Genomic DNA, 72089 nt, shown 5'->3' with positions numbered 1-72089 from the left:
TTTCACTTTAAGTCACCCATTTCTCATTCAAAAGGATACATGTATCTCATACACACTGGTCCACAAAGTTTAATTTCACGTACAAGATGAATAACCAAATGAGGCATCACGTCAAAAAAAGATGGGGGAAAATACATTTCAAATCGACACATTGTCTCAAGTATATCTGCTTGCAAGTCATCTAAAATACTTGGATTTATGACCTTGCTACAGATAGTGTTAAAAAAGACACATAATCTTGTAATTGTATACCTCACTTGAGGTGGCAAAATTCCTCGAATGGCAACTGGTAATAATTGTTGCATCAAGACATGACAATCATGAGATTTCATGCCACCCAATTTCAAGTCAGACATTGACACAAGTCTACGAAAATTAGAAGAAAATCCAGCCGGGACCTTTAAACCATGCAATGACTCACAGAAGCTAGTTTTTTCCTTTTTAGACAAGGTAAAGCAAGCTGGGGGAAGATACCAGCGTTTTCCTCGAGATTCGGGTGCCAACTCTGAACGACCCATAGCAGCCATGTCTTTTCTTACTTTAACTCCATCCTTTGTCTTTCCTGGCATGTTTAATAAAGTTCCCACAATGGCATCACATATATTTTTCTCAATATGCATTACATCTAGACAATGTCTAACTTCCAAATGTCTCCAATATGGAAGAGACCATAGCTTAGACTTCTTCTTGTAACCCCCAGTTGATTTGCTTTTGTAAGGCTTACCAAACTCATTCTCAATGTCTTTGACCCGCTGATAAACCTCACTTGCACGTAAAGGGCCACGAGCTTCTCTCAACTCCACTTTTCCATTAAAAGACCCCTTATTGAATCGAAAAGGGTGGTCTTCTGGAAGATGTCTTCGATTATCCATGTATACATGCTTGCCACAATTGTCTAGGCGCAATGCCTCCAAATCATCTTCACAAATGGGGCAAGGAGTTCTTCCCTTCACAGTGTACCCCGACAAATTCCCATAAGCTGGGAAGTCATTTATCGTACAAAAAATCATGGCACGTAAAGTGAAATTGGTTTTACTATATGCATCAAACATTTGGACACCTTCATTCCACAACAATTTCAAATCTTCAATGAGAGGCGCTAGATACACATCAATGTCATTTCCAGGTTGTTTAGGCCCAGATATTAGAAGGGACAACATAATGTATCTAGACTTCATGCATAACCAAGGAGGCAAATTGTAGATAGTTAGAAGAACCGGCCAGGTGCTATATTGGGTACTTAGTGTCCCAAATGGGTTCATTCCATCTGTACTAAGACCAAGCCTAAGATTTCGATCTTCTTCACCAAAGTCCTTGAACTTTCGATCAATGTTCCTCCATTGCGGGGAATCAGCAGGATGCCTCATTAACCCATCTTTCTTCCTCCCATCAGCATGCCACCTCAATAATTTTGCAGTTTTTTCATCCGAGAAGAGTCTCCTAAATCTCGGTATAATTGGAAGATACCATAATACCTTAGCCGGAGACCCTTTCTTACACATCTCACCAGTATCATTCATCTTGTAACGAGAAACTCCACACCTTGGACACTCATGCAAATCAGTATACTCATTTCGATACAACACACAGTCATTGGGACAAGCATGTATCTTCTCATACTCCATACCCAAGGGGCACATAAGTTTCTTGGCCTCATAGGTGGAGTTTGGAAGTTCATTCCCGTCGGGAAACATTTCTACTAAGGCTTCTAACAACTGCGTAAAACCCTTGTCAGTCCAACAATTGCTCGCCTTTAAGTTGAATAACTTCATAATAGCACCAAGTTTAGTGAACTTTGTACAACCAGGATATAACGGGGTTTCAGCAGCTCTCAAAATACTATCATATGTCTGGGGACACTCTGTGAAATGGTCTTCAACATCTTGTATCATTTCATCTATCCTGTCCTTCTCCACTTCACTCTCACTTTCAACACCAATATCATCAGCTGTATCGATATCCTCACCTTGGGGGTCATTATCATCATCACAATGATTCTCATCTTCCCTTGGACAATAACTAGAACTTGCCTCAATATATATGCTCTCACCATGCCATGTCCACCTCGTGTAGTTTTCTTTAAACCCACGACGAATTAGATGATCTTTAATATCAACTATATCACGATATCCCCTCGAATTATTACAGTCACAACAAGGACAAAGAATATTCTTTGACTTATTCTCTGTTTGGTGTTTTAAGGCAACAGTGCTAAACTCTTCAATTCCTCGTAAAAAACTTGTACAATTTCGTTTACCATACATCCAACTTCGATCCATTTTCAACCACTGAATAACAAAATTAATTTTAAGATAATGTGTATATTTTGTAACATATATAGCTCCTTAACCATAAACAAGAATATAAGGCATCAAACATTTTCATTCAAAGTTTATATCATGTAAATGCAACTCCGGATGATCCAATAAGGTCCTTATCATTCCAACCTAACCCATTCTTGAATGTCCTATCTCACTAATAACTACTTGTAAAGTTTGGTTCTAAAGAAAATCCGGCAGCATTTCCCTATAGTTCTCCAAGCACACAATGTAGATAATCGGCTATCAACATATGTACCCAGAGAACAATCGGGAAATAGTGAGCCATGATCTTCTTAGATCCAAAACAATTCAAGTAGTTATCACCTAAATGAGATAGAACATTCAAGAACAGTCCCAAACCGGGGACTATTCAAGACTTACTCCTAATGAGTAAGCCCTGAACGGGTATCTAAGTCAATGATGCAAGTATTATTGCAATTCCAATCAATTATATCACAATTAAAAATCTCATACAATTCACAATCATTATACCAACCAGAACAAATAAGTTAATATTGCAAAGAATGGTTCAGATATATATACCACAAGTGAAGACAATCTCGGATGCGTACTACCGCCTTAATCGTTTGTCCACAACCAGAACCTCGAGCAACTTGTGGAATTCACTTCCGCATAATTAAGAATCTGCCATAAAAAATTACATATATTAAACCAACATAGTTGATTCAACTTAATCTGCCATGTGACATAAAAGTTGTTATTCGGCATTGATTCTATTCTTTAATCCTCTTTTTGTTTTCTTTTCTGATCAAATTTGACTTTATTACATATCTTTATAAGTAAAGGTGGGGGTGCATAACTGCATATGTAATAGTCAGGTGTGACGGGGTTCAAGCAAAGAGCAGGAATCTTAGTGGATCATAATTTTCACCAAAACCTTACCTAATTAATTAATCATACTAATAATTTTCTTCATAAAATCAGATCAAGCAACCCATTCCTAAGAGGTATTCACAATATTTGACTCACGTGACGCCATGTGAGTCCGTAGGAGCAATTTTTTAATTAATGGCAGATCTACTGGTACCGTACTCACCCCCTTTCCTTTATATCTTATTGTTTATAGTGAACAGGAATACATACAACATATACTATATATGATGATCACAGAAAGTGACCAAACCAAAAGGGACAGTCCAAATATTAAGTATCTTTGTCCCTGTGATTATGATAATCACTTTGTCTGACCACGTATTTGCGTGTGTGCTCGTGATCCTAAATCTCATAGAACAAGAGCGAGCACGAGAGAAATAGAGTTCAGGACATTACTGAAAGTGCCTAAGTAGAGGTACTTGTTCTCATAAACGCACCCAATTCGTGCTTCCCATCGCCCATTATGATGATGCCTACAAAAAAATTAAATGATAAAAAATAATTTTAATAAGACATTCAAAGAATCATAGATGTCAACCAGTAGTATATTGCAAAACAGCAACTGTAAAAATCTACAGACTAAATGCAAACAAATTTGCAGAACAAATGGAGCACTAACAATTATCCATAGTAAAAGAACACAATCTATTAAATTACTTTAGTTTGAAGTTTGAAACTTCAAAGAAACCATGGTATTTCAAAAAAAAAAAAAAGCCCCAAAAACAGTGCAATAGTATTTCACTGGGTGGAAGAACAGATCGCATAAAAGCAGGATTTGCAGGTGAACAACTATGTCAAGTTGACTGCACTCCTACGCCAATAACATGAAGTAATAATAAGCTCCTTACTTAACTAAACTACATAGAGAAAGTAAAAGACAATTTCCTACACGCCAGAGAAAAACTAAGGCTGAGTACATAACCTGTGAGGCTGTGATACCTTCACAAGTATCCGCCTACTTCTAAAGGTTAAAGACCCAAAGAGAAAAAGTTCAATATTTGCTCCATAATTATACCGTACATAATATTGAAAAGATCCCAGATGATTAAGCCTAGCATTCCAATTACAATATCACTTCTCTATTAGGACATAAGCTAGAGGCCTGGCTTATCATGCAACGCCTTCTCGGTTTTTTAGTTTATAAAAGTTACTTCTGGCTTAAATTGCAAAGTTAACAATTTATTCATGCGTTATTGACTATGCTATTTAGGCTTGGGTATGCCGGTATGGTACATATCCGTTTTCAGGGACTATGCAATATGCTCAAATGACTATGCTATTCTACAGACTGTTCAAAGATGCAAACAAGCAACCAGTAAAATATTGCAAAATAGCCATATAAAGTCAATGACTATGCAATATGCTCAGATGAAAATTGACTTCAAAAATTCAATGACTGAAATTCACAAGTATGCAATATGCTCAAATGAAAATTCAATGACTGAAAATTATAAAAATTAAATTAAATTTGCCATATAAATTCTAATTAGTGAACTAACACTAAACCTGAAATTAAACTAAGTCATTGTTCAAGTTAAATGCTACATTCTATCTACCATGTGAACATAAATAGAAGCAATCTTACCATAGGTGAAATTGATTTCTAAAATTCAACAATGTCGAGCCGAAATCGATTTTTGGGGGCGAAATGAAGCGATTTTTCCACTCGAAAATTCAAAAATTCAACATTGTTGTAATTTGCTTGAACTTCCTCGCGTTTTTGGGGGCGAAATTAAGCGATTTTTCCACTCGAAAAGCTCAGATATTGCTCGAATTTTTTCAGCAGGATTTTTAATTGAATTTTTTGGGGTTTCTAGGGTTCGAATTCGTATGGAATTGAGTACATTTTTTGCTCGAAATGGGGGATTTTTGGTCGAAAATAATCAATTTTTCTGGGGTTTAAGGGTTCGAATTAATTAGGGTTTTTGGTCTAAAATTTTGCTCGAAATTGCTCGGATTTACTGCCGATTATGGGTGTTGAACTTGATTGCGATTTTGGATGTTGAATTTGCTGGGGAATTGCAGTTTTTTGGGCGAATTTGTGGGTGTTTTTTGGGCGAATTTGTTGGATTGAAGGGTCGAAATTAAGCAACTATGTTTAGTGAATTAGTGAAAGTGAAAAGCTAAGGTCAAAAAAGCGCAGAAAACCTAAATCAGAGTTATTTGCGTTACTTTTTAATAAATAAGCGACGCAAATAACAAAATCTGAAATGCTGAAAATTTGTTATTTGCGTCGCTTATTTATTAAAAGAGTGACGCAAATTATTCACTGCCTTATTTGCGTCGCTTGTCAGTAAATGAGTGACGCAAATAATAAACTTATTTGCGTCGCTTTAATAAATAAGAGCGACGCAAATGATAGAAAGCTAACATTCATTTGTTTTTTGCGTCGCTTTTTTAATAACAAGCGACGCAAATAACTTTAAAGTATGGTAAAAATACACATTTGCTTCGTTCTTTAGAATGAGTGACGCAAATATGGCGACGCAAATGAGCCTTTTTCTACTAGTGATCTGATGAAGTCTATTTAATCAACGTGGTGTGACACTAGGTGAAAAGTTGGTACGCCAAGTGTCGCTGCCTCGTAACCTGGCTAAAAGTTTAGCTTTATATACTAGGTTAGATCCCGTGCCATGCACGGTGATCTATAGTTATAAACTAAATAAGCCCCGTGCGATGCACGACATAAAAAATTTCAAACCATTAATTGCAATGGTATTTAGATCTAAATAATTTTGAAGATAGTAAAAATTTAACCATATTATGCAATACAGAGTACTCTTAAATCGAGAGTAATTATATTTGGAAGCCAGATAGTTATATATATATCCAATAATGTAAAAAAATTATATAGAAAATAACACACTTCGTAATATAAAAATTGTCTTCAAAAAAATATACTCTGTATATATTTTAATAATTTAAGGTAAAAAAATAAGAAGGTTTCAAGTAAAAAAAAGTAAGAAGTAAAAATAAAAATTAGAATACGTTGTCAGCAATTGATTTAGGCAAGAAATTTTTTTACCGCAATTTGACATCTGTACAATTTAAATAGGGAATTATGTCAGCGGTTGTTACTTTAATTATATTTATAGATTAGTTATATGATTCGTTATCGACTGACAAAATATTAATTAAAATTACCTATAATGTTTTTTTCTAACGCGGACGGAATATCACCCAATACATTTTTTTTAACCGGGAATAAATTTGTTACTTTAAGATCATCAAAAACAAATAAGCCATTTTAAGATCATCCGAAATTTGTAATCAGCATAATTTCTCATTCTAATAATTAAAAAATAAAAACTAGATTAGACCCGTGCGATGCACGGATTACAAAAATTATTGAAATGAAATAGCTTATTTCTTTTACAACCTCCGGTTCAATTTAGTCGCAACAAAGGACAACTTTAAGCAAACCAAGGCAAAACTTTTAAGGGACTTTAATCATTTGTAGATTAAGTAATTAAGGGGGTAAAATAGGAGGGAAACCATGTGGTCCCATTTTTTTAATAAAGTATAAGTAGTGGGAAAATTTGGTTAGGTGGACATTTCCCACACAAAAAAATCTAACTTTTCACATGGGTCTCCCAATTTGACTTGGGTGGGATTCCCCTCCTTATTTTTCAGCCAAATTTAGGAGAGAGTTCCTTTTTTTTTTCCTTCCACAAGAATTTTCCTCCCAAAATTTCAAGCCAAATTGAAAAAAATATTGGCAAATACCCCCAAATTTGTACTTTTCATAACATTCAAACTAAATCCCCCTTATAAATAGAGGAGTTTCCAAAAGACTTTACTGTTTGTTTTTCAACCAAATTAGAGATTAGGGAGGGGTTGGGAGGGGCATAGGGTTGATAATTAAGGTTTTACATAACAAAATCCCTACAAATTACAAAAGCCTACAATTAGTTTTATATTAGCCTAAATTCACAGTGCTAAGTTAATCAAAAGCAGCATCCATGTTCAGTTCTTTTAGGCTCCGTTGAAGACCATCCAAAATATTCCAGCCACCACTTCATCACCTTCAGACAGCCTGAAAAAAAGAGGAAGGGACTTATGGTAGAGATCTTAGTCACACACAAGCACAAACAAGCCAGCACTAACTGACAACCATAAAAAAGCAAGACTAAATGGGTTCTTAGTCACATTACCCCAATTCCTGCTGAAGGGGACCCTTCATTTGTTGACATGCAACAAGTGATACACATTGATGAGAAGTGGTTTTTCATAAACCTAGAAACAAGGACTTTCTATCTTCTTCCAACAGAAGATGATCCATACAGAGCACAAAAGTCCAGAAGGTTTAAGGTAAAAGCCATGTTTATGGGCATGATAGACAAACCATTGTATGATGAAAACAAACAACTCTTACATGATGGGAAGTATGGTCTATTCTCTTTTGTGAAGTATGAGGCAACAAAGAAAAAGAGTAAAAATAGAGACAAGGGAACCATAAAGGCTAAGGCAGTCCAGAGTATAAACAAAGAAACAATTAGGGACATGCTATTGAACCATGTGTTGCCCACTATACATGAACAGTGCCCCCCCACAGCTGCCCAAGGATATAACTATTTAGTGGGATAATGCAAGGCCGTATCAAATACCACAAGATTCTGAATTTCAAGCAGCAACACAAGCATATGGATTCAACATACAGTTTGTTTTTCAACCAGCTCAATCACCAACCGTGAATGTTCTAGACTTAGGACTCTTCAATGTCATTCAATCACTTTAATATCAATCATTCCCTCAAAATTTAGATGAACTAATCAAAGAAGTGGAAATAGCATTCAAAGATTTTTATCCAGAGTTGAACCATTAGTACAGTTGAATTACACTTCAATCATGCATGGAAGAAGTATTAAGAAGAAGAGGGGGAAACAACTACACACCACCACACATGAAGAAAAGGATTCCAGACAGGCAAGGTATACTACCAGATTTGCTAGAGGTAGACAAGGAACTAATCGCAGAAGTTGTTACTTATCTTGACTCAATCACAATCCCAATTAATGGTGAAGATGAAGGTCATATGGAAGTTGATGCAGATTGAAGATTATAAACAAAGGAAGCAATTTTTTAACAGCAAAGGCATAGACTGCCACACTTAACCAGTACAATATAAACAGTTTTTTTTATCTTTGTTGGTATTGGTCAGGTGTATTTTGGTACATATTAAGTAGACAAATTCTTAGGCAGCCATGTATGCAGTTTAAGATTGGTTTTGTAAAAATTACAACCTTTTGATATTAATGAAAACAAAACATGTTTAGTACTTAGCATCCATTAGAAAGGGTTTAATTTATCTTTCAAGGCATCAATAAGTTATGGTACCTCAATAGAAACCTCAAACAGAGGTAACCAGAGCATCCATGAAACTCAAAATAGCTATCGGATGAGTCCCTTCATCATTTGGATATCATTCAAGTTGATGCAAGGTGGGAGGGGGGACTCAATGCATCACACAAAAGGGGCTCCTCAATTCATACTCAAATATAACACAACCAATCCGAAAATCAACCAACACAAGTAATCAACACAACCAAACAACCAATCCAAAAATCAATCAACACAACTAATCAACACAACCAAACAACCAATCCAAACACAAAAGGGGACTCCTCAATTCATACCCAAACAACCAACACAACAAAACAACCAATCCAAAAACCAACAAACCATAAACAGATTCCAAGGGACTCAAGCCAAACATTAATCAATAACATAATTAACCAAAAATTAAAGCAAACTAAGAAGATTAGGGTAATAGAGATTACACTGCCCATTTAGTATGGGGGAAGGGACTACTGGGGGTAGTAGATCTGAAGGTAGGCCTCTAGAATATCATCTGGATCCAAACCCTCAGGTAAGCCAGATCTAATGCGCTTAGTACCTGCGCTTGGCCAAGAAGTACTCACACCCATCATGGGATGGTGTTGGGGTTTGGTGAGTCCGACTCACCGCAGAAACAACCCTGACCCAAGTAACCGCTCGTAATTAATAAAACCATAAAGCATAAATAAATAAACAAAAGAAAAGGAAGAACGAATCATACCCTTGAAGCGAGCTTCGCCCTCTCAAAACGGGCTCTTACTTGAAAGCCTTGAGCACCGCAAACGTCGTGCCTCAAACGGTATCCACCCACAAAGGACGAACACGACTTTTTAGGTCTGCTACCTTAGAGTTAGCAAGGTCCGACCAAAACCCAAGTGTTAATGGAGTTTAAGAGTTTTTCCCAAAATATGGAATGCTCTTTCTAACTCCCACTCAAACACTTTACTCCAAATCCCAAGGTTGGTATTTATAGAGGAAAGTATGAGTGGGAATTTCTATCCCATCAATGTGGGATCATGAAATTCCACAAATTAATTTAAAGCTAAATTAAATTAAATTTGCAAACTAATAATAAATCTACAAGTGGCATTACCATGTGAAATGGGTTAGTGAGGACCACATGGAGAGTAGGGGACCATACTTATTCCCCACTCAATACTCTCCTTGTGACACATGTCCTTACCCACTTGCTCCCATATTCCTCAAGCTTCCCCATAGTGAACGGCCCTATGGCCCAGCCACGAGCCCAGCCCCGGACCAAGATGCGGGTTGCTGTTGTGCGTGCAAGCCATGCACTTGGTGCGAGCTTGCTGATGTGCGTGGCTGCTAGTGCGTGCGCTGCTAGCACGCCTAGCTTGCGGCAGCTAGCTGCTGCACACACCACGTGCACGCAGCTTTTAGCTGCTGCTGTGCGTGGCTGCTAGCACGGTGCGCTTGCTAGCCACCTATGCTTGGACATTTTTGCCCCTAGCATTCGGATGCTCGGAGCATTCCGATGCTAGGGGTATTTTGGGAATATGGTCGATTTATTATTATTTTGCGCGTCTTGTCTTTTTATTATTTTTTACTCGACTTCCAACGATCGGTTTCGACGCTCCAAGCTCGAATTGCCGACGTCTAAATATTTAACACTCGGGCGACGAATTAATTTCTTCGGAATTAATTCATCGAGTCGGTTCGTATATTTTGCTTGGGTGTGACCCGAAGGGTTCAGTCAAGATTAAGCTATAATATTAATTATATTAATATAACTGATCGGAAGCGGCCTCCACCCAGGCATTCCGATCACTTGACCTTACTGAATATATTAGCTTTCTAATAATTCTGAACCCGCTATCAGAATAATACACTTGTTCGAAGGACACCATTCCTTTCAATCTCCCACTTGTCATTCCGGACAAGTGTTCATTTAGTGTATAGCCCTTTTCCTTTGTCTCTTCATGAACTACAGAGTAAGATTACTCGTCATCTTTGTTACGTCCAGAAGTGTTTCTCGAAATCCGAGTTTGATTGTCAATAAGCAGATGATTTCTAAAATCCATCTGAGCACGGCCATGCATTTTCACAGTCTCACTCTTCGAGAGGCCTTGTAAACAACAAGACATGTTCCCTATTGTTTGTAGGGGGACATTTTCAGTCTTGTAATGTAGCTTCTCTTACTAAGAGGACCTAGCCGCCCGATATTTGTCGTTAAAATCCCTAGTTACGGCAGATGTTTGGCGGATACCAAAGCGGACTAGTACTCAAACAAGAGACCTCCCACTACTCATGGTCAAGGAAAAGAGTTCTGATAGTAATAATGAGAAAAATACTATGACGATTTTTAAATCTCTTAAAGTATTCTCATAGGTCGATCCAGTATGGTTCTAAACCAATACCTGTGCAAATGATTTATATCCTCATAGCACAAGAAACGGTGCTATAAATCATACTACACACTAATCTCTAATGGTCATTAATCGTCCACAAAAAAATATGACCTTGATTAGGGATAATTTTCAATTAAAATATTCAATGTTCACTTAATAGGTGTTTCTTTATCCAAGCCATTGACTTGATACCCTATTTTGAATATTTATTAAAATCGAATGGACTCATTATTTAATTCTAAACCACAATTAAATAGAGACGGAGTGAATTAAATTGCATGAAAAATTTTAATTACTCCAAAAACTGAATGGTTCATCATAGTGCTTTACATTAACATTGTCCAAAATTTAATTAAAACACTATAATATGGAAATCAAAGCCAGTTAGAGACATGCTTGGTTCCCATTTCCTCAATGTGTTTGTTGTGCTTCACTTGAGACAAGGGTTTAGTAAGTGGATCGGCTACATTGTCATCCGTTCCCACTTTGCAAATTCTGATTCACCCTCTGTCTTCCATTCTCGAATCATGTGAAATCGCCTCTTGACATGTTTGACCTTCTGATGTTCTCGTGGCTCTCTATCCTGAGCAAAAGCTCCATTGTTGTCATAATGGAGGTCTATTGGACCCTTGATGGAGGGTACAACACCAAGTTCATCAATGAACTGCGAATCCAAACTGCCTCCTTGGCTGCCTCAGACGCTGCCAAGTACTCGGCTTCAGTTGTAGAATCAGCGGTTGTGCTTTGCTTTGCACTCTTCCAACTAAAAGCTCCTCCATTGAGACAGAATATGTATCCGGATTATGACTTGGAGTCGTCTCTATCTGTCTAGAAGCTTGCATTGGTATATCCCTCAACAACCAATTCATCTTTACCCCCATAGACCAAGAATTTATCCTTGTTCCTTTTCAGGTACTTCAGAATATTCTTGGTCGCAATCCAATGCGCCTCTCCTGGGTCTGATTGGTATCGGCTCGTAGCACTCAAGGCATACGATACATCCGGCCTAGTACATATCATGACATACATGATCGATCCAATAAGCAAATCATATGGAATACGACTCATCCTTTCTCGCTCATCAAGTGTCTTTGGACACTGCTTCTTGCTTAAGGTTATGCCATATGACATGGGTAGGTGCCCTCTCTTGGCTCCTTCCATTTGGAATCGAGCTAGTACCTTATCGATGTAAGTACTTTGACTCATTCCTATCATCCTCTTTTGATCTATCCCTATAGATCTTGATGCCTAGTATGTACTAAGCCTATCCCAAGTCTTTCTTTGAAAAACATTTCCCGAGCCAAGCCTTTACAGACTCTATTAACGGAATGCTATTTCCAATAAGCAAAATGTCATCAACATATAAGACTAGGAAGGCGGTGTCACTCCCACTGACCTTCTTGTAAACACAAGACTCATTTGGATTCTTGATAAAACCAAACTTACTGATGGCTTCATCAAATCGCAGATTCCAACTTCTTCTTGCTTGCTTTAATCCATAAATGGAATTCTTAAGCTTGCATATCTTCTTAGGATTGTTCTGGTCGACAAAACCTTCAGGCTGTGTCATGTACACAGTTTCTTCCAAAATTCCATTGAGGAAGGCGGTTTTGACGTCCATCTTCCATATTTCATAATTATAATATGCAGCAATCGCTAGAAGAATTCGAACGGACTTAAGCATAGCTACTGGAGAAAAGGTTTCATCATAATCAACGCCGTGAATTTACCTGTAACCTTTTGCTACCAGCCTTGCTTTGTAAATGAATACATTTCCATCTTTGTCGGTTTTCATCTTGAAAATCCATTTACATCCGATAGGTGTGTAACCTACGGGTAAATCAACCAAGTCCCATACTTGATTTTCAAACATAGAGTCCATTTCGGATTTCATGGCCTCTTGCCATTTTGCAGAGTCGGGGCTCATCATAGCTTGCTTGTAGGTTGAAAACTCATCTTCATCCACTACTAAGATGTCCTGATCTTCGGTTAATACAACACCGAGATATCTGTCAGGTTGAGATCTTGGCCGAGTTGACCTACGTAGGGTGATGGACTAAGCATTTGCATTGTCGGTTTGACTTTTCATATTTTAACTTTGACCAATGTCAACAGATGCTTCGTGAGCACTTTGATTGTCAACTTGTCCTTGTTGCTCGTCCTCTCGAACTTCGTCGAGTTTGATTTTCCTCCCACTTGTCATTTTGGAGAGATGCTCCTTCTCCAAAAAGACACCATCACGAGCAACAAACACTTTGTTCTCGGATTTGTTGTAGAAGTAATACCCTTTGGTTTCTTTTGGATAACCCACAAAGTAAACCTTGTCAGATTTTGGATGAAGTTTGTCAGAAATGAGTTTCTTGACATATGTTTCGCATCCTCAAATCTTGAGAAAAGACAACCTTGGAGGTTTATTTGTCCATAATTCATATGGAGACTTTTCCACTGCCTTTGACGGAGCATGATTCAGTGTAAGTGCCGCAGTTAAAAGTGCATGACCCCAAAAAGAGATTGGAAGTTCACTAAGACCCATAGTCGATCGGACCATTTCTAACAGGGTTCGATTCCTCCTTTCAGATACTCCATTCCATTAAGGAGTTCCCGAAGGTGTCAACTCTGAAAGTATTCCATGTTCTTTCAGATGTTCATCGAATTCTTGGCTCAAATATTCGCCACCTCGATCCGATCGAAGCGCTTTGATTTTCTTGCCGAGTTGGTTTTCAACTTTGTTCTAAAATTCCTTGAATTTATCAAACGATTCAGATTTGTGCGACATTAGATAGACATAACCATATCTACTATAGTTTTCCGTGAAGGTTATGAAATACCGATAACCACTCCTTGCGGGTGTACTCATTGGCCCACATACATCGGTGTGTATTAGTCCCAACAAGTCACCGGCCCTTTCTCCCAACTTGGAGAATGGTTTCTTTATCATCTTGCCCAAAAAACATCCTTCGTAATTCTCAAAGAATTCTAAATCAAATGAGTCAAGAATACCTTCTTGAAGAAGCTTCTTGATGCGTTTGATGTTAATGTGGCCAAGAAGACAATGCCACAAGTAAGTTTGACTAGACGGTGTAGTCTTAAATTTCTTTGCAGGATTATTAACGTTATAAATTTCTTTGTCTAGAGATAACACATAAAGACCATTTTCTGAATGTGTCGTACCATATAAAACATTATCAAAATAAAATGAACATGATTGGTCCTTAACTCGAAATTCAAAACCTTTGGCGTCCAACGCCGAAATTGAAATGATGTTTTTGGTAATGTTGGGAACACAATAAACATTGTCAAGTTCCAAAACTAGCCCCGTGGGCAAAGACAAACTAAGAGATCCTACGGATATAGCAGCAATCCTTGCTCCATTTCCTACCCGGAGCTCGATCTCTCCCTTCGCTAGCCTCCTAGTGTTCCTTAGTGCCTGTGAATCGGAACAAAGGTGTGAGCCACATCCGGTATCTAATACCCATGAAGCCGAGCTAGTGAAGTTAAAGTCTATAATGTAAATACCTGATGTAGAAGCAACGGTTCCGTTCTTCTTATCTTCCTTGAATTTGAGGCAGTCTCTCTTCCAATGTCCCTTCTTCTTACAATAGAAGCATTCGGAATCAGACTTAGAAGATGCTACCTTTTTCTCCTTGTTGTCTTTGGTAGCTTTCGGCTTAGGCAGAAAGTTCTTCTTTCCTCTCCCCTTGAAGCCCTTCTTCTTTTTTCCCGCCCTTTTGAATGGCTATCCTTTCTAAATCATTATCATATCATGCCTTCCCTCATCCTTGAGCGTCTGCTCAGCTTGCTTCAACATCCCATGAAGCTCGGTGAGGGTTTTCTCCATGCTATGCATGTTGTAGTTCATCTTGAACTGGTCATAGCCTTTGTGAAGGGAATGGAGAATGATGTCAATAGCCATTTCAGTTGAATACCCCGCATCAAGCCTTCCCATGTTCTCAAATAATCCGATCATTTTGAGCACATGTGGGCTGACTGGCTCTCCTTTCTTGAGCTTAGTCTCAAGGATCTGCCTGTGGGTTTCAAATCTTTCAGTTCGAGCCTGTTCTTGAAACATATTCTGTAACTTAGAAATGATCTCATAGGACGATTCCTTCTCGAAGAAGGTTTTCTGAAGTTCAGGAGACATAGTGGCTAGCATTACGCACTTGACATCCCGATCGGCTACTTGCCATTGAGTTACCTCCTCATTGGGAGCCTCGGGCATTTCCTCATCAAGGACATACTCTTTCTGTTCTTGCATAAGAACGATGCGCAAATTCCTTTGTCAATCAAGGAAATTGGTACCACTCAACTTCTCCTTGTCGAGAATTGAGCGTAATGAAAACTGGTTGTTTGAGGTTGAAGACATGATTCTACAATTGAAAGAATTTTAATGAAAAACCATTCAAAATTACTTAAATAAGATTGAATTTTATTCATGCAAATTTTCAATACTTATTTAACGTCTTATTTACACGTAAAATTGTCCCTATTTTGTGAAAATAAGGCGATTCTAAGATCCGAAGAAACAAAGAGTGGTTAAGCATGCTTTGGCTTGTCTTAACTTCTAGGGTAAGCATTGCCTTGCTAATGGCTCTAAGCCACTCTTGGTTAGACAATCGTTGCATCTAATGCATCTTTGACGATGTATCTCTTTTGCCACGGTATGTGAGGACTCCTCACTCATACCGATGAGTTAAACCAAAACCAACGTGCACACCCGGTGTGCCTTATGAGCCTTGGAGAAGTGATGGCACCTCGCTTTGGCGTAGCCTACCATCACCCTCGTTCGGTTGGTAAGTGTTGTTTTGGAAAGGCAAGTTTGACTCAATATTATTAGGGACCTAGGATTTCTATGTTGGTTGATTTAAGTGAACTTAACTAATCATCGCAACATAAAGAAAACCTAAACATGCATCTAACGAATAATTCACATGTATATAAGCATAAAATATAAAGCGAAATTATAGATGCATATTGGCAACTAGCATGACCCCTTGAATTCTTCAAATCTTCAAAAGGTCTTCATTTGCAATTCAAGGCTTTGTCTTCCAAGATACGTCGTCTTCAAGACTTAACCAAACTATGCAAATACTAGTGTCTACGACTAGGAATAATCTAAATATTAAGGTACAAAAATACTTAACGGTGCGTAGACCGTATTTAGATTTACAAAAATAAACGGCACGTAGTCCGTATTTTCTATCCTAATCGGGTCCCACTAGTTGCCATTTCATAAAACCTGTGAGAGAGAATATATATTACATTCATCCATTCACTATTTGTGAATGACCCATGCAATTTACAATATCAAACAAGTAAAATGCATTTAAACAACGCGCACACTAGTAACTAATCTAGGTGGTTAATCCGATTAACACGCCTAATTAAAACTAGTCAAAGTTGTTTAACCGATTATGTAATTGACGTCATTAATAATTGAAGGTCCCACTAAATTCCGCATTTCCCTTAATTAATCCAATTAATTAAGTCGGTATCACCCAAACTTGTCAAAATAAAATGTTGCCAATGCCTCTCAAAACCGAGGCCTAGCCTCCCAAAATTTTAATTAAAATAAACAAAATTAATTAAAATAAATAAAATGGCAAAATAAGCAATATTAAGCCAACCGCATTTCAAGTGGCTTTCGCTTTAAGCGTTTTGGCAAAGAAACTCGAATAATCGCGGCTCATGCAAACCAAGCATACTACGGCTATTCACCTCACCGCACCAAGCATATGCACACACAAAAAACTCCGCACACACGGCTCGCGCCAAGCAGCCATGGGCTGCTGCCACTATCGCACGCACAGCCATGGCTGCCGGTGCGTGGCTGCTGCGGCCGTGTGCTGCTGTCGCGCATGTGGCCGCACGCAAGGCGGGGCAGCCACCTTGGCAGCCAAAGGTGGTTCTTTGCCTCGTTTTGCGTGCCATGGCCTCGGGATTTGATCCCATTTCGCGAGACATAATTAATTAATTCTAAATTAATTTTAGAACTAACTTAATGAGCAAAAAATAAAATTTTTAAACAAGTCTAACTTAATAAAATTTCAAAGTGCAAATAACCAAAATAATTCCAACAACCATTCTTAATTAAATTGGTTTAGCTTGGTGCAATAACAAAGCTGAGGCAATTTCTCACTTTTAATTTAATCAATTTAAATTAAACTTGAGAATTTGACAAAGTAAGGGGAAGTTGGAAAAATATGAACTTTAATGTTCAAATGAAAATTCCAACATCTAAATTTTGTGAATCCTTGAAAATTATATCTTCCAACATGAAGATAACCAAATTTCTATCACAAAAATTGAAACTTTATGTTTCTAATCAACTCAAAATGATTAAAACAACAAAGTTTAACACAAAATAACATGTAATATAGTGGTTTTTAAAGTTTCAATCACTTATCACAAATAAATATTGAATCTTTAACACTTAGGAAGCCTCAAAACAAAAAATTTCACACTAAAAAGCAATTAGTTTGCAATTATGTGAAAATAAATCAACCTTTAAGCATCAAATACTACTAAGTAAGTGTGATTTAAGGGAACTTAAAAATGCAGAAAATAATGCAAATAATCAACCACATAATCAACAAGTTATGTCATTAATTTCAAGGTTAGAAAAGACTTAAAATTTTTCGTCAAAAAACGAAAAATCCCTCGATAAAAGCATTTTTGGTCAGAATTTGGCTAAAATCACAGTCCCAATGGGACAAAAACCTTTCCAGAACACTTTATCCACCCAAAATTCACTATTTTTAGGCGAAAATCTGGGTTCTGGGCCAAATTCGACATTAAAAACGGGATTAAAATAAATAAAACCGAGCTACTAATCTAATTAGCAACTTAAACCAGAAAAATAAGCCAAAATAAACCTTGAAAAACATGATTATAAAAATAAACGAGCGGGGCTCTGATACTGCTGTTGGGGTTTGGTGAGTCTGACTCACCGCGGAAACAACCCCGACCCAAGGAACCACTCGTAATTAATAAAACCATAAAGCATAAATAAATAAACACAAGAAAAGGAAGAACGAATCATACCCTTGAAGCGAGCTTCGCCCTCTCAAAACGGACTCTTACTTGAAAGCCTTGAGCACCGCAAATGTCGTGCCTCCAACGGTATCCACCTACAAAGGACGAACACGACTTTTTAGGTCCGCTACCTTGGAGTTAGCAAGGTCCGACCAAAACCCAAGTGTTAATGGAGTTTAAGAGTTTTTCCCAAAATATGGAATGCTCTTTCTAACTCCCACTCAAACACTTTACTCCAAATCCCAAGGTTGGTATTTATAGAGGAAAGTATGAGTGGGAATTTATATCCCATCAATGTGGGATCATGAAATTCCACAAATTAATTTAAAGCTAAATTGAATTAAAATTGCAAACTAATAATAAATCTACAAGTGGCATTACCATGTGAAATGGGTTGGTGAGGACCACATGGAGAGTAGGGGACCATACTTGCTCCCCACTCAATACTCTCCTTGTGCCACTTGTCCTTACCCACTTGCTCCCATATTCCTCAAGCTTCCCCATAGTGACCGGCCCTATGGCCCAGCCACGAGCCCAGCCCCGCACCAAGATGTGGGCTGCTGCTGTGCACGCAAACCACGCACTTGGTACGGGCTTGCTGCTGTGCGTGGCTGGTAGTGCGTGCGCTGCTAGCACGCCTAGCTTGCGGCAGCTAGCTGCTACACGCATCACGTGCACGCGGCTGCTAGCTGCTGCTGTGCGTGGCTGCTAGCACGGTGCGCTAGCACGCACCTAGCCAGCCATGCTAGGCTCGGCTTGGTGCGCTTGCTAGCCACCTATGCTTGGACATTTTTGCCCCTAGCATTCGGATGCTCGGGGCATTCCGATGCTAGGGCTATTTTGGGAATATGGTCGATTTATTATTATTTTGCGCGTCTCGTCTTTTTATTATTTTTTACTCGACTTCCGACGATCGGTTTCGACGCTCCGAGTTTGAATTACCGACGTCTAAATATTTAACACTCGGGCGATGAATTAATTTCTTCCGAATTAATTCGTCGAGTCGGTTCGTATATTTTGCTTGGGTGTGACCCGAAGGGTTCAGTCAAGATTAAGTTGTAATATTAATTATATTAATATTACTGATCGGAAGCGGCCTCCACCCAGGCATTCCGATCACTTGACCTTACTGAATATATTAGCTTTCTAATAATTCTGAACCCGCTATCAGAATAATACACTTGTTCGAAGGACACCATTCCTTTCAGATGGAACATATGTGGCTGGAGGACTTCACCGGCAGTCAGCTCCAGCAACGTAGAAGACCTGGTCTCAGCGTCTAGGGGTGGTGAAGCAGCTGGAACATCCACCACAACAGCAGATCCACCTTCCTTAGCAGATACAACCTCCACATCTGCTGTGGGAGCTGGAGGAACAACCTTTTTAAACCCAGAACTCTTTGTGGGCTTTTCTTCGTCATCACTTGAGACGTACTCTATCAGCTTAGCCCCACGAATGTTTCTACGCGCTATCACAGAGGCACAACTAACTGGCTTCATAACACCATAACCATGATGAGGTATGTACGTCGTCACGCCTGGTTTTAGTGGAGATCATGTGGATCCAGAAGAGAGGGACTCCTTGCATGCCAGATCTGGGGTTTTTCGGTGAGAAGAAGACATTATCCAAGAGAATGAAGGTCAAACATAGTGGAAAAGCTAGAAAATCGAGAGAGAGAGAGAGAGAGAGAGAGGAAAAACCCAGAAATTGTAAAGAGAGAGAGGAGGCGAAGAGGAGAGAGAGTAAGAGAGTGAGAGATTTATAGAGGTAGGGTTTGGGGGTGGTGGGATTTCTGGAAAAAATTTCCAGAATTGAATGCTCTCAACCATCTTCAATCTGAATTGAATGCAGATTCAATGAAGGTGGTTGAGAGATGAATGAATTTAAAGGGGAAGGGGTAAATTGGTGGGAATAGTTAGGATAATTAATTAAAACAGAAAACTAAGCAAATGAAATTAGGAGTGTTAATAAGATAGATTAAAAAAAAAGTAAGGGCATAAATTTCATATTATAAAGCAAAAGTTACCAAATAAAGAAAATAAATTTGTTGTGAGTAATTTGAACCACCCTAAAATGGAAATTGTTGTGACTAAATTGAACCGGAAGTAGTATTTATTTTCTCGTATATACTAATAAGTTAAATCATAAAAGATATGCAGCTATATCATAAATTACATGAGTAACAAAGTATAAATATGAAAGCCAATTTCTAGATATCAATTTATTTATTCCAACCAAATATAAAATTTATTTATTTATTGACACAATCAAAAGATTGAAATGAAAATGATTAAAAAAAAAAAAAAATCAATTTAAAAAAAAAATTAAAAAATATTATATATTACATCATAAGTGCATTAGGCGGGAAATTTTTCATGAGAAAGTGACACATATACATTTGAGAGAAAGGATGATGTCAACATAATTCTATTTTTGTAATAATTATACCAAAAACTTTTGTATACATCCGGTTTACAATAATATTAGTGTACATCGAGCAGTATAAGGGTAACTTTTAGCCAATTTTAGGGTAACTTTTTGTCTTTTTTAGGGTAACTTTAAACATAATACAATTTTTATATAAATCAACAACAAGAAAAGTTTTATAAAGGTAATTTAATTACATTCAATCACTAATAATTGATTTTTAGTCATTCAAAATGTGATTCATTACTAATAAAGCGTAGATAATTTTTATTTGAATTGGGTTACTTTAACGCATATTGGGGTAACTTTTATTCATTTCAAGGGTAACTTTTAATCACTTTAGGTTATCTTTATAATAGATGTACAATAATTATTGTACACCCGATTTTTTTAAAAGTTTGTGTAATTATACTACGTAGAATAGATATAATGAAGTAAAAAAATTCATCAAATCTAATCCACATGATGTCATGGCCTAGTCCAAAAATTAAAAAATTTCCTTCCACTTCCACCAATGTTTCACTCAGCGCTCAATGTCCCAAATCACGGAATACTTAAAAACTTTAAAATAGCAAATAGCCCGCCTACTATCCTACTGATTAACAAATCACAAGTAGAAGAATCCTAAGTAAAAGCAGCTCCAAAATAGCCTTGCTGTTTAAAAACATTTCGCAGAGAAAATTAGAATTAGACCGCGCAATTTTCATTCCAAAACCCAAACCTCAAAACTGTCCAAACTAACCCAAATTTCCCAATTTTCAAAATTCGAAACCATTTCAATTTTTCACCGAACCGAACCGAAATTAGAAATACAAATTATATTCATTCTTAGAACCGCGAAACTTTAACATTTTTTGAAACAATCTCAAATGGCGCCTTCATTCTTCTACAAAGACTCTCACTTCTCTCACTTCTCTCACCTCCACTTCCACCACCACTCTTCTTCTGCTTTCTTGTCTATCTCTCTCTAATTTTCTCTTTCGGTTTTCGGGGTATCGGAGACAATGGCGAATCAGGAGAATTGTATGAGGGTTACCAGGCAGTCGGCAAAGCGACGAGCTGCCGAAGCGATGTCAGAGAACACACAGCATCAGCCACCGACCAATAAAAGAAGGGTTGTTTTGGGTGAAATATCTTCAAACATTTTGGGTAATTCAAGCTTAAGATCTTGTTCTGAGCCTCGTGCAAGAGGTCGTTCGAGGAAGTCTGCTAAACCAATTAGTAGTTCGTCGATTCCGGCGTCGGAGAAAACTCCGGAAGAAGATGTTGTTGGTGTTGGAAAGGTGGCTACTGAAGATATTGATGCTGGTTCAGATGACCCTCAAATGTGTGGGCCTTATGTTACTGGAATTTATGAATATCTTCGGAATATGGAGGTATGATTGTTAAATTTTTATCAAATTTTCTGTCATTTTGGTAATAATTATTGAGGGTTTGGAAATAGTAATTTATTTTTTCTTAGAAATGTATCAATTTTTTCCTAATTCGGGTTGATTTGGGGAGGAATTGATTGTTAGGTAGGGGTTTTCCGAAATTAGGGTTTATGTTTGAAATTGAATTGGGGTTAATTGAATTGTGTAGCAAGAAGAGAAGAGAAGGCCGCTGGGAGAGTACATGCAGAGAATCCAGAAAGATGTGAGTGCAAATATGAGAGGAATTTTGGTGGATTGGTTAGTAGAGCTTGCTGAAGAATTCAAGGTTGTTTCAGACACACTTTATTTGACAATTTCACACATCGATCGATACTTGTCCCTCAAACCGATTAATCGACAAAAACTTCAGCTTCTGGGTGTTTCTGCTATGCTAATTGCATCGTATGTTTTCGATCTTAGATTTCGGCTTTATTTATTTGTTTTTATCTTGTTAGAATATTTTTTTTAATTGAAGTTCTCTGTTCTAAACTGTAGGAAGTATGAAGAAATAGATCCCAAACCTGTTGAGAAATTCTGTGATATGACAGAAATTACATACACTAAACAAGAGGTTAGTTCTCAATTTATATTTTCTCCATATTATTGAATCTGAATCAGGGTTTTTGGTTTGTATTGATATTGTTGCTCATTTAATGTGAAGGTTGTAGATATGGAGGCTGATGTACTCAAAACTCTTAACTACGAAATGGGTAATCCTACTGTAAAATCGTTTCTCAGGTGAGGATCTGAAGTGAATTACATTGTTTATTAGATGTACGATCTCATTGTTTCTGGTGTGTTTTTGGCGGATATTTTATTAATTAGTTTGCCTTTCCCCTTTTGTTAATTTCTGCAGGAGGTTCACCAGGGTTGCTCAAGGAAATTCCAAGGTATGTTAGCTGGCTACGGCGCTGTTTTTTCTGTCTATGCTTGATCTGCTAAGAGGGGTTAACTAATTATTAACTTGTTTTGTGATTGTACAGACTCCAAATCTGCAGTTGGAATTTTTGGGTTACTACTTAGCTGAACTCAGTTTGCTAGATTATGGATGTGTGAAGTTCTTACCTTCTGTGGTAGCGGCATCAGCTATTTTTCTTGCGAAGTTTACAACACAACCCAAAAAGCACCCTTGGGTCAGTATTAAACCTTGATTTGTTGTTTAGTATGTTAGATCCTGAAATGGAAGTCTAAAGTAACTAATTATGCATTTTACAGAATTCAAGCTTGCAATCTTATACTGGTTATAAACCATCGGATCTAAAAGAGTGTGTTATTCGGATCCAAGACTTGCAACTAGATCGAAGAGGAGGGTCCTTGGTAGCAGTAAGAAACAAATACAAGCAGCATAAGGTAATGCATTTTGCCTGCCTGACTGCTTCTTATGGTTTAATTATGATGGGGCTTTTTTAAGTAGTTTGTCTGATATTATTCTTTATTTTCTGTCACAGTACAAATGCGTTTCAACGTTAGCATCTCCAGCAGAGATAACCGCTTCTTACTTTGATGAAGTTAAGGAGAGATAGATCACTCGGACAGCAGATCTTGCTTATTTTGCCATAGATAAAGCTCTCATTGCTAAATGATGCTACCGAGGATCAGCGTTACACATTTTTTTGTAGATTTAGTAGTTGAATTGCTGGTTGAGTGTAGCAAGCACTTTTGATATGAATTGAAAGCCATGACAACATCATATGCTTGTATGACTTGACAATTGATGAAGTTGCCGGAGCAAATCTGTGCAGTATATAGGCATGTAATTTAGGGGAAAGTCATAATCTGGTTGTAGATGATTAGTCTAGTGGTTAATTGAGGATGAATGAAGTTAGCACTTGTTGGAAACTTCAAATTAATAAGATTGCATTATTTGCCTCATCTTGTTATATATGCATTATTTAATCTTTTAGATAATATCTATGTTCCTTATTTCCTATGGACTTTTTTCACAATAATGGATAAACCAAATAAAATCATAAATTTTATATTTTTATGTAAGCTGTTCACGACTTTGTGTGGGTGTTGCAGTATTTCTGCAATGGAAGAGAAGAAAAACAGAAGATTCTTCATTTACAATCCAATTAGTGCTATTTTGATCACTTGGAAGATGGATATCATAGCACCAGACTTTCTTATGTATGTAGAACTAGGCAATAAGCCCTGCAATTGAACAAATTCATCTCCACACTACTTTAAGTTGTGAATGCCTGAATGTTTGCAGCCAGGTGCTGCAAGTACCCGAAGTTGAGAAGTTTTAAGCTTTTTTCTTGACTATGTGTAGTTAATTGCTTTAATAGGTAGCAGAAATTCTTGGCCTCAAGTAAGTAGAGTCCAAGTTGGGCTCTAGTAAGGACATTTTTGTAATTTCAAAAAAAAAAAAATTACCTTATCTGTAAGTACTAACGAGATATATAGCCAATACCATCCCTAGTAGCATCTAAATACCATCCCACTACACATTGGTATTATCATAGTATTGTGGTTGGTATCATAAATTAACAAATAATATTGTTGGTATCAAATCACGTTTAGTTGGTATCCTAACTATAGCTTTGTTGGTATCTATCTGCGTTCGATTGGTATCAGAGCCATACGATTAAGAGTTAAACTGAGTTATTAATAATTAAGTAAAACTGGAGAATACTCTTTACTGAGTGTAAGAAACATGATTTTAAACATTATTATCATATTCCTGAAAATACTAGTAAATTTGGCCCAGTCCTTAATTATATAATAGATCAAATTGGCGAATTTAGATCGGAAGTTGGTAACATACATGCTCGTTGTATTAATATCGAAAATAAGATATCAATAACCACAAACGATATTAATAAAAAAGTAAGCAACCTAAACGAACAAGTTAAACAAGTTCAACTTGCTTTAACAAACGTAGTTAGGCATCAATTTGGAAAAGAAGTATCACCTAATAAAGAGAAAATCGTCCCATATAAATATAAATATCCTTTTCAAAATCTAGATAAAAATAAATAGTTTACTGTATCACTCCCTAAAAGACATACTAGTAACCAAGAAAAAAAAATAAAGAAACTAAAAATGAGCCCTCCTCTTCAGGAGAAAACGCTAAATAAATTACAAGTCTTATTCGATAAAGAAGAAGACCCTAATAAACTTAACGAAATTATGAACTTAATTTCTAAAAAGGGATTGCTTTTGATAATGAAATAGAGGAAAATAATTATGTTACTTTAGATGAAGATTTATATCAACAAATGGGATTAATGAAGTTAAATGATCTAGACTTTCTACCCATAGAAGTTGTTCAACAAAAGATTGAAAACAAAATAGGTAAAAGAGTAATGGATAATAATGATATTGGAGAAGAAATTATTAATGAAAATATTAATGTAAACAATGTTATCCAATGATCTAGGTACCAAGGAGAAGGAAGTTGCACACGACCAAGATACATACCAGGGAAGACTACCCAGTTTAGTGTCAAGGTTATGCCTACTCATATACCTAAACAAGAAGAAGATACTCTTGAACCTATAAGTCAAACTGGTTATAAACTTAAGTTAGAAGGTGTAAGAGATAGACAAGATGTTTTAGATCAGTGGAAGAAGAGTATGAGTATCGTACTTAATTTCAATACTGAATGGACTTCAGAAAATTTCTTAAACTATATCGAACATAGTCTTTATGGCTGTGTAGAAGACTGGTATGATGGAATAGATGAAGAAGTTAAAACAACACTAAGAGCTAGCGAATCACCTACTAGAATGTTCAGACAGTTATGTTAATACATTGAGTTAGAATTCATTAGTCCTAGAGTCGATCCTAATGAAAAACGAATGGAATATCAAAGAAAGATAAGTAATTTGTCCATCTGTAATATGAAATATATTGATAATTACATTATGGAATTTAAAACATATTATTATAAAATTGTTGAAAATGAAACAAATCTTGGAATGTTCTATGACAAATTACCCAGTCCTCTTAATGAAGAAATTAGTGAAAAATATCAAGAATGGAGAGAGAGATTCTTAGCTAGGGATGCCCTAGGTAATAGAATTGCTTTCCTTAGAAAGTGGATTGAAAATAAATGTAGAGAGGTTGCAGGAAATCAACAAATGAAGAGACAATTTCTCACTAGTTGGGATTTCCCAAATAACTATGGATGTGAAAGAAAAAACTATAATAAAAGAAGGAACTATAAGAAAAATAAATTTGACCGATCAAGAGGAGAAACTTATAAGAAGTAGTATTATAAATATAAATATAGAAAACCAAGTAGGTTTTTCCAGAAAGACAACATATTATCCTGAGAAAAAGAAAACATGCAAGTGTTGGTTTTGTGGAGAACTATGACATTATGCTAATAAAGGTAAGAAAGCTAATCATAAACTAATGGAAGCCTTAGGAAGTTGGGATTACATAGAAATACCAGAAGACAAGGCTTTAGAATTGGCTTTAAGTAATAATAAATGAATAATAGAAATCATAGAAGAGGAAAATGATTATAATGAAGAACCTGAAGTTAGTGATGAGTTTGAAGATGAAAATTATAAAGAAATAAATAATATGATGGAAGGAGAAGAGTTGGAAAATTCAGAGTCAGATGACACTGAGGAAGATAAAAGCAAAATGACAATAGGTCAACTAAAAAGAGCTTAGTATTCATTTGAAGATAATGACCTAAATCAAGTAAACAAAGAAAGCTGGAATTCTCCCAAGATACAAAAGATAAAATATTTAAAACTTCTTTCTTTAAAACTAGAAGTATATATGTATGTGAAGAAATGGAAGGAAGCATAGTAATCGAAGATTGTGAAGAAAAGGCAGCCGAAATTAATATCATAAACTGGAAAAGTATTAAAAAACATAAAGAAAAAAGAAATTATAGCTATATTTGTATTGGTGCAGTACAAGTATGCATAACTCCTTTGCAAGATTTTGGCAAGGATTTTAAATGCTTAAGTTTTATTTGTGATATTAGACATAAAGAGTTTTATGATCAAATAATTAGTGGTATCACATGTAACTTAAGTCAAGGAACGGTAAGCTATATGTGTGAACCTAGATATTATGTGAGCTTAGAGGATTCCTTTGCGTCAAAGTTTTTAGTTATCAAGTTATTAACAGAAGGAGTGAAAATGCATGATCCATACAATTAAGATGGAAGGTGGTTTATAAGGAGTGAAAATGCATGACCCTACCAAGATATTCAGGAGTTTGATGAACAAATAAAAGAATTGCTTAATAAAAAGCTAATTAGGAATAACAAAAGTCCTCATAATAGTCCAACATTCATGGTAAGAAATCATGCAGAAGAAAAAAGAGGTAAAGCTAGAATGGTCATTAATTATAAATAGCTAAATGATAATACTGTTTTTGATGGCTATTACATTCCTAATAAAACTGTGTTATTTAATAGAATACAAGAAGCCACATGGTTTTCTAAAATGGATTGTAAGAGTAGCTACTGGAAAATTAAAATGGAAGAAGATAGCATTCCATTAACTGCATTTAATATGAATGGCTAGTAATGCCTTTTGGATTAAAAAATGCTCCACAAATATTTTAGAGAAGAATGGATAACATTTTAGAGAACTTAATCATTGTTGTTTGGTCTATATAGATGATATTCTAATATTCTCAAAAGATTTAAAACAACATAAGAATGATATTAAAGCAGTAACTAAAAAATGTGCAGATCATGGTATAATCCTTGGAAAAGATAAATGTGTTTATGCTAAGAAATAGAGTTTCTAGGATTAGAAATTAAAGCAGGGCAAATAATGTTGCTGTAGACACCTAAAAATGTCTCCCCAAAACCAAACCCGATGATGAACAACCTTTCATCGTCATTATTGGTTGGGTTGAGTATTTAATTTTTGGAGTGCTTAAATCCATATTTCCATTTCATAAAACAACCCAATTCCTATCCCATTTCCCCAAACCATAACTTATTTTCCTCTTTTCGTGCCTTTAAACCCAAAATAATTCATTTTGTGTCCTTTAAAATCATTCATTTCGTGTCTTTTTTATAAAAATATTTGATCCAGTTTATTTTGATCCATAATCTGAGTCCAATGATTGAATAGTTGGATGGGGCTTGAAAAGAGCTTTCCAACAAAAATTAGAAAAAATAATCCCAACTTTCATCAATTTTGGTAGAATAATCCCAACTTTGGATTATTCTGGAATAATCCGAACTTTAGGGGGTCTTCATTTTCTTCAGTCCCAAACCGGTCAACGAGAATCCACAACCTTTAATAAGAGGTCACATGACACGTGTCAGCTTGTCATTGGTCCAAAAAATTAAATTAAAAAAAATAAATAAAATAAAAATAAAAAAATCTAAAATCAGAAATCAGAAATAAAAAAAATCCCCCCCAACCACCAGGTTCCCCCACCTAAACCACCCCCTCCACCAGCCCTTCCCCCAGCCCCCACCCCGAAATTACCCCCCACTCAGCCGGAAAACTCCCCCCACCCCCCAACCACTATTCCCTACCCACCGAAACACCTCCCCCTCCCTTCCCCCACCCACGAAACCCTCCCCCCTCCATTCCCCCACCCCCGTAAAACCCTCCCCTCCTTCCCCCACCCCGTAAAAACTACCCCCTCCCCTTCCCCCACCCTCGATAACGGCCGTAAACGGCAAGAGGGCTTAATTTCCGGCCGTTTTCGAGGGTGGGGGAAGGGGAGGGGAGTTTTTACGGGGTCGGGGAAGGGAGGGGGGAGGGGTTTACGGGGTGGGGGAAGGGGAGGGGGGAGGGTTTCGTGGGTGGGGAAGGGAGGGGGAGGTGTTTCGGCGGTGGGGAGTGGTGGTCGGGGGGTAAGGGGAGTTTTTCCGGCAGGGTGGGGGTAGTTTCGGGGTGGGGGCTGGGAAGGGGCTGGTGGGAGGGGGTGGTTTCGGTGGGGGAACGGGTGGTTTGGGGGGGGATTTTTTTTTTTTTTTTTTTTTGATTTTTGATTTTTAATTTTTAATTTATTTTATTTTTTAAATTTATTTTTTTTGGACCAATGACAAGCTGACACGTGGATTTTAAAAACAGAAAAAAAAAATTAATCTTCTCAACAGGTAACCGGTCATTAGGACTGAAAAAAATGAAGACCCCCCAAAGTTCGGATTATTCTAGAATAATCCAAAGTTGGGATTATTCTACCAAAATTGATGAAAGTTGGGATTAGTTTTTCTAATTTTTCCTATATTATAAGCCCAAATCCGAGTTATAACGAATAAGTTATGGCCAAAATATTAAACCGAGCCCAAACCGAACCTAAGCCCACCTTACCTACGACCCAATGATCACGTGGAGGGTCCAAAATATTTAATCCCATTCCTAAACCAATTATGATTAATTAGAAGCTTCTAAAAGATCTTAATTATCCTTTTTGAAAAGATAAGATTAAATAAATTGAAATTGAATAAAACTCCTTTTTTTGAAAATCCTATTTATATCCGAATTGAAAAACGTTCAAAGATAGACAGATATTATTTTCGTGCATCATATTTTTTATCCAAATTTTATATGGTTGGATAGCCCTTGAAGTTATCTTTCCAATGATATATTATAATATCAATTTCGATCTATAACGAAAAAGATATGAATTAAATAAAAAAACTCTATCCAAAACTGACACCGTCCCACTATTTCGGCAATATATTTACTTCTAAAATATATTTTAATCTGATTCTAATTGGGTTAGAAAATAGACTTCAATAACTTTTCAACGATATCTTATTTATTTTATTCCAATTTCTAGATAAAAAGATATGATAAAAACAAAAACCGCAAAAACTGTTGTCTATCGCAAGAGTTTTAATCCGATTCGAACTCGGTCTTTTCTTGATTCTTCGACCCTCTTTTTCCCCTATAAATAGAGGTCACATCACCCATTTTTCAATCATCAACAAGCTTGATGATCAAATCCTTCTCTCTTTCTCTCTTTCTCTCTTTGACACCAAAAATCATTCTACTCTCTCTCTCTCTCTCTCTCATATTCTAAGCCTTAAACCTATAATCCTAATTACACCATTCTTCCCCTTAGTACTCCAAGGAGTCCATACAACACCCAAAGTTCTATACTTAAACTAAGGTGTGAAAGGTACAAATAACTGAGGGTTTGGACCAAATCAACTCTACTTTTCATTTATTAATTTAATTTTCATTTGCTTTATATTTTTATTGAAGTTACTAACAGTTTATTCATGATGTAGCAATTTAAAGGAACAAGCGGAATGTGAGCAATTAATTAATTTAATTACTTATTTTTTTTATATTGCTAGTATCATGATTAGGTTATTTTATATTTGATTTGACTAACAATTTATTGTTAAATTGCTTCCAATATTAATGTTTATTCTATTATATTTATTGATCACTATATTGCATGTTTAAAGGGAATATGTAATTGAAAATCCCGCCTAATAAGATAATTTGGACAACCAGTTTAGGTTCTTTTTAATCTTGTTTTTAAATCAAGTGATCACAGATATATATTAGAATTATATGTTGCATTAATATTCAACAGATTTAGCCTAATAATAGTTTGGAGCAAATTGAATCTTTGTTTGCATGCCTTTGAGATCACATGAATCACTTTTCACTATAAGAATCGAGTAGAGGCCAATACGGGAGAATGTGACTCCATGACTCACTTCGTACCATCATCCCCGATCCTCCTTTTGTGGTTCCGAACCATATGGAGTTAGTAATCTCATGGATTATGAATGGGGTGTAACCTTCACAGGTCAATCGTTGTCCCTTAATCGTGGTTGCCTTTTATGATCCATGAACGGTTTACAAGTTTCTAAAAAACTTGTTGGCGGCTCCCTACTTTCCTTGTCCCTAATCGTATACGTCAATTCCCACTTCCTAAGAGTGCCAAGCATATTCACACATGTTTTTAACGTAGGCGCACTTCGAGCGACGCCTACAATTTGGCGACTCCACTGGGGAGGATTCTTGGTTAATTATCGATTTGAGTGATCGATATTTAATTAAGATGAGTGGATGAGATTTAAAATATTCTTGAAAAATATTCCTGTGATTAATTTGACATTTTTGCATATGCATTTTAGATTACCTATTTTTCCACAATAGTACGTGTTCTATGTATGTGGCTATCCCGGGGGATTTAAGCTCTATCAACCCAAAAACGCTCATGGCAATAAGGGTTCATCCGAGTTTTTAAATCCACCCAAACCATGGAGTCGAGTTCGATTTCATCACAAACTCGCGGAGCCGCCCGTTGGCATACACCCTCAAGGGAGGCTGCCTTGCTAACGCGTCCAAACTCTTAAGCATGGTACCCTTTGACACCCTTTTAAGCTTGACCATAGTCGAACATAGAACTTGACTTTAGGTTGCAAACTTCATTGCATCATTCGTGACAATGTGCTTATATGTGCCTTTTTTGACTTTTTATTTATTTATTTTTTTTCTCTTATCAAATCCTTTTTTTTTTTATTATTAGAGTCGAGCCATAAATTTTTTTTTTTTTAATTTTTGAGTCACTCGGATTTTTATTCCCGTATACTGCACAAGAGTCATTTTGTTTTGGTCATAGCCAGATTTCTATAAAGAGTTACGTGTCGTGCAAACTATGGATCTGTAGCCCTAAGTTTTATCTCTCATTTGGAGCTGGTTTCGCCCTAATCAAAGTCACAAATCAAAAGTAATAACCGATATACTACAGCCTGTCCAGTTTAGGTGTTTTTTCAGTATTACCTTTTTTATTTTTATTTTATTTTATTTAAAAAAAAAAAAATTCGTGTCAAGCTAGTCTTAGCCAAGTCCTCTAATCTGTGTCAACTCATATAACATATGATTATAGATTTAGATTTTTATTTTTATTTTTATTTTTTTATAACCATGAGTCATAACTCTTCTAGAATTCTAGTCCTCTTCCTAGTTTCTATCGATTTTTGTGCTAACATTAACATGTGTTCTTTGTCTTTGATTGAGGTTGATCATATTTATGACTAACGATTTCCAATGGACCGTTTTCACCTAGTAAATAGCATAAACATTAAAATTGGACAAAATTAATCAAGTTAGTTTGTCTTTTAGTCTTCCGTGCTATTTGGTCATTAGGTCCTTTGTTTTTCACAACGTCCTCATGTCTAGCCATGTGATCATACCACGAGTCTTAATAAACTCACCTAATCACACATGTTGAGTCATTGGACACACTTTGTCTTCGAGTAATGCACTATATTTTTTATGATCGTATATTAGGACCATGCATACGTCATTTTCCGTCGTAATAGGAATGAGTGGAGTATTTCCCATCAGATTTCAAAATTGTTTCATACACTCTTCCTTTCCAATCCAAGTATTGAGTGAATGCATTAAGTCAAATCATACTTATACAGTACTTGAGTCTAAAATCACTAAGCAATAGTTGGAAGAATAAGGGGAACGTCATTCCTTCCTTCTTTTCTTCTAATCAAAGCATCAACAACAACAAATTTCTTGTCCCCCCTAGCGGTAACAAGTAATTCATAAGCAACCATGAAGACGAAGTACAAGACAAGTTTCCATACAAGATTTCATGCTTTTTTTCTTCTTTTGTTTCAACCCTCTCCCCTAATAAGTCTAGCATAGGTTCTCGTTATCCATGTGTACTGTCTATGTGTCATATTTCTTACCTTTTCCATCAATGAGCATTCCTTTCCTTTGCAATCGATCATCGAATTCATTTGCAAAAAAAAAAAACAAAAAAAAAAAAAAATCAATTATCGAACTAAACACAAGGTACACCAATGACTTGAGGCACCTTTGCAACCCTGTCATTCCCTATTAACAGCTCAATAACATATTCATTTCTTCGTCAACCATTTTGAGCCTCGTCTAACGATTGAATTTATTTATTCAACCCACATTCACTTAACCCTGGGATGGGAAGGTGAGCAATTTGTGTAACAGTCAGAAAGCAAGTTCAAATTAAAAAAGGGAAAAGAATAAGTAAATAAATAAAAAAAATGTCTAAAGGCAAGTGTTCCAATGTCTTTGATATGAACATGTCTCAAATTGTGTCTCTAATCGAGTGCTTGGAACCGTGCTTGAGAAACATGAATTCTAAGTGAGTGATGGACCGCATGATCTGAGATTGCCTACATTGATTCAAAAGAATAAAAAAAAAGAAAAAAGAAATTCAAAACAAAAAAAATGTTGAAAATAAAACTTGCAAAGTCCAATTCACAATTACACGCCTTAGGGATTCTCTCGAGTCTTGATCCTTTTACCCCTTTCTTCCTTAAACCATCAGCTTAACCACATTACAACCCTTGAAAGACCTCTTTGAGGTGTACATACACTTGTGCAAAGTTCGGTTAGAGCTACGTTCTGCCAGATTCCTAACGGATACGTAGGCATCCTCACATTGAGGTATGGCCACATTCATATGCATGATCGCATCGAAGAATATCCAATGCTTAATCCTATACCCCTACCCATTTAGAGCTAGACTTGGGGGCTAGAACCCACATCACATTAGCCTACCCAACCTAAAGAGTCATCATCTTTGACTCTTTTCACAAATATTTCCATCACCATAACTCTTGCAGCCAGCCTTAGTATCACATTCACACATTTCACTCACACATCCATATCCATATCATCCTTCTCTTTAGGAACCCTTTATCATGAAGCCTTATTTCAACACTGTGCATGTTTCATCATATTTAAAGACAACATTCATTAGAAGAAACTTTGTATACTTGCTTAGCTTCCTGACCTGAGCAATATTCATTGTTTCATGCATCGCATAATGTGCTGAGAAACATTTATATATCAATAATTTTTAATCATACAAAGCATATCATGCTTAGCTCCTTGACCTAAGCAACGTTCATTATGCAATAATCACTTCATCTGTATACGTGCTTAGCTTCCAGACCTAAGTGACGTTCAAGATCAATTCTTTACACCATAAATGATGCTTAGCTCCATGATCTAAGTTCATTCATTGTATCACATGATGTAATTATCCTTAGCCTCCTGGCCTAAGGACATGCATCATTGTAGGGAATAATTTCAAGCCTTTAAATCCCACTAGCTTGAACCCCACTGTGATCATACACTAAAGTACGGTGGCGTCCAAAAGGGAAGAAGATAGAGCAAAAGAGTCGCCAACAATTTTTTAAGGAACTTGTAAACCGTTCACGAGTTGAAGGTTACACCCCTTAACGATCCAAGAGATCGTAAACTCCATAAGGTCTAGAACAAAAAAAGGGTTCGGGGATGAAGGTACAAATCTAACCTAAAAGAGATTGAACCTGCCCTAATAATAGGCCTCTACTTTATTCTGCTCGTATTCATGTGCGCTTTCTGACTAACATGCAATCAATAGGTTAACCCTAAACCTGTTTATCTATGTTGGTTGAATTATTGCACAAATAAACTATCATTGGTGATCACTTGAATTATAATCACATTAACCCTAAACAAGATTATTAATTATCTTATTAAGCGTGATTACAAGTACCAAATTCCCTTTAAGCATGCATAAAAGGTGTGATCAAGCAATAATAATAAAATAATGTACCAATGCAAGCAACATAATAATAATGAATATCATGAATAATAATTATAATAAATAATAATAATGATAATAATAAAATAATCATCATCAAAATAATAATAATAATAATATTCATAATCATCATAAATTATAACAATTATAATCATAATCATGTTCATGTTAATATTAAAGCATAATAGTAGCAAGATCCTAGGCATGATACTAACAAGATTAATAACAAACCCTAGCATGTCATTAAGCAATAAAAGTCAAATCTTTAACCCTAACATGATACTAACAATCATAAATATTAGGAAGAACATAGGAAGCATCGTAACAATCATATTTAATATATTTGATATTATAACCTTTTCCCTAAACATGATACTAGGAATATCATAATAACAATATAAACATGATTTCTACATCATAATATCAATTAATCAATTAAAGTACTTACTTTGATGCTTCGTACCTCTTTCTAATAACAAAATACACACGTTAGTAACTTCAAGGAAAATAATAATCAAACAATTAAATTAAATAATTGAAAGAGAGATTTGTATTTGAGAAAAGGCTAGTTTAGAAAAAGAGAGAAAGAGAGAGAGAATAATCAAGAAAATCTTGATGAGAGTTGGTGAATTGAAATAAGAATTGATGAAATCTGGTTATCGAAAACGGAGTTTTAATACGTTATTTATAGTGAAAATCAGCCAAAAAGATAAAATTAATAAAACAGAGTCTGACGCTCAGAAAACAGAGCTGGGGCCAACCCTGGCTAGCTGGCGCCAGGCACCAGCACTAGCGCCAGGTGCCAATGGCTAGCGCCAGGCCTGGTTCCAGGCGCCAAGGCCTGGGGTCAGACACCAAGCTTGATTTTAACGCGTTTTCGAAAATTCGATAAGTTTACCGTACTGGAGGATAAAATAATATAATTTCTTCGAAAATGCTATTTGATTTTGATTAAAACTCTGAAAAGTCAACAAAAGTCAATTTATCAATGCTAATTGAATTAGGAATGAAAAGAACTTTCTAGAAGAATCTAGAAGACTAAAACCATTCCTAATTGCATTAGGAATGATAAATCATATTAGGCCCTTCCCTAGATCATTGGGCCGTATATAAAGCTTAAACCGGGCCCAGTTTAGTAAATTGGCCATAACTTCCTCAATATTCATCGGAATTGGGCTTATAATATATCGTTGGAAAGGTCTTTGCAAGCCCCATCCAACTACACTACTATTAGACCCATATCATGGACCAACCAAACTGGATTGGCTGTTTTCTTAAAATAAGTTTTCAAAAACAGGGAGAAGAGAAAAGAAATAAAAACTTTCCGCAACACTAGACTTTCCACACTTTCACTTTATTCGATTATGGTTCGACGTGAAAGGTACTCATCACTAGGTTTGGTTTTGGGGAGACACAAATGGGTGTCTAAAATCATGCATACATTACTTTCAAGAAAACAATCCAATCCATGTGATTCATTTTGTCTTGCTCAACGAGGAAGTTCAAAACTTCTTTCCTTTTTTTTGGCGTCTTTTCTTTTGGGGAAGTTTTAAAAAAAACTTTTTCAAAATTTTCTAATCGAGGGAAGTTCAAAAATAAAAGTTCAGTTTTCACATCTTTCTTTTTCGGGAGAGAGTCGGTACCCTCCACTTATGACAAAAATTGACAAAAAATTTTTGCTTTTGCATCTTCGTTTGCTTGTGTCTGCACACACACTCACAAGTCATACACATGTCATGTCACATAAAGTCAAATTTGGTCAAGTCAGTGGTCAAGTCAATCACAATATATACGAGTCCATTGTCAAATTTATTTTTGCAGGTCTCATCTACAGCCCACGTCCAGGGACAAGCGGACCATCTACAACCCACGTCCGGGGACAAGCGGACCATCTATAGCCCACGTCCGGGGACAAGCGGACCATTTACAGCCCACGTTCGGGGACAAGCGGACCATTTACAACCAGCCCACGTCCAGGGACAAGCGGACCATCTACAGCCCACGTCCGGGGAAAGAGGACCATCTACAGCCCACGTCCGGGGACAAGCGGACCATTTACAACCAACCCACGTCCGGGGACAAGCAGACCATTTACAGCCCACGTCCGGGGACAAGCGGACCATCTATAGCCCACGTCCAGGGACAAGAGGACCATCTACAACCCATGTTCGGGGACAAGCGAACCAACTACAGCCCACGTTCGGGGACAATCGAACCACCTTCATTTCACGGCGCAAGGTTCTCGATACACAGACTTGCAATCTCATCATCTGTCGACTTTCCTCAAGCATGGAAAGTATTATCCGGTGGATTTCTTCAAGCATAGAAAACCGCCAAATTTATATGTCGGCTTTCCTCAAGCATGGAAAGTATGATCAGGTAGATTTCTTTAGGCTTAGAAAGTTACCAAATTCATCAGTCGGCTTTCCTCAAGCATGGAAAGTGTTTCAACAAAAGTCATCCGGTGGATTCCTTCAAGCATAGAAAGCTGCCAAACTCATTTGTCACCGATACACTGGTGTCAGATAAGCATTCTATTCCTTTACTCTTTTATCTGTGGAACTAACATTTTTCTGCAGGTATCGGCGTATACATAGTGATTTAGGATCGCAGAACGTCTTAAATCATTCTCCGTCCCTATCGACTACTCTGACTATCGTTTTCAAAACTGACGTTTCTACAAACTCAGTCAAAGTGGGGGCTTCTGTAGACACCTAAAAATGTCTCCCCAAAACCAAACCCGATGATGAACAACCTTTCACCGCCATTATTGGTCGGGTTGAGTATTTATTTTTTGGAGTGCTTTAATCCATATTTCCATTTCATAAACCAACACAATTCCTAGCCCATTTCCCCAAACCATAACTTATTTTCCTCATTTCGTGCCTTTAAACCCAAAATAATTCATTTCGTGTCCTTTTTAGAAAAAAGGTTTGATCCAGTTTATTTTTGTTCCATAATCTGGGTTCAATAATTAAATAGTTGGATGGGGCTTGAAAAGAGATTTCCAACGATATATTATAAGCCCAAATCCGAGTTATAACGAATAAGTTATGGCCAAAATATTAAACCGAGCCCAAACCGAACCTAAGCCCACCTTACCTACGACCCAATGATCATGTGGAGGGTCCAAATTATTTAATCCCATTCCTAAACCAATTATGATTAATTAAAAGCTTCTATAAGTTTCTAAAAGATCTTAATTATCCTTTTTGAAAAGATAAAATTAAATTGTTTGAAATTGAATAAAACTTCTTTTTTTGAAAATCCTATTTATATCCGAATTGAAAGACATTCAAAGATAGACAGATATTATTTTCGTGAATCATATTGTTTATCCAAATTTTATATGGTTGGATAGCCCTTGAAATTATCTTTCCAGTGATATATTATAATATCAATTTCGATCTATAACGAAAAAGATATGAATTAAATAAAAAACTCTATTCAAAACTGACACCGTCCCACTATTTCGGCCATATATTTACTTCTACAAAATATTTTAATCTGATTCTAATTTGGTTAGAAATTAGACTTCAAGAGCTTTCCAACGATATCTTATTTTTCTTATTCCGATTTTTGGATCAAAAGATATGATAAAAACAAAAACCGCAAAAACTGCTGTCTATCGCAAGAGTTTTAATCCGATTCGAACTCGATCTTTTCTTGATTCTTCGACCCTCTTTTTTCCCTATAAATAGAGGTCACATCACCCCTTTTTTAATCATCAACAAGCTTGATGATCAAATCCTTCTCTCTTTCTCTCTTTTGACACTAAAAATCATTCTTTTCTCTCTCTCTCTCTCTCTCTCTCTCTCTCTCTCTCTCTCTCTCTCTCTCTCTCTCTCTCTCTCTCTCACTCATATTCTAAGCCTTAAACCTATATTCCTAATTACACTATTCTTCCCCTTAGTACTCCAAGGAGTCCATACAACACCCAAAGTTCTATACTTAAACCAAGGTGTGAAAGGTACAAATAACTGAGGGTTTGGACCAAATCAACTCTACTTTTCATTTATTTAATTTAATTTTCATTTGCTTTATATTTTTATTGAAGTTACTAACAGTTTATTCATGATATAGCAATTTAAAGGAATGCACGGAATGTGAGTAATTAATTAATTTAATTACTTATTTTATTTTTATATTGCTAGTATCATGATTAGGTTATTTTATATTTGATTTGACTAACAATTTATTGTTAAATTGCTTACAATATTAATGTTTATTCTATTATATTTATTGATCATTATATTGCATGTTTAAAGGGAATATGTAATTGAAAATCAAGCCTAATAAGATAATTAGGACAACCAGTTTAGGTTCCTTTTAATCTTGTTTTTTAATCAAGTGATCACAAATATATATATTAGAATTATATGTTGCATTAATATTCAACCAATTTAGCCTAATAATAGTTTGGAGCAAATTGAATCTTTGTTTGCATGCCTTTGAGATCGCAGGAGTCACTTTTCACTATAAGAATTGAGTAGAGGCCAATACGGGCGAATGTGACTCCATGACTCACTTCGTACCATCATCCCCGATCCTCTTTTCGTGGTTCCGAACCATATGGAGTTAGTAATCTCATGGATTATGAATGGGGTGTAACCTTCAGGGGTCAATCGTTGTCCCTTAATCGTGGTTGCCTTTTATGATCCGTGAACGGTTTACAAGTTCCTTAAAAACTTGTTGGCGGCTCCCTACTTTCCTTGTCCCTAATCGTATACGTCAATTCCCACTTCCTAAGAGTGCCAAGCATATTCACACATGCTTTTAACGTAGGCGCACTTCGAGCGATGCCTACAACTGCAAAAACATATTCTAGAAAAGATTGAAAAATTTCTCGGTAAAATTGAAAATAGAAAACAGCTAGAAAGGTTTCTAGGATGTTTAACCTATGCTTCTGATTTTATAGAAAATATTGCTTTATTAAGAAATCCATTACAACAAAAACTCAAGAAAGAAATAACTTGGAACTATAAGGAAAGTGATTCCAAAATTGTTCAAGATTTAAAAGCTATGTGTAAAGATATTCCTATACTAACACTACCTTACTAGTGAAGATGATTTAATCCTTGAAACAGATGCTAGTAATGAGCACTGGAGTGATGTGTTAAAAATAAAAGAAGGAGAAAGACTTTGTAGATATGGCAGTGGAAGTTTTAATAAAGCTCAGTTAAACTATCCTATAATGCAAAAGGAAATCCTTGCAATAATTAGAGGGATCGAGAATTTCTTAATCTTCTTAGCCCCTAAACAATTCTTAAGAAGAACAGATTGCAAAGGCATACTCGGTTTTGTTAAAAAGAATTTATCTAATATGCAAGCGCAAGGGAGACTCCTGCTTGGCAATTATGGCTTAACCAATTCTCTTTTACTGTTGAACATATACAAGGAACAAAGAATTCTTTGGCATATAGCTTGACCAGAAAATTAGCTAATGTCGTTCAAGAAGCTCAAGACTACACAAAAACCTCCTGCATACAAACTTCAAAAGATGGATGTAGAGAGGAAAACTCTCATTGTTGAGACCGAAAAGGCAATGGAGCGAGTTTCACCCTCCAGTTGGGCCTTAATGTAAGGCTTGATCATATCAGCGAAACAACGTTCACGATATGGTTTAATTAAGGGTTGCCATCGGGCAGTCCAAAGGTTATTGATGTTCGAAGTAACAATTATGTTATTTCAGCTTATTCCTAATTTACGAAATATAATATTAAACAAAATAAGAGATAATGATTTTAGAACATGGTACGAGTTGGTGGCAACAAGGTCCAGTAAATTCATTGATCTTCGAGATCTATGGGGAGAAAGAATAGAGTTTCCTAAAAACTCTAAAGTTGCATTATTGCGAATCTACCCATATCCTCTTAATTAGAATGCTCCATTCATTAGTATACATTACAAGGCTTGGGATTATGGAATGGTACATGATTTCTATGAATTCCCTACTCCTAATGACTCTTTCTATCCAAGACTTACAAAGTTCCAACAGTATGCATTCAACAAGGTTCGAAAATATTGTTTTGGGTAAAATTACCCTGCCACGTGGCGGCCTAAGAATAAGACACGTGTCCGCCTAGTATTAGGACACTTGTCCGCCCAGCATTGGTCTAAACAAAACCAACCAAATACTGACACGTGGACATCACTGTCATGTCATGGAATGACGGCTTTCAGGCCCGATTCCCCATAACTTGTCATAGCCCACCAAATCTAGGTCACATGACCTAGAATAAAGGCACACTTTCCCATGACCCTATAAATAGGGAGAGATTCCCCATTATGAGGGAGGATTGAATCATTTATTACATCACCTGCATTTCTCTCACATCAGAGAAAGCACCTGATCTCAGGATCTGTAAAGATCTCATCTTTATCTTTTTCCGCACTTTTTACTCACTCCTACACGTTCTAACTTGATCTTCGGAGGCAAAACTCCAACCAATAGGAGTCTCCGTTGTTTCACAGGTACAGGCCGCACCAGACCAATCTTCGAGCTGTAACTCTCCCGAGGGACTAAAATCACCCAAAACATTTGGTGCCGTCTATGGGGAGAGTACCTCAAGATGGCTCAAGAGTCTGTATCACAACCTGATCCTACGAATTTACCACCGATTATCCAGCTGGTAACTCAGGAAAACCCTTAACCGGTTACTCAACTGGGAGGCTCTGGTATTCCTCAGCCAAGCCGGCCTCAGCCAGAGGTCGTCACTGAGGATGAAACTGATGATGATGATAATGATGATGATGATGATGATGATGATGTGGAGACTTATGTAGCCAAGGACGACTCCTTCATCTCTAAAATACAGACGTTCTAGAGACCAGCTGGAACGGAACACCGACCAGGCGGGTCAAAGCAAAAGGCCCCTTGGAAGGACAGGAGGGAAAGCCCCTAAAAGCAGGGGAGACACCCCAGTCACTCGGGAGGAGCTCATAAAGTTCATGAACTCCTTCAAGGGTGAAATCAAAGAAATGATCAGCAAGAACAAGGTTGGTATTGGCAAGGGCCAACCTGCTAGAAAGGCTTCTCCCCCTGCGAAGAAGAAGTCAGTCAAGGATAGGCAACCAACTCCCCATCCAAGGGAGAAGGCAGTCGCACGACTTGACTGGACTAAGATCCTCCTGCCCACTAGGCCTCAGAGGAACGTCCGGCATGATTAGCCGGAAACCAGTAAAAAAATCAACACACGACGCTCAGCACATCATCGAGCGAAGAAGAAATTAGCAGCTTTCTGAGTCAGCCTCAATCTCGAGCTTTCTAGACAACTTCAAAGAAACCTATGTAAGGATTTCTCTGTCCTTACATGAGAGTGGAACCGGTGGCAAGTCCGCTCAGCTTGGTCCCAACTGATCGGACGCGCCCCGCATGCGTCTCAGGCGCAGTATGGTCTGTATGACCTTCAGTTCATGCAGCCGACCCCCTTTGGAGGTCAGGCGGCATACGTCCAGCCTCTGGACTGGCAGCTCCGTCTGCTTAGACTTCGTGAACAACCTTCTGCGTTCACTAGGGAGATAACCGAGGCAGTTCAACCTGCTAAGGTTAAGAATGTGTTGGTGGAAACTTATGATGGTACTGCCAACCCAGAAGACCACCTCATGGCGTACACCAACCTCATGTATTTTCAGGGGTTGGATGATGCCACTTGGTGCCGTTGTTTCCCAGCCACATTGAAGGGCATTTCCCAGCAATGGTTTGGCAATCTGCCAGTCGGATCCATTGATAGCTTCAGGAAGCTAGCCTTCTTGTTCGCTTCCAACTTCTCAATGAACATCCCTGCAAAGAAAACAAGTCTTGACTTGAGCACCATTAAGCAGGGTGAGAAGGAAGGCCTTCGCTCGTACGTCAGGCGGTTCAACCTGACCCGGATTTAAATCCAGGGGTTGTCTGACAACGTAGCTTTCACAAACTTTTTTAAAGGTCTGAAAGACGGGTCAACGTATAAGTTCGACCTGGTCAGAAAAGGGGTATTCGCCCTACAGGCGTCGTTGAGGGAGGCCGAAAGCTTTATACAGGCGACCGACCTCTGCTCGTCTGGCAATCACTTGGACTCTTAGAAGTCCGAAAAACCAAAAGACAGCCGGCCTAACTAGCCGGGAAAAAAGAAGGAAGAGAATAAGAAGAGAAAGGAAGTCTGGGCAGTGGATGACTCTGATCAACCGTCCCGGAAGAAAAATAAGGAGTTTAAGCCGTACGTCCCCAAGTACGAGTTTAACAAAGATTGCAACTCCATTTTCATGGAGATTAAGGATCGGCTAACCCTTGAGAAGCCGAATCCTATGAAAAGTTCCCTCCAGAAGCGGAACAAGAACAAATTTTGCCAATTTCACGAAGAAGTTGGCCACGATACCAACGACTGCTTTTGTCTTCAAAGGGCGTTGGATCGTTTAGCGGACAAGGGGATGTTGAAGTCTTACATCTCCAAGTCCAAGGGGAAGAATCCAGGATAGTCGTCAAAGACCGTCCAGCCTACTAGTAGCACGAACACTAATAAAGATCCAGTCTACACCATACCAGGTGGATTCTCCTGTGGAGGCCATACTATTCGGAGCACCAAGAGCCATCTGAGGCAGATGGAATCGGTTGTTGATGAGGAGCAGGCGTTTGCTAGCAGCACCTTCCCTGATGTCCTGAACAGTGAGAAGGATAGGGGCAGGGTCCGCCGCCCGCACGACGATCCGGTCGTCATTGAGTGTAAAGTCGCCCACCAGCTGGTTGGACGAATACTTATAGACACCGGCAGCTCCTCAGATATCATCAGTTACAAGTGCTTGCAAAAGCTGAAGTACAAGCCCAATAGCATGCACCCGGTATCCCACCCCCTGGTTGGTTTTGGGGGTGGAATGGTGTATCCAGCCGGCCGAATTGACTTACCCATCCAGCTGGGAGAAAAAGGAGAAGGACGACATTTGGTCGTCAAGTTCTTGGTCGTTGAAGAGTTGACCGCTTATAACATTATTTTAGGTCGGCCCACCCTCAACGAAGCCAAGGCGGTAATCATCCCTTCACTCATGCTGATCAAGTATGAAAAGGATGATGGCTCTGTTGGTTTTTTGAACGGAGATCAGAAGACGGCTCGGGAGTGCTATCTCTCGGCTGTCAAGGATATAGTGGCCCCATATGGTCAGGGGAAAGAACCAATAGACCTTGATGATGTCAAGGATACCAGCCAAGCCCCACCAGCAGCCGGAAAGAAAAGAAAAGTTGCTCAGCTGGTGGAGGTGAAGAAAGAAAAGAAATAGCAGTCACTGACCGGAGAGCGGTCAGATGAGCTTCGTCCCCAGCCGGCTAGTGAGCATATTGATCTCGCTCTGGTTGACAATCGTCCGGATCGAACTGTAAAGGTTGGGACGGTTGCTTATACTAAGTTGGGTGTAGACTTACACCTTCTGTTGAAAGAATTCAAAGACATCTTTGCCTTTGAAGTGGAAGAGATGCTAGGCATCAGCCCGGATCTCGCTCTCCACAAGCTCCCCGTGGACCCAAAGAGAAAGCCCATCCGGCAGAAGAAAAGAAACCACGGCGAAGAAAGAAGTCAGGCGGCAGGCGCCGAAGTCAAAAAATTGTTAGACGCTGGGTTCATTCAGCCATGTAACTTCCCTGATTGGGTTGCGAATGTTGTGCTTGTGAAGAAGCCGAATGGAACCTGGCGCATGTGTGTTGACTATACGGATCTCAACAAGGCATGTCCAAAGGACAACTACTCTCTTCCAAAGATCGACAGCCTTGTTGACTCTACAGCCGGCCATGCCTTGATGAGTTTCATGGATGCCTACTCAGGTTTCCACCAGATCCCCCTGTGGAAGAAAGATCAAGAAAACACGGCCTTCGTCACTGATCAGGGGTTGTTCTGTTATACGGTGATGCCGTTTGGTTTGAAAAATGCGCCTGCTACTTTCCAATGAATGATTAACACGGTTTTCATAAATCAAATTGGAAGGAATGTGGAGGCGTACATTGATGATATGATAGTCAAATCAAAACTCCAGGCGGATCACCTTGCTGATCTCCGAGAAACCTTAACCACACTCAGGCGGCATAGGGTTATGTTAAATCCCAAGAAATGTGTTTTTGGTGTTGAGTCTGGGAAGTTTCTTGGATTTTTAATTGATCAAAGGGGAATAGAGGCAGACCCAGAGAAGATACAGGCGGTAATCGACATGAAGTCACCCCGCACTGTTAAAGAGGTTCAGAAGTTAACTGGTTGCCTGGCGTCCTTGGGAAGATTTCTCAGCCGGTCAGGTGACAAATGCCTTTACTTCTTCCAAGCAATCAGGAAGAAGACCAGGTTTGAACGGGGGGATGATGTTGAGGCGGCCTTCCAGCAATTGAAAGAACACTTGCACTCTTTGCCAAGGCTAGTCAGCCCTCTGCCCAAAGAGATGTTATTTATGTATCTAACTGTCTCGGATCATGCCCTGAGCGCCGTTCTCCTTGCTGAAAGAGACGACATCTAGCTCCCTGTCTATTTCATTAGCCATGTTCTTAGGAATGCTGAGCTCCGGTACCCCATGGTTGAAAAATTTGGCCTTGCTCTTTATATGACATCCAAGAAGTTGAAACCCTACTTCTTGGCACATCCGATTGTTATATATACAGACCAACCCCTCAAGTGGCCAATGTCTACCTTGGAGTCATCCGGTAGAATGTTAAAGTGGGCTATTGAAATGCAAAGTCTTGAAATCACTTACGAACCAAGGAAGGCAGTGAAGGGTCAGGCGTTCGCCGACTTCATTGTTGAAATGACACGTCCGGTTCCCCCGGATAATTCCAATCAGGTTTGGAAAGTGTATGTAGACGGGAGCTCTACAAAAAATGGTTGTGGTGCAGGCGTCATCTATGAGTCTCCTGAAGGAGATAAATTTGAGTATGCACTACGATTTAAGTTTCAGGCCTCAAACAATGAGGCGGAGTATGAGGCCCTACTAGCCGGCATCCGTATGTGCAAGGCGGCTGGGGCAACGAAAATTGACGCCTACTCTGATTCGCAATTAGTTGTTAGCCAATATGAGGGCATCTTTGAAGCAACTCATCCGGCTATGATCAAATATCTTTAGGTCATCAAAGAAGAGGCCGGGACACTTGAAGAATTCCACTTGAGTCAAGTCCCTAGGTCAGACAACAATCAGGCGGATGCATTGTCCAAGTTAGCCTCCTCCGCCTGCTGAGACATACCTCGGTTTGTTTTTTGGGAAGTTCTAGAAAAAATAAGTATACATGAAGAGCCCATTGGAATTCTTGACCAAAGTTCCACCTGGATGGATGGCATCCGGTCTTACCTTACTGATGGAACGCTTCCGGATTCACCCTAGGAGGCGGCCATCCTGAAAAAGCGAGCTGTAACCTTCGAGATGAGAAACGGAGAACTTTTCAAGGCTGGTTTCCTTAAGCCTCTGTTGAAGTGTGTTACCCCAGAGAAGGGGAAGGAGATTCTTGAAGACCTACATGCGGGGTTTTGTGCCTCCCATGTAGGCGGCAGGTCTTTGGCTGTCAGAGCCAGACGACATTACTTCTGGCCAACTCTTGAATCAGATGCCATGGAAATGGTTAGAAAATGTGACAAGTGTCAAAGGTTTGGCAAAATGATCCACTGTTCGACTACTGATCTGACGGCAATCCACAGCCCGGTCGCGTTTGCTAAATGGGGCATGGACATCCTTGGTCCTTATACGCCTGCTCCAGGCGGAAAACGCTACATTCTGGTAGTTGTGGATTACTTCACCAAGTGGGTGGAGGCAGAGGCGGTTAAGAACATCAAGACAAAGGATGTCATCTCTTTCATTTGGAAGAACATCATCACCCGGTTTGGGGTACCTATGTCTATGGTGTTTGATAATGACCCTTAGTTTGAAACACCTCAACTCACAACTTGGTTGGGAGATCAGGGAATCTCCAGCTACTTTGCTTCAGTCGGCCGACCCCAAGCAAACGGCAAAGTTTAAGCCTTTAACAAGCTCATCTCAGACGGCATAAAGAAGAAAATTGAAAAAGCCGGTGGTCTATGGGCAGAAGAATAAATATATGTCCTATGGGCCATCCGGACTACTACAAAGGGGGCAACCGGCGAAACCCCATTTCTCATGGTTTATGGTGCTAAGGCCGTCTTGCCCATTGAGCGCTATGAGCCTACTCTAAGAGTCATGCTATATGATGAAAAGGTAAATTGGGAGGCCATGCGGCTTGCATTGGACTCCCTCCCAGAACGCAGGGGAAATGCTGCCCTGTGCCATGAGATATACCGTCTGAGAATGACCAGGGCTTACAACAAGAAAGTGCACAAGCGTCCCTTGAAAGTGGACGATCTTGTGTTGCGATAAATGGAGGCAACCGGTAGGGCGAATGAACTTGGAAAGTTAACTCCCTACTGGGAAGGTCCCTACCGGATCTATGAAGAAGTAAGAGACGACACTTACCGCCTGGAGACACCATACAGTAGGCGGCTGCCCAGAACTTGGAATGTAGACAATCTAAAAAAGTACTACTTCTAAGCATTGTAAATTTTTTGTAAATAGTAAGCCTATGAATGAAAAAGTTGCTTCCTGTTTTCAAATTATGTTTTTAAGTGATTTATCATGTTGTTTATTTAACATACATGCGTTCTACTATGCTAGCTACCCGCTTGAGAAGCAGATAGAACCATTTGATCAGTACAGATCTGAATAAGAAGCCAATGGCTAGAGATCAAACTAAGCATAAAAAGGCTTAGTGGCTATACAACCGCCCTTCAAACAGGGCATGAGGCTCTAAGCCGGATGGTTGGACATTTTATAAATTCGCCTGCTCCAATGCAAAACATGGCGTCCGGCGACGCCCCTCCGGGTGTTATCATCGCAGAGAGCATTCTATTGTTTGCTCTACCAACATATACAGACGGCAAAGATTGAACGGTCTGATCGACCAACTTATAGCTGCCTGTCCCTAGTAACTTGAAGAACGAATCGGTCTTATGAAACCGGATGGTCATTATATCACCCGGCTATTTACCCAAGTTTTAACTCAGGTTACTCCTAGAAAAAATTGTGATTATCAACCTACACAGACGAACTGATTCTAAAATTGGCCCTAGCTAGTAGGATAGATTAAACCTGTTGAAGGCACCTGAGGCTGCCTGGAAAATACAAGTCCGTCTGCTATCGTGATAAAAGAATATCAGGCGGAGCAAGCAAATTTTACATTCTAATTCATGCATCTGTAATATTTGTAGCATGACTAGTCATCCAACCATGACAACAAGGTCGAAAGACCGCCTACATTCAGCACCGTCTGATCATATGACCGAATGTGTTCTTGGCTTGGGGCAATCACCTTAGTGATTGATTGACCTAGAAATCAGTCATACCCTTCTTTGGTATCACCAATTTTCAGTCAATCAACCAACTTGTAAACCCAAGCGCACAGCCGTCCAGGGGCAAAGCATCCGGTACGCCATAAGCATCCGGTATGCCATACCTATCAAGCCCACATTCAAATGCAAAATTTAAACGCAATGCAAAATTTAAATGCAAAGTATAAAAAGCAACCGACCTAACGGCCGGATGATTTATCATTACTTAAAAATCTGACCCCATGGTCAGCCAAAATATTGTTAAACGGCTAAACAGCCGGAGACATAAAAAAAATTGTTAAGTGACCCGACCCCACGGTCGGTAAAGAAACAAGGAGATACTCGCCACGTAGGCCGGAAATGCATTCATTATGGCCATACGGCCGCAGAAAAAACTCAGAAACAACTTAATTAGCCCCGGGACCTGACTGCTCTTCGTTATCATCCACCCTTTCCTGCTCATTGGCGGGATGATCGAAAATTTGATCCTCAACTTGATCCCGGTGCTCCCCATCCAAGGCTCCATCCTCCGCCTGCTCCTCCGCCATAGCCTCCGCCTGCTCCTGCTGCTCTTGATCCAAGGCGTCAGTCGCCTGCTCATAACGATACTCCCAGATGGAGTAATCGTCATTAGGAAAAAGAGCCTTCCATGCCATCTGCATTCGAGTGACACAGTCAGCCTCATTCTCCTCTATGAGCTTGCACTTCTCCTCTTCAGCGCGCTTCTCATACTTGGATCTGAGCTGCTCCTCCTGGTTGGCAAGTTTTTTCTTTAAGTTCTCGACCTGACGATGAAGATTGGTTGTGCCGCCTGAGAATACAGGATATCCTGAGTTAGCAACTCATTCTTGTTTACATCATATTGTGCTCTGTTAAGAATGGAGGCGGCCCTAAGGTTGGCAGCTCTTACCTCCTTGGTCTTCTCGTTGAATGGCATTTTGAGCCCATTCACTCGCAGCATAGCCTGCATCCGGAAAAGAGAAATGGGCCGTTATCAAAACAACCGGTCCGAATGAGATTTTAAGTTGAAATATATTAAGCTCTCACCTCAGCGAGAAGAGCAAGGATAGCATCCAGGTTCATGCTGCCAACTCCCCGGATGGAGTCTCGCTGCTCAGTAGTGACTCCTTTTCGGAGCATTTCCTTAGCAATTTCTCTAAGGTCTGGAGCTTGGGAGGGGGCTTCTGCATAACAAGAATTAAGTTAGGTGTTAAGAGCATATACATCTGGCATGAAAAGAAAAAACAAGACTAGGTGATTGTATGCATACATCCGGCATAAGCAAAAGGCCGCATGATAAGCTATACTTAGCAAAAAAAAAATGAAATGAAGAAAAGTGAACTCAAGTACCTGAAATGACAACCAGGTCCTGGACCTGCTTGCTGCGGCATTTGTCAGGGGAGCCTGCTCCAGCAGACGACGAAGCCTAGGAAGCTTTGGATTCGGATGCCTGCTTTAGAGCAGAGAGAGCAGCCGGCGATTTACCGCCGGTAGAGGGGTGAGACTCGGAGTTGCTGGCGGATGGCTTGTGAGCCACAGTCTTCCGGGAGCGCTTGGGGGGAGTCGGAGCCGCCTCTTCCGCAGTCCGCTTGGGGGGCTTGAGGTTCACCCCAGGGACGAATGGAGGTTTCACTGAGCCCTCCTATACCGCGGTAGGCGGAGGCGGTGCCGCTTGGTTTCTTGTTTGGGGTAAGCTAAGACATTGCTTCTTCTGAAAAAAGGCCGGATGGGTGGTTAGAAAACAACAATAAAATTCTTTTGCTATAAGTAAAAGCATGCATGATATAACCCTCATCCGTCTACCCACCTCTTCCTTTTTCTAAGCTCAGCCCACAGGCGGCCAAATAGGTCGGGTCCTTGAGCCATTCATATTGGGGGATGTAGTTGTTGAACTTGATTTCCTTCTTAGAACCCCCCTTTAGCGCCTGCACTTCCACCTTAAACAACCCAGGGTCAAGGATTTGATCCCAACCTTCTTCAGAGACAGGCGGTAGAAGGGCTTTTTGGCCTAAAAGATAAGGGTTCTGGTTCCAAGAGTTGAACTTGGTGTTCCGGCTGGTGTCTAGGGAAGTGATTATATAGAATTTGTTCCTCTAGTCCTTCCACTTGGACTCCTTCCCAAGTGTCATCATGTACCCCTTATTGCTAGTAAGGGTGTACCAGCCGGGGCCAGCTGACTGAGGGGCTTTGCTCAAGTAGTTCATAGAAGCAAACACCTCAAAGCCAGGTTCAATGTTCTGCATCTTGCAAGCGGCTACATACCCTAGGATGTTCACCCATGAATTTGGAGTGAGTTGCCACACCCCTAGGTGGTACCCGTATAGGATCGCCTCAATGACCGGATCTAAGGGAAACCTAAGGCCCGCCTGTATCACTGCGGCATAGCAGCTGAATGCAGTGTCCCTATAACTTTGGTTAAGGGGCCAGACTACAACATCCGTCAAAGCTGGCACTTCGACTTCATATCCGGCCCTCATGACATAAGAGTCCCTAAAGTCATTCAACTCCTTCAGCATTAATTTCTGGGTGGAAAGGGAAATGTGTGTGAAGTAAGGGGTGTATTCGTCTTGAAGGGAAGAGGACGCCTCATCTTGACCCCTTGCAGGGGAAGCGGGCTCCTCATCAGGTTTTTCAGACAGCTCCTGTTCAGTTTTGGAGCCGCCTGAGTTAGAGGTTGAGGTTGTGAGGGAGAAAGAGTGGGAAGACCCCTGGTCAGATTCAGTTTCTTGCTGACCAACCGGCATACCCAAAATTGAGTCTTTCGGAGTGCTTGGGGTGCTTGGTTTGTCATAATACACCTCGCTCCGAGGCACCGTAATGGAGCCATCCCCCTCTTCAGTTCTAGCTGTTCGTTTGGTTCTAGCCATGGTGTCCTGCACAGACACAGAGATGGTTGGATTGGGGAATGGACGAAGAGCGGGGCAAACGGCACCCCTAGTCCTAGATTCAGCCGTCCGAGGTGACCGGCTGACAACTATCCTAGGCCGTGCCGAATGTGTTTGTGAAACCATTTTATGAAAGCAAAGGAAAAAAAAACACAGGCGAAAATTTTAAAAGTTTAAACAGAAGAGAGCCAAGCGATTACCTTGAGAAAGGTACGGTTGACTTGAAACGAGCCGGTTGGTGCAGACGGACAATAACAAGCGGTAGAGTACACAATTTTTTGTGAAAATTCTCTAGAAACTTTCTCAAATTTCACGCAAAGATGTGTGAAATGAGGGTAAAAAAATTGCTTTTATAGAGGGGTAATTCCGGGGCACCTCGGTAATCCCCCAGAGAGAGAACAGTAAATTTTTTACTTCAACCAAATGAGGCGCTAACATGTGTCACAGACGCCCCGTGGCGTGCCACGTCACCTCTATGACAGGGGCAAATGTTTTAGGTAAAATTACCCTGCCACGTGGCGGCCTGAGAATAGGACACGTGTCCGCCCAGCATTAGGACACTTGTCCGCCCAACATTGGTCTAAACAAAACCAACCAAATACTTACACGTGGACCTCACTGTCATGTCATGGAATGGCGGCTTTCAGGCCCGATTCCCCATAACTTGTCATAGCCCACCAAATCTAGGTCACATGACCTAGAATAAGGGCACATTTTCCTATGACCCTATAAATAGGGAGAGATTCCCCATTATGAGGGAGGATTGAATCATTTATTACATCACCTGCATTTCTCTCACATCAGAGAAAGCACCTGATCTCGGGATATGTAAAGATCTCATCTTTATCTTTTTCAGCACTTTTTACTCACTCCTACACGTTCTAACTTAATCGTCGGAGGCAGAACTCCAACCAACAGGAGTCTCCGTTGTTTTGCAGGTACAGGCCGCACCGGACCAATCTTCGAGTTGTAACTCTCCCGAGGGACTAAAAACACCCAAAACAAATATTGTGATGACAAAAAAGAAGGCTTTCAGTTAGGAGCAAGGGTGCAATGTGCTAATATTGAAGTTAAAGAAGGAAAAGTTAGTCCATCACATTACTTGATAATGTATGGGAAAGTGAGGTGTTGCAAAGATCCCATACTAATTCGTAAGAAGAATGTTAGAAATCTAATTGAAGCCAGAGCACTGTGATTTTTCTACATTTTACAATATCTTAACGAGTTTATAAAAAGGAAAGAAAATCCTCCTGTCATATTTCATGTTGGTAACACAACAATTGTGGCGCCTAACGAGATGAAAGAATATTTAGTAGATGGCATTAACAACACCGAGTCAATCTACAAATATTTAGAAGATATTTAAAGTGGGAAGTTTATGTCATTTGAAGGTGTAGGGAGTATTTCAAGCATTACCCCAAACCTGAACCCCATTGTGATCATACACTAAAGTACAGTGGCGTCCAAAGGGAAAGAAGATAGAGCAAAAGAGTCGCCAACAAGTTTTGGGAACTTGTAAACCATCCAGAGGGTGAAGGTTACACCCCTTAACGATCCAGGAGATCGTCAACTCCAATAGGTCTGGAACCATGTCTGGTAGTTCGGGGATAAAGGTAAAAATCCAACCTAAAAGAGATTGAACTTGCCCTAATAATAGGCCTCTACTTTATTCTGATCGTACTCATGTGCGCTTTCTGACTAACATGCAATCAATAGGTTTAACCCTAAACCTGTTTATCTATGTTGGTTGAATATTAATGCAAAAATAAATCTACTATTGGCGATCACTTGAATTATAATCAAATTAACCCTAAACAAGATTATTAATTATCTTATTAAGCGTGATTACAAGTACCAATTCCCTTTAAACATGCGTAAAAGGTGTGATCAAGCAATAACAATGAAATATATATCAAGCAACATAATGATAATCATAAAAATAATAATAATAATAATATTCATAATAATAATAATAATAATCATGTTAAAGCATAATAGCAAGATCCTAGGCATGATACTAACAAGATTAATAACAAACCCTAGCATGTCACTAAGCAGTAAATATCAAAGCTTTAACCCTAACATGATACTAACATGAATATTAGAAAATAAAATAGGAAGCATCACAATAATCATAATAAGCATATTTGATACTAGAAATTATAGTTGTTACCCTAAACATGATACTAGGAATCATAATAACAACCTAGATATGATTTCTATATCATAATATCAATAAAACAATTAAAGCACTTACTTAGATGCCTCATATCTCTTTCTAATAAAAAAAACACACACGTTAGTAACTTCAAGGAAAATAATAAAATCAAACAATTAAATTAAATAGTTGAAATAGAGATTTGGGACCAAACCCTTAGAAATTAAAACCTTTCACGTCTAGGGCAACTTGGCTAGGTGTTTCTAGATCTTGTGAATGCGGAATTTAGTATGGGAAAAGCTAGTTTAGAAAAGAGAGAGAGAAAGAGTAATCAAGAGATTCTTGATGAGAGTTGGTGATTGACAGAGGATAGATATGAATTCTATTTATAGAGAAAAAAGAGAGTCGAAGAATAAGAAAAGAATCCGAATTCGAATCGAAATAAAACTCGATGGATAGCAGTTTTTGCGGATTTTGTTCTTATCATATCTTTTGATCTAGAAGTCCAAACAAGTCATATAATATGTCGTTAGAAAGCTATTAAAGTCTTCATTCTAAAATTATTTGAATCAGATTAAAATATTTTATATATAAAAAGATATGGCCGAAATAGTCAAAGGGTGTCAGTTTTGGATAGAGTTTCATATCTCATTCATATCTTTTTTGTTATAACTCGGAATTAATATAATAATATATCATTGGAAAGATGATTTCAAGATATATACAACCATATAAAATTTGGATAAAGATTATGAGACACGAAAATAATATTTGACTGTCTTTGAACATCTTTAAATTCGAATAGAATTAGGATTTAAGAAAAAGGAAAGTTTTAAAAAAGGAAAGTTTTTATTTAACTCAAATTCTTTCATCTTACCTTTTCAAAAAGGATAATTAAGATCTTTTAGAAAATTATATAAGTTTCTAATTAATCCTAATTAGTTGAGGAATAGGATTAGACTTTTGGACCCTCCACATGATCATTGGGTCGTAGGTAAAATCTGGTTTGGGACAAGTTTAGTATTTTTGCCATAACTTCCTCATTATTTATCGGAATTGGGCTCATAATATATCGTTGGAAAGGTGTTTTCAAGAACCATCCAACTAAACCATTATTGGACCCATATCATAGACCAAACTAAACTGGAATGCTCGTTTTTCAAAAATAAGGTAAGAAAAGATATATTTTCAAAAACAGAAAGAAGAGATATTTTAATAAAAACATCCTCATCACTAGACTTTTCACACTTTTGCTTTGTTAGATAATCAATTGACATGAAAGGTATTCATCACCGTGTTTGGTTTTGGGGAGACACATTTGGGTGTCTACAGAATCCCCCACTTTGACTGAGTTTGGGAAACACAGGATTTGAAAACAAAAGTCAAAGTAGCGATAAGGACGGAGAATGATTCATAACGTTCTGTGATCCTAAATCATTCTTGTAATGCCAATACCTGAAAACTAGCATTTGTTAGACAGATAAAAGAGTTAAGAAACGCGTATCTTGCATCGTCGAGCACACGTCTCTGAGGGTAATCGATTTGTTGCATTTGCTGTTGTTACAACCTTCCACAAGCTAGGGAACGTTGTCGATCAATGCTTCTACATCTCGAGCCTTTTTTCTTGAATCATAGTGACAACCTTCCCAATCATAGCCAAAGTCGTCGAAGAACGCCTCATCACGAATCGCTCTTCTCAAATTTTGGTGACAACCTCCACAATCTTAGCGAATGCTGTCTAAGACCGCCCATCTCGTGCTATCTTCTTAAATCTTGGTGACAACCCCCACAATCTTAGCGAATGATGTCGAAGACCGCCCATCTCGTGCTATCCTCTCAAATCTTTGGTGACAACGTCCAGAATCTTAGCAAACGTTGTCAAAGAGCGCTTCATCTTGAATCGTTCTTTTCTCAAATCAAATAATAACCTCCTCAATCATAGTGAAAGCTATCAAAGGTCGCTTCATCTCAAACCGTCCTTCTCAAATTTAAGCGAGAGACTTTTTTAATCTTAAAAGCCCCCCTATTGAAAGCTTCGTTATCTTAAATATTCCCTTCCATATTTGGAAAAACTTTTTTCAAGAACCATATCTGCGATTCTTAAAGGCTTCAAATTGATTTGTGAGAATCTTCCATCCTAGGAATTCTGTACGAACCATTATGTTGGTGCTTTTACTATTTGCGAACCATTATGTCTGTGCCTTTGAATTGTAAACTTGTATGTCGGTGCCTCTATTCTTTTATGAACCATTATGTTGGTGCCTTTGCGATGAGCCAATGTTTAGGCGCTTTAAGCTAAGTGAGACGATCTTTTGTCAGGTCGATCACTTATTGCAATTCTAATCAAGCCGACTACTCAATCATGTCAAATTGCTTATAAGGGCTAACTGGCGTACCAAGGAACCCGAAAATTGTTGCACTCGGTCCACATAATCTAATATGGAGGCCACGTATTGCGTCGCTGCACCAGCGCTCGCTGGAACTATTTGGCGCTGCGCTTTTCTTCAGTCGCCAGGCTACAGCCTTGTCACCTGGAGCTGGAGTCAGGTTTTCCCAATTTTGCCCTTGATGTTGCTGTTGCTCGATTTCGCTCCGAACATTGAACTTAGTCGTTTCCTTTCACCCAAATCTGCTCAAATCTTCTGTAAATTAAAGCTCTCCATCTTTAATTTACTGATATATGTAATTTTGCTTAAATTCTTCTCATCTTGGAAGAATCCCTTGTGTCATATTCGCGATTTCTTTTTAAATCCGGGAATGTTCTTGCTTGCTGGGATGTACTGTATTTATATCTTTGACTATAGAACTTTGCTCATCTCTTTAATTATTTTAGGGTTGACCTAAGATTTAATGTCGCTTGACTCATTGACTTGACACGACTCAAGGTATAAACTTGACTCGCTGTGATTGACTCGAAGTTGACTCGACTCGAAGTGAAATGATACGTATGACTCATGACCCGTGAGTGCATTGTATTGTGATCGTGCGACTCGAAAATGCAAAAAAAGCAAAAAATTTCCGTCATTTTTGTGGACGGTACCGACTTTCTTCTGAAAAAGAAAGATGCGAAAAAGAATCAAAGTATTTGAGGGTGCATGTTGAATGAGCTTAATCCGTTAATGTTGTCTCTCACAGTACAAGGATGGTAACATCTTAGACTATCCTAGTTGACTCGATAATGAAAGTATTTAGGTAACTTAGGCGCGGAGGCTAAGTACTTCATACTTCGTGATGCAATGATGATTGATGATAATGAGTGATGTGACAAGGTATGCTTCAGCGTTGTGTTAAAATTTCATGACAAAGGGTTCCTAAGGGAAGTATATTTGGTCATGTATCTGTGCGGTGTGTGAAAGTGACACTAAAGGTAGACTGCAAGGGCTAAGTGTGGAAAATATATTGAAAAGAGTCAAATGATGGTGAATCTTAGGCTGGGTAAGCTAATGATATAAGGATCAAGCCCCCAAGTCTAGCTCTAAGTAAATAGGAATGAGCATAGGGGATCCCTTGATATGATCATGATGTTTGAATGTGAATGTGAATATGAAAGCATGTTTATTACGGCCGCACCTCGATGTGAGGTTGCCTACGTATCCGTTAAGAATCAGGCCGAACGTAGCTCTAGCCGAACCTCGCACAAGTGTGTGTATACCTCAAAAGGTCTTTTTAAGGGTTGCAACGTGGTTAGGCTAAAGGTTGAAGAAGAAGGGGATAAAAGGCTCAAGACCCTAGATAAGCTCCCAAGGTGTGCAACTTTGCTTTTGGAATATTTGCATTTTCATGCTTGAGGTTTAGCTCTCTTTTTTTGCTTTATTTATTTTTGCTCTTTTCTTTTTTTTGCTTTTGCATTTTTTTATTTTTATAAGTGTGTGTAATCCCAATCATGCGGTCTATCACTCACTTGGCATTCATGTTTCTCAGGCAGGGTACCGAGCACTCAATAAGAGACGCAATCTGAGACGTTTTCATATCAAAGACATGTTCATGTCAAAGACATTGACACTTGCCCTTTTGTACACTTTTATTATTTTTTGCTTATTTGTTTTAGTTTTTTTTTTGCTATTTTAATCTTCTGAAATCACTCAAGCTTTTTAAAATTGCATAAATTGCACATTGTCCCATCCCAAGGTTAGGTAGATATAGGTTGAAAAAGAAAGGTCTATCGTTAGACGAGGCTCAAAGTGGTTTATCAAAAAAGGATTGCATATTTTAAGGGTGAAAGGTAATATGATGTGGCTACAAGGGGTTCCTCAAATCATTGGTATACCTTGTGCTTAGTTTGACATGGATTTTTTTTTTTTTTAATGTAATGCAATGCAATGCGATGATCATATGTAAGGAAATAAAATGCTCATTTTATTAAAGGAAAAGAAATAATGATCCTACAAAATAAATCTAAGGAGAATAAAGAGGTGCCTATGCTAGACTTATTGGGGAAAGGGTAAATAAAAAATAGAAAAAAGATCATGAACTCTTGTCGTTGAAGCTTGCCTCTGTCTTATGTCGTTTCTTTTATCATCACTCGCTCTTCTTGCTAGCTGGAGGCATGGGAAGCTTGTTATTATCGATCAAATGTTGGATAGCCTCCTTTAGCATCCAACAACTCTCAGTATTATGACCCCTTCCTTGGTGATATTTGTAATGTGCATCTGGATTCCAACTAGGCAATCTCTTGGCATGGATTCGATCGAAGGCAGTATCGTAGCTCATCCCAATGGGGGTGAAGTCTTTCCTTAGTTGCTTCTTAGGTCCTTGGTTATCCATGGCTAAAACTTTACTGAGATTAAAGGTACTAACATTGTTACTAGAGTGGGCGTTTTCGGAAGAAGAAGGATTGTCGTTCTTCTTTCCTTTCCAGCCACCGTGGTTTCTATTGTTAGTAGCTTTTTGCTTTGCGAGGTCGTCTTCGATTTCGATACCTATGTCATAGACGGCTTTGAAAGTATTCAAGTTGTGTTGATATTTTAAGTGCTTTGAATACTTTTCTTGGAGATTCTTGATAAACATCCTCACAAACTCTTTTTCGGTGGGGACCTCAATCATCTTAGCGGAAGTTCTCCTCCACTTATTGAAGAAAGAAGTAAAGCCTTCATTCTCTTTTTGTCTTAGTATCTCGAGTTGTCTATAATCGGTTTCGACTTGAATGTTACACTTATATCTATCAATGAAAACGTTTACTATCGATTCCCAGGTAGAGGTTTTCTCTTTGTCAAGGGAGAAGAACCATTGTTCGTTGGCAAACGGCTTCAAGAGACAAGGAAAACAAGGAATGAAAGACTTTCTTATTAATCCCCTTAATGTTCATTATAGTTTCAAAAGCTCTTAAATGAAATTAAGGGTTATAAGTTGCCTTGAATTTTGGGATGTCGTTGGCATTGAACTTATGCGGAAGAAGCTCCTTGTCCACTGAGACCCCTTGTGAACTAATGCCCTGAAACTTGTAATCACTAGATAGCTTGCTCAAGCTTTCTTGCATAAGGTCCATTTGTTGTTGTAGGCGTCGTTCGAAGTGCGCCTACGTTAAAGCATGTGGTGAATATGCTTGGCACTCATAGGAAGTGGGAATTGACATTATGATTAGGGACAACAATTAGGGACAAAGCAAAGTAGGGAGCCGCTAACAAGTTTTTAAGGAACTTGTAAACCGTTCACGGATCATAAAAGGCAACCACGATAAAGGGACAACGATAGGCAACAACGATTGACCCGTGAAGGTTACACCCCATTCATAATCCATGAGATTACTAACTCCATATGGTTCGGAACCACGAAAGGAGGATCAAAGATGATGGTACGAAGTGAGTCATGGAGTCACATTCGCCCGTATTAGCCTCTACTCGATTCTTATAGTGAAAAGTGATTCCTGCGATCTCAAAGGCATACAAACAAAAATTCAATTTGCTCCAAACTATTATTAAGCTAAATAGGTTGAATATTAATGCAACATATAATTCTAAAATATTAGTGATCACTTGATTAAACAACAAGATTAAAAAGGAACCTAAACCGGTTGTCCAAATTATCTTATTAGGCGTGATTTTCAATTACATATTCCCTTTAAACATGCAATATGGTGATCATAAAAAATATAATAGAATAAACATTAATATTGGAAGCAATTCAACAATAAATTGTTAGTCAAATCAAATAATAAACTTAATCATGATACTAGCAACAAGAATAAAAATAAAATTAATTAAGTGATTAATTACTCACTTTTCGCGTTTCCTTTCACGCCTTTGGTTTAAGTATAGAACTTTGGGTAAAGTATGAACTCCAAGGAGTGCTTAAGGGAAGTATTTTGGAAGAATAGGGAGGCTAGTGTTTAGGCTAAGGAGGGAGAAGAGAATGATATGATGATCAAGCTTGTTGATGATTGGAAAAAAGGGGAGATATGACCTCTATTTATAGAGAAAAAAGAGGGTCGAAGAATCAAGAAAAGATAAGAATTTGAATCGGATAAAACTCTTGCGATAGACAGCAGTTTTTGCGGTTTTTGTTTTTATCATATCTTTTGATCCAGAAATTGGAATAAGATGAATAAGATATCGTTGGAAATATCTTGAAGTCTACTTTCTAACCCAATTAGAATAAGATTAAAATATTTTATAGAATAAAATATATGGCCGAAATAGTGAGATAGTGTCAGTTTTGGATAGAGTTTGACATTTTATTCTTATATTTTCCGTTATAGCTCGGAATTGATATTATAATAGATCATTGGAAATATAATTTCAAGGGCTATCCAGCCATATAAAATTTGGATAAAAACTATAAGACACGAAAATAATATCTGTCTATCTTTGAACGTCTATCAATTCGGATACAAATAGGATTTTCAAAAAAAGGAGTTTTATTCAATTTCAAACTATTTAATCTTATCTTTTCAAAAAGGATAATTCAGATCTTTTAGAAACTTATAGAAGATTCTAATTAATCCTAATTGGTTTAGGATTGGGATTAAATCATTTGGACCCTCCACATGATCATTGGGTCGCAGGTAAGGTGGGCTTAGGTTCGGTTTGGGCTCGGTTTAGTATTTTGGTCATAACTTATTCGTTATAACTCGGATTTGGGCTTATAATATATCGTTGGAAAGCTCTTTTCAATACCCATCCAAATATTTAATCATTGGACCCATATTATGGAACAAAATAAACTGGATCAAACGTTTTTATAATAAGGACACGAAATGAATGATTTTAAAGGACACGAAATGAATTTTTTTGGGTTTAAAGGCACGAAAAGAGGAAAATAAGTTATGGTTTGGGGAAATGGGATAGGAATTGGGTTGGTTTATGAAATGGAAATATGGATTTAAGCACTCCAAAAATTAAATACTCAACCCAACCAATAATGGCGGTGAAAGGTTGTTCATCATCGGGTTTGGTTTTGGGGAGACATTTTTAGGTGTCTACAATTGTTGTTTCATAGGGTCATTGATTTTGAGGGTTAAAGCTTTCAACGCCTCGGTCACACCAGTCAATTGATTCTTAAGTTCGTTGAATTCTTCTTGAGTTGCCATTATCTTCTTAGCTTTCCTCTTTTGACGAATCGGTTTATCAAAAAGCAAGACTTGAATAAAGAGGTTGTCCTTGATTAATCGCCCTTCTCTCCTTGACCAAGTACTGTGGAAAGGGAAATTAGGGATATCGACTGTTCATTACTTGACTCAAACTCTATTCAACATGCAAGGATGGAAGAAGATAGGAAGAATGAAGGTTGTGATATGGAGAAAGCATGTAGAGAATGGAAAGATGATGTAGATGGAGAGATTAAAAAATTAGGAATAGAATGTACCCCCAACTCAAATGACGGAAAAAAAAACCGACTCATGCATGAACGTAAGACATGGTCATGGTGTGAAAAGAGTATGTACAAAGTGTGTGCTAAGAATAGTGAGTTTAGGTGACATGTTAAGACATGTTTCATGACCATGTGGCTAGACTATGTGACTAGACTCGAACAAAGACTAAGTTAAGACCTCACATATATGCATTAAACTGGATAGGATGTGGTATTTTAGTCATAACTTTTAATCTGTGACTCTGATTGGGATAAAACCAACTCCAAATTAAAGATAAAACTCGGGGCTACAGACCCATATGTTGTACGACTCTTAGTTCTTCCTAGAACTCCGGCTATGATCAAAACAAGTTGACACTTGTGCAGTATACGTGAATAAAAAATTCGGGTTGACTTAAAGGGACTATAACTCGATTTTAGACATATTTATTAGCTCAAATTAATTAATTAATTAATTAAGCAAAGTCCTTTAGTCATTAATTTTTTTATTAAGACTTATTTAAAAACAAAAGTCAAGCCAAACATTTAGTTTAGTCACATAATAAGTATGCAATGAGTTTGCAACCTAACCATGGCTCTAGTTCTCTAAAGTTCGGGATATGGGTTAGTCAAAGAGGGTCCATGGTTAATTGTCCGGATGCATCGCGCGGAAGCCTTACCTTTTGAAGGGTTGGCGCGAGTGGATGGGACACCGCGAGTTAAAAACTCGCTTCCATGGTTTGGTGTATTCAACATTCTCGGATGTACCCTTTGTTGCACAGAGCGTTCAATCAGGTAGATGGAGCATGAATTCCCAGAGGGTTATGTCCATAAGTAGAACACATATGGGTTTCAAAAAAGTTAGAAAAACTCAATCAGAAAGTAGGATCGAGCAAACAGTGCTAAAAACTGGTCAAAATTAGAACGCATATTTCTGGCTCGGTATTGGAAGAACTTGGCACCAGTAAACAGAGGCCGGCGCCACACTTTGGCTCTAGCGCCTGGCGACAGAAGCTATCGCTTGGAGCTAGAGTCAAAGAATTAGCACTAGACTTTGTTTTCTTACGCTAGTTCCTACATGCCTCAGCAGCTTTCTGTGCTCGATAAAATTTTCCAGTTTCGCGCAGCATTATTTCGATCCTAGTTGTGAAAGATATTCCTCAAATTTCCTACATGTAAAAATCCTATGTTTTTAAATCATTACGGATGGTCTTTCCAATGAGATAATTTTTATGTATATGGCAATAATATTAATCAAAATATGCACATGAAATACTTAGAACTTTTCGAGTCTCATCCACTCATTCTAAATCATTGCCGAAATAAATTTCAGGAATTAATATAGAAGTCCTCGCCAGTGGAGTCGCCAAAAAACAATAGGGAATATTTCAAGCATTACCCCAAACTTGAACCCCACTGTGATCATACACTAAAGTACGGTGGCGTCCAAAGGGAAAGATGATAGAGCAAAAGAGTCGCCAACAAGTTTTGGGAACTTGTAAACCGTTCATAGGGTGAAGGTTACACCCCTTAACGATCCAGGAGATCATCAACTCAAATAGGTCTGGAACCATGTCTGGAAGTTCGGGGATGAAGGTACAAATCCATCCAAAAAGAGATTAAACCTGCCCTAATAATAGACCTCTACTTTATTCTGATCGTATTCATGTGCACTTTCTGACTAACATGCAATCAATAAGTTAACCATAAACCTATTTATCTATGTTGGTTGAATATTAATGCACAAATAAATCTATTATTGGCGATCACTTGACTTATAATCAAATTAACCCTAAACAAGATTATTAATTATCTTATTAAGCGTGATTACAAGTACTAATTCCCTTTAAACATGCATAAAAGGTGTGATCAAGCAATAACAATAAAATATATATCAAGCAACATGATGATAATCATAACAATTATAATAATAATAATCATAATAAAAATAATAATCATGTTAAAGCATAATAGCAAGATCCTAGACATGATACTACCAAGATTAATAACAAACCCTAGCATGTCACTAAGCAATAAAAATCAAAGCTTTAACCCTAACATGTATAATAGGAAAGAAAATAGGAAGCATCACAATAATCATAATAAGCATATTTGATATTAGAAATTATAGTTGTTACCCTAAACATGATACTAGGAATCATAATAACAACCTAGATATGATTTCTATATCATAATATCAATAAAACAATTAAAGCACTTATTTGGATGCCTCGTATCTCTTTCTAATAACAAAATACACACGTTAGTAACTTCAAGGAAAATAATAAAATCAAACAATTAAGCTAAATAATTGAAATAGAGATTTTGGACCAAACCCTCAGAAATTAAAACCTTTCACGTCTAGGGCGAAGGCAACTTTGAACTTGGCTAGGTGTTTCTAGATCTTGTGAATGCGGAATTTTGTATGGCAAAAGCTTGTTTAGAAAAGAGAGAGAGAGAAAGAGTAATTAAGAGATTCTTGATGAGAGTTGGTGATTGAAAGAGGAAAGATATGAATTCTATTTATAGAGAAAAAAGAGAGTCGAAGAATAAGAAAAGAATCCGAATTCGAATCGAAATAAAACTCGATGGATAGCAGTTTTTGCGGATTTTGTTCTTATCATATCCTTTGATCCAGAAATTTAAATAAGTCATATAATATGTCGTTGGAAATATATTGAAGTCTAATTTCCAACCCAATTTGAATCAGATTAAAATATTTTGTAGATAAAAAGATATGGCCGAAATAGTGGAAGGGTGTCAGTTTTGGATAGAGTTTCATATCTCATTCATATCTTTTTCGTTATAACTCGAAATTAATATTGTAATATATCATTGGAAAGATGATTGCAAGATCTATCCAACCATATAAAATTTGGATAAAGATTATGAGGCACGAAAATAATATCTGACTGTCTTTGAACATCTTTAAATTCGAATAGAATTAGGATTTAAGAAAAAGGAAAGTCTTAAAAAAGGAAAGTTTTTATTTAACTCAAATTCTTTAATCTTATCTTTTCAAAAAGGATAATTAAGATCTTTTAGAGAATTATAGAAGTTTCTAATTAATCCTAATTAGATTAGGAATAGGATTAGATCTTTGGACCCTCCACATGATCATTGGGTCGTAGGTAAAATCCGGTTTGGGACCAGTTTAGTATTTTGGCCATAACTTCCTCATTATTCATCAGAATTGGGCTTATAATATATTGTTGGAAAGGTCTTTTCAAGCCCTCATCCAACTACACCATTATTGGACCCATATCATGGACCAAACTAAACTGGAATGCACGTTTTTCAAAAATAAGGTAAGAAAAGAAATATTTACAAAAACAGAAAGAAGAGATATTTTAATAAAAACATCCTCATCACTAGACTTTTAACAATTTCGCTTTATTTGATAATCAAATGACATGAAAGGTATTCATTACCGGGTTTGGTTTTGGGGAGACACATTTGGGTTTCTACAGAAGGCCATGAGTATCTGTTTGAAGCATTCATGAGTTGGGATGAAGAATACGCAGCCTAATGTGTTGTAGACCTTGGCATAGGAGAAGAGAATCCTAGACAGCAAAGTAGATGAGGGGAGCCTACAAGAAATGATGATGGATGAAATTTTGAATGCTTGAGCCCACACCAACAATAATTCAAGGAATCTTCAATGTAGCCACGTTTTACTAATTGTTTCTGTCTTAAAGTATCTTTATAAAAAACAATGGTGTAGAATGAGGTTTTCTTGGTCTCTACCTACTTGAGACTACTTTGGTCTCTACCAAGTGGGGACCAAATGTACTATAACCAACACTTTTGTCGTTGGTGGTTTGCTACTGATTTTAACGTCGATGGTATACCAACAACATCCAAGTTAAGCTTAGATGGTACTCTTCTTTGATACCAACGAACTCTTAGATGGTATTTCTTTTGATACTACGGAACACCTTTTTTATACCAACGAACCTATTTATATACTAATATCATATGTTGTATACTTGTTTCTTGATTAATGACTTTTAATGGTACTAGTTATCACAACTCTACTACTTATACATCAAAATAAATTATTTTAGCAGTTTAAGAGCCCACCATGCTCCGCAATAATAATTCTTTAGCTAGAGAGTTTTGGCCAATACCTGAACTTAGTCGACATGGGAACCTCCGGCGTTCTGAGCTTCCGACTTTACCAAGGTATCTAACCCCAACCCTGTCTTCCTTAGATCAGGCTAATCAAAGATCTAATTCGTTTCCTACCTTAGACTGTAATCTCTAATTAAACAACCCTTACAGTGTTTATGATGGAACTTCTTAAACAGAAAGATAACTCATTTGATATATAAGTTTACAGGGGATAACGTTCCCTTCTTGAACGAAACTTTTATTTAATTTGAAAAGATTACAACACTCATATATTACAACACACAAACTAAAAGCTTAAACAAACATAAGGGTAACTAGAGTTTTCTCTACTTTAAGGAAGATGGAGAACCAATCTTTCTCTTAAGGTGAGTATTTTTCTCTAGAGGACTCTCTAAATCTTTTAGAGTAATCCTCTAGCTAACTCTTCTAACTCTGCCTTCACTTCTTGGCCTAAGTCCCTGTATATAGGGAAGCAAATTTACATAGGATTCTTATCCTGACTCAACCAGCAATTCTAAACGAGCTTTTCTTGGTCTCTACCTACTTGAGACCACTTTGGTCTCTACCAAGTGGGTCCAATTGTACTATAACCGACACTTTTTGTCGTTGGTGGTTTGCTACTGATTTTAATGTCGATGGTATACCAACAACAACCAAGTTAAGCTTAGATGGTACTCTTCTTTTATACCAACAAACTCTTAGATGGTATTTCTTTTGATACCATCGAACACCTTTTTGATACCAACGAACCTATTTATATACTAATATTAATTTTTGTTTACCTGTTTCTTGATTAGTGACTTTTAACGGTATAAGTTATCACAACTCTAGTACTTACACCAAAATAAATTATTTTAACAGTTTAACAGCCCACCATGCTCCGCAATAATAATTCTTTAACTAGAGAGTTTTGACCAATACCTGAACTTAGTCGACAATGGAACCTCCGGCGTTTTGAGCTTCTGGCTTTACCAAGGTATCTAACCCCAACCCTGTCTTCCTTAGATCAGGCTCATCACAAATCTAATTTGTTTCCTACCTTAGACCGTAATCTCTAATTAAACAATCCTTACTGTCTAATAAAACAACCTCTAATTATAGCACTCATATATTATAACACACACAAACTGAAAGTTTAAACAGACATAAGCTGAACTTGAGTTTTCTCTACTTTAAGAGAGATGGAGAACCAATCTTTCTCTTAAGGTGAATATTTTTTCTCTAGAAGACTCTCTAAATCTTTCAGAGTAATTCTCTAGCTAATTCTTCCAACATTGCCTTCACATCTTGGCCTAAGTCCCTTTATATAAGGAAGCAAAGTTACATAGGATCCTTATCCCGACTTAGCAAGCAATTCCACAACCACTACACCAAAATCTAGTATAAGAAACGCAAGATATAAAACGATTAATTTGGATAACCGTTCTCTATCACTCTTAACCGTTTTATGAGTAAAAGATTATAGAACAACTAGCTTACCTAACCGTTCTATATTGTTTTTACCCATTAAAATTAATATTCAATTAAAAAAAATAAGAAGTTGGAGAATCGTGTTCTTTCCCAACTGTTGAGCATATTCCGCCCATCTTACTCCATTAATCTACAATTACTCCTTCTAACCCAGAAAAAAAAAATTAAAAATAAACCCACCCAAAAACCTATCCGTACTGGCCTACTTCGGCTACTTGTATGCTCACTTTTAACCGCCTCAGCTCCTTATCACTTACCCTCTTATACTTTGCGGAAATTATTTTTGTCATTCAATTCGTCAAAATCAATCGCCAACCTCTTTCATTAGAATCATTAACACTCTCTCTACTTTGATTTGAGCTTTAATGAATCAAACTGATGATAAAGCTCTTCGAGAAATGAACAATTCTTCGTATATTAAGAGGTTGGTACTTTTACATACCAATTATATTAATTCGATTTTACTTTGTGGAAATTTTAGATCTGTTTTTTTTTTTAATAGAAAATTTAGATCTACTTATTTTTTAGTGTGATTACTGATTAGTATTGTTTGATGTTGTTGGAAATAGTTGTATGGTATAATGAAGGGCGCAAGCGAAAACGAGGTTGGATTAGTTGGAGATTGATAAATTAATGGAGCTGCAACAAATTAAGCGTGACTTTGTAAGTTCATTTTCTGCATTTTTTTAAAATTTTTTTTTTAGTGTTTTGTTTATACATTGGATGTTTTGCTCAACAACTATGGATTGTGGTATCAATCCAATCACTTGATGTTTCTTTATATTATTGCGACTTTTATGATTGTATCATTCGTATGTATAGATATCATAAATTCACAATTGTTACTTTATTCTAATTTCTTGGATTTTAGCGAATTCGTTATGTAGTCTTTCATATAATGTATAGCTATCGCAAAATCACAATTGATAAATCGTTTTAGTTGGAATAAATTTTAATCATATATTTCGTATGAATTTTACTTGTATAATTTCTTTTCTTTATTTCGTAGGTTTTCGAGCATGAAAGAACGAGTATGAAAGACACAAGTAATACAATTTACGAGTATGGAAGAAATGAGCAACAGCTTTATTGGAGACTTTTACTTTGTTCTTCTTATGTTAAGAATGCTAAATTTCTTGCAAATATTAGTTTGCTTATTATAATTGTACATCTTTGGAAAAGATTATTTCAATATATAACAAATTCGATCTTATTGTATTGACTTGTAGAATTCTATCCCACCGAATATAATTTTTCAAATTTAGAACATATTATTGTCAATTATATAATTACACGTATCAAATTTCAACACACATATATATATTTTTTATTTTAAATGAAGAATAGAGAACTTTTATCTTACCTAATAGTGTATTAGGAAAAGGAAAACAGTGTTTTTTCCTTCTTTACTTATTGAATTTATGAAAGGAAAAGAGAGCTGTTATCCCAATAACCGTTCTCTATTGCTCAACATACAAATCGCCTATTTAACCCGTTCTATATACTTTATACATCGCTTAGGAGAAGAATGGTTGTAAGACGTTCTATAAAGCCACTTTTAACAGTTCTCTAATCCCTTTTTTAAGTAGTGAACATTGCTTTTTACAAAGATACTTTAAAACAAACAATTAGTAAAACGTGACTACAGTTAGATTCCTTGAATTATTGCTGGTGTGGGCTCAAGCATTCATAATTTCATCCATCATCATTTCTTGTAGGATCCCCTCCATATCTTTGTTGTCTCCATACATAGGATTCTCTTCTCCTATGACAAAGTATACAACACATTTAGCTGCATATTCTTCATCCCAACTCATGAATGCTTCAAACACATACTCATGGCCTTCAAATGACATAAACTTCCCACTTTCAATATCTTCAAATATTTGTAGATTGACTCTGTGTTGTTTATGCCATCTACTAACTATTCTTTCATCTCGTTAGGTGCTACAATTGTTGTGTTACCAACATGAAATATAACAGGAGGATTTTCTTTCCTTTTTAAAAAATCGTTAAGATATTGTGAAATGTAGAAAAATCCCAGTGCTCTAGATTTAGTTGGATTTCTAACAGTCTTATGACGAATTACTGTATTATCAACTAATGTGGTTAACTAACTTTTCCTTCTTTAACTTCAATATTAGCACATTGCACCCTTGCTCCTAGCTGAAAGTCTTTTTTTTCTCATCACAATATTTCCAAACCTTGTTGAATGCGTATTGTTGGAACTTTGTGAGTCTTGGAAAGAAAGAGTAATTAGGAGCAGGGAATTCATAGAAATCATGTACCGTTCCATAATCTCAAGCTGTAGACACCCATTTGTGTCTCCCCAAAACCAAACCCAGTGATGAGTACCTTTCGCGTCGAATCATAATCGAATGAAGTGAAAGTGTGGAAAGTCTAGTGTTAGGGATAGTTTTAATTTCTTTTCTCTTCTCTCTGTTTTTGAAAACTTATTTTAAGATAAACAGCCAATCCAATTTGGTTGGTCCATGATATGGGTCCAATAGTACTGTAGTTGGATGGGGCTTGACAAGAGCTTTCCAACGATATATTATAAGCCCAATTCCGATAAATATTGAGGAAGTTATGGCCAATTTACTAAACTGGGCTCAGTTTGAGCCTTATATGCGGCCTAATGATCTAGAGGAGGGCCTAATATAGATTTATCATTCCTAATGCAATTAGGAATGGTTTTAGTCTTCTAGATTCTTCTAGAAGGTTCTTTTCATTCCTAATTCAATTAGCATTGATAAATTGACTTTTGATTGACTTTTTAGAGTTTTAATTAAAATCAAAGAACGTTTTTTAAGGAAAATACAATTCTATCCTCCTATACGAAATTTCTATCTGATTTTAAGAAAATGCGTGAATTTCTGAATCAGCGCCAAACGCCAGCTGTAGCGCCTGACGCTAATGTTGCGTCTGGCGCCAATAGCCAGCGTTGGCGCTAATCAGATTTTATTTGCACCAGTACTATGTTTTGATATTTTATCTTTTTGGCTGATTTTCTTTATAAATAACGTCATAAAACTCCGTTTTCATTCATCCACAATCACATACAACCAATTTTCATTCATCTACATTCACCAACTCTCATCAAGATTTTCTTGATTACTCTTTCTCTCTCTTTTCTAACTAAACTAGCCTTTTCTCAAATACAAAATTCCGCATTCATTAGATCTAGATACACCTAGCCATATTCGAAGTTGCCTTCGCCCTAGACGTGAAAGGTTTAATTTATGAGGGTTTGGTCCCAAATCTCTCTTTCCAATATTTAATTTAATTGTTTTGTTTTATTATTTTCCATGAAGTTACTAACGTGGGTATTTTGCTATTACAAAGAGGTAAGAGACATCCAAGTAAGTACTTTAATGGTTTTTTTATTTATATTATGATATATAAATCATGCTTAGATTGTTATTTTAATTCCTAGTATCATGTCTAGGGTAACTTTAATACTAAGTATGATTGTTATGATGCCTTTTATGTTCTTCCTAATATTTATGATTGTTAGTATCATGTTAGGGCTAAATATTTGATTTTTATTGTTAGTGACATGCTAGGGTTTGTTATTAATCTTGTTAGTATCATGCCTATGATCTTTCTATTAATATTATGCTTTAATATGATTTTGATTATTTTTATAATTGTTATGATTATTTTTATGATTATTATTATGTTGCTTGATTATATATATTTTTATTGCTTGATCACACCTTTTATGCATGTTTAAAGGGAATTGGTACTTGTAATCATGCTTAATAAGATAATTAATAATCTTGTTTAGGGTTAATTTGATTATAATTCAAGTGATCGCCAATAATAGATTTATTTGTGCATTAAATTCAACCAACATAGATAAACAGGTTTAGGGTTAATCCTATTGATTGCATGTTAGTCAGAAAGCGCACATGAATACGATCAGAATAAAGTAGAGGCCTATTATTATTAGGGCAGGTCCAATCTCTTTTAGGTTGGATTTGTACCTTCATCCCCGAACCCTATTTGGTTCAAGACCTTATGGAGTTGACGATCTCTTGGATCGTTAAGGGGTGTAACCTTCACCCTGTGAACGGTTTACAAGTTCCTAAAAGTTGTTGGCGACTCTTTTGCTCTATCTTCTTTCCCTTTGGACGCCACCGTACTTTAGTGTATGATCACAGTGGGGTTCAAGCTAGGGGATTAACGCTTGAAATATTCCCCACAGTTTTTGGCGACTCCACTGGGGAGGATTTCTATTTTAATTCCCGAATTTGTTTCGGCAATGATTTAGAATGAGTGGATGAGACTCGAAACGTTCTAAGTATTTCATGTGCGTAATTTTGATAAACATTATTGTCTTATGCATAAAATGATCTCATTGGAAAGACCATCCGTAATGAGTTAAAAACATAGGATTTTACACGTATGAAATTTAAGAAATATCTTTCACAACTAGGATAGAAATAACACTGCGCGAAACTAGAAAATTTTATCGAGCACAGAAAGCTGCTGAGGCATGAAGGAATTAGCGTCAGCGAACAGAAGCTGGCGCCAGACATTTAACCGTAGCGCCAGGCGGTACAGCTAAATCCTGGTGCCAACCTCTGTTTGCTAGCGCCAAATTCTTCTAATACCGAGCTAGAAATATGCGTTCTAATTTCGACCAGTTTTTCGCATTGTTTGCTCGATCCTACTTCCTGATTGAGTTTTTCTCACTTTTCTGAAACCCATATGTGTTCTACATATGGACATAACCCTCTGGGAATTTATGCTCCATGTACCTGATTGAATGCTCTGAGCAACAAAGGGTACATCCGAGAATGTTGAATTCACCAAACCATGGAAGCGAGTTTTTTTCTAAAACTCGCGGTGTCCCATCCACTCGAGCCAACCCTTCACGGTTAGGCTTCCGCGCGGTGCATCCGGACAATTAACCATGGACCCTCTATTGACTAAACCATATCCCAAACTTTAGAGAACTATAGACATGGTTAGGTTGCAAACTCATTGCATCATATTGTGCCTACTTGACTAATTGTGCATTATTGGTTGTGCATATATATGTTTTCTTAACCGTTTGTTTAACTTGTGTTGAGATTTAATAAATTAATGACTTAAAGAACTTTGCCTAATTAATTAATTGATTAATTAATTTAAGTAAATAAAGTCTAATTTTTTAATTAGAATTGACCTAGTACGACTTTAGGCATACCCTGTTGATTAATAACACCGAAAACAGTTTCAGATTGAAGCTCCAGCATTGGCGCCAAAGTCTAAACTGTAGCGCCACTCTGTGGAGTGTGGCGCCTGGCGACAACTCTATCGTCTGGCGCTACACTAAACAGTGCGGCGCCAATCATGTCGTTTTGGCGACAGTTCGGTTTATTGCCCGAGTCATTACCTAGTGTCTAATTAACCAGTTTGCTAATTAATTCGGTTAATTTTCGCTGTCAATAACACCTTGTTAAGTCATTAATTGAGTCTATTCACATGGTCATAACACGAGTCTCAACGTGTCACCTACACTCACTAGTCTTAGCACACACTTTGAGTATATGTCACCATGACCATGTCTTAGGTTCATGCATGAGTCGGTTTTTTCCGTCATTTAATTTGGGGGTACATCCTATTCCTAATTCTTCATATCCCTCCATCTACATCATTTTTCTTCACATTCTATTCCAATCTTTCTTCACTTCCTCCATCCATTGCATGTTGAATAAAGCTTGAGTCAAATAATTAACAATGAATATCCCCAAATTCCATTCAAACAGTACTTGGTCGAGGAGAGAAGGGCGATCAATCAAGGACAACCTCTTTATTCAAATCTCACTTTTTGATAAACCAATTCGTCAAAAGAGAAAGGCTAAAAAGATAATGGCAAGTCAAGAAGAGGTCAATGAACTTAGGAGTCAATTGAATGACATGACTGAGGTGTTAAAGGCATTAACCCTCAAAATTGATGACCCTGTGAAGCAACAACAAATGAACCTTATGCAGGAAAGCTTGAGCAAGCTATCTAGTTATTATAAATTTCAGGGC

General features: G+C 37.6%; 2 protein-coding genes and 1 long non-coding RNA gene across 3 annotated transcripts; 2 read left to right on the top strand and 1 right to left on the bottom strand.

The window, feature by feature from the left end:
- Window positions 1–23: 23 nt before the first annotated feature.
- LOC145640090 (uncharacterized) lies at window positions 24–2264 on the bottom strand. Its single transcript, XM_081691401.1, has one exon. The coding sequence runs from the start codon at window positions 2262–2264 to the stop codon at window positions 24–26; it is 2241 nt and encodes a 746-aa protein (XP_081547527.1).
- Window positions 2265–21187: 18923 nt separating this feature from the next.
- On the top strand, window positions 21188–23664 carry LOC145640988 (putative cyclin-A3-1). The gene is made up of 8 exons (XM_081692198.1): window positions 21188–21756; window positions 21962–22194; window positions 22288–22363; window positions 22454–22530; window positions 22649–22682; window positions 22776–22925; window positions 23008–23142; window positions 23241–23664. The coding sequence occupies exons 1-8, from the start codon at window positions 21385–21387 to the stop codon at window positions 23313–23315; spliced, it is 1152 nt and encodes a 383-aa protein (XP_081548324.1). The 5' UTR covers window positions 21188–21384; the 3' UTR covers window positions 23316–23664.
- Window positions 23665–66164: 42500 nt separating this feature from the next.
- Window positions 66165–67323, top strand: LOC145640987 (uncharacterized). Its single transcript, XR_014115072.1, has 3 exons — window positions 66165–66486; window positions 66632–66725; window positions 67072–67323. It is a non-coding gene; the product is annotated as an uncharacterized LOC145640987 (long non-coding RNA).
- The last annotated feature ends 4766 nt before the right edge of the window (window positions 67324–72089 follow it).

This window comes from Chenopodium album, chromosome 7 (assembly GCF_948465745.1).
Source record: "Chenopodium album chromosome 7, dcCheAlbu1.1, whole genome shotgun sequence".
Classification (NCBI taxonomy): Eukaryota; Viridiplantae; Streptophyta; class Magnoliopsida; order Caryophyllales; family Amaranthaceae; genus Chenopodium; species Chenopodium album.
This window is presented reverse-complemented; position numbering and strand designations above follow the sequence as displayed.

Bases quoted from the DNA above. Each gene is read 5' to 3' on its own strand.
- LOC145640988 (XM_081692198.1), top strand. From the start codon at position 21,385: ATGGCGAATCAGGAGAATTGTATGAGGGTTACCAGGCAGTCGGCAAAG. The intron at 22,531-22,648 runs GTGAGGATCTGA...TAATTTCTGCAG, and splicing joins ACTGTAAAATCGTTTCTCAG to GAGGTTCACCAGGGTTGCTC. The intron at 23,143-23,240 runs GTAATGCATTTT...TTTCTGTCACAG, and splicing joins ACAAATACAAGCAGCATAAG to TACAAATGCGTTTCAACGTT.
- LOC145640090 (XM_081691401.1), bottom strand. From the start codon at position 2,264: ATGTATGGTAAACGAAATTGTACAAGTTTTTTACGAGGAATTGAAGAG.